The sequence below is a fragment of the Ipomoea nil genome, unplaced genomic scaffold, assembly GCF_001879475.1.
Source record: "Ipomoea nil cultivar Tokyo-kokei standard unplaced genomic scaffold, Asagao_1.1 scaffold2647, whole genome shotgun sequence".
NCBI classification, from domain to species: Eukaryota; Viridiplantae; Streptophyta; class Magnoliopsida; order Solanales; family Convolvulaceae; genus Ipomoea; species Ipomoea nil.
The window spans coordinates 2813638-2885726 of NW_017619075.1; the positions used below are offsets into that span (position 1 = coordinate 2813638).

Sequence of the window (72089 nt, forward strand, 5' to 3'; positions counted from 1 at the left end):
TCAACATCTGTCCAAGGTTCACAGGCCAAAAAACGTCTAAGGCACACAGGCCAAACATAAAGCTAAGGGCTCATAGGCCAAGCATAAGTCTAAACAAAAGGAAGGCTACACTAGCTACCGATTCCACTAGCTACCGATTCAACTAGCGCACTCTTCATCTAGGCAAAACCTGTAAACAACATATAGATAAGGGGATAACACCCGGTCAGCGAGAGATGCTGGTAACCCACTAATACACGTTAAGTATCATAATATAGATAAGTATAATCAAAAGCGTTTGAAACGAGGAATATCATACGTATATCATTTGAAAACCAAGAGTGGAACATCAAAGGACTCATCACAACACTCTCAACAAAGACCAACCGACAACATCAAGGTAAGAGAAACCATAACAACAACGACAACACAACTCTAGGTGGAAACTACCCTTCACGAGGTAGCCTTCACCATAGACATGCTCAAAGCAAGGAATACAACAACAACAACATCAATGACCAACACATTTCACATAACAAGAATCATGTTCCAACCTTTTACCTTAGTACCACCCTTATGGCTACCCCCGGCCTTATCACAGTTCCAACCTGTACCTCCGAGTGCCACCCTGTACTTCTGAGTCCAACCTTTTACCTCCTAGGACCGTCGTCCATCGCCAAACTGCCGCCAAACAATACCGCCGGACTCTCAGTACTCGAGGGTACCATTAATTTCATAGTCACATACCGCCAAACTCGTGAGCAAAGCTCAAGTAACAACCACCAATTCATCATAGTCACACACAGTCATCATCAAGAGGATTGAGGCACACCAATAACCCAATCAAGTATCAACAGAATTCAATGATCACACAGGATCCAATCACAAGAGTCAATCAAGAGAATTCAACAAATAGAAAGAGACAATACTCAACAATCACGATGGACTCCAATCCACGACCAACACGATGGACAACACAAGTTGCCATCCTCAACAAGAAGGAACAAACCGCACATACTAGCATAACGACATCAAAGCTAGCATGCTTATCAAACAGGCAAACCAAGACAATTCCAACGAATCACAAGGACTCAATCATCAATCCAACGAATCAAAAAGTTGGACCGTTAGCACGATTAAAGACACCAAATCCTATCACGGATTCCTAACTCATCGTTCTAGACATACGAAACATCAAGAAGACACTCAAAGGCTCAACCATACAACAAAGGAAGGCCAAAACATCAAATACCAAGAAGAAAGAACCACGGGGAAAAAATCCCCGACGTCAACATATAACGTTCCCTGCTGGTGGGACCACGGGTACCGGGTACCCGTTCTCCTGCCTGCGGGGTGCATGCCCTGCAAGCCATGTTCCTCACGGGTACCGGGTACCCGTGTCCTTACCCGCGGGGAACACGATGCCTAGAAATAAATCGCTTCAGGGATTTTCATCCTCAAGGTCAAGTTCAAGTCTAAAACACCCAAAACCTCGCACACAACAAGAATATGACTTAAACCAAAGATTAAGCCAAGCAATAGCATTCAAGAAACCTAAACACAAGCTCTAAACATGCATTTTCACAAGATCATGCATCAAAAGACTCACAACATCAAGAATCATCAAATAGAATCCAAGAAATAGCAATATCAAGCATAAAATAGGTTTTGTAGAGCATGGGTTAACTTTGAAGCCTAATCTTCTTCTTTCAAACTCAAACCTTTCAAGAGAGCTCCCTCTTCTTCAACACCTTCTTATACAAACCCAAACCACCAAGAAAAAGCAATAACTTAGATAAAGACTCCTAAAAGATAGCTAAAAACACTAAATAGCTTTGGATCTTACCCTTTCCTATGCTTGGGAAGAAGAAAGTAGGAATCTTGGTATTTTGACAAAGCTTGGAAGACCACTTTCTAGCTTGAGGAATAAGCAAACTTTTTTTTCTAGAGAAAGGTGGGAGAGTTTGTGAACTTGGCTAGTAAGAAATGAAGGTGGGATGTCTTGCTAGGGAAACAAGGATGCCCACACACAAGTGAAAAGTCCACATTACCCTTACTAAGAGTTAGGATGAATAAGGGTTTGAGGTACAACATACAAAACATAAGGTGCACCAAGGAAGGTAGGCCAAAACTAGTCCCTCGACTATGAAATTTCAGGATTTTAGGAGGATAATTACCAAAGGAAATTAGAAGTAATTCCTCAATTAATCCCAATTAAGGACGGATTTTCGGGGTGTCACATAAATAATACCACATTATTCTCTCCATTCCTTCAATCTTCATTCACATTAACCTTCGTTCTAGTATTTTATGGTAGTGTTGGCTAGGGGTGTGCAAACTTCGGATAATTTTCGGTTAACCGACTGAACCGACAAAGTTAGGTTAACCGTTTTTTAACCAAACTTTTTCGGTTCGATTAATGGTTAAACGATTTTTAAAACTTCGGTTAACGGTTAATTCAGTTTGAAAGTGTCGGTTAACCGAATTAACCGAACGGTTAATCAAAGTTTTAAATATATGTATATATATAATAAATATATAATGTTAAATGTAAGTATATAACCCTACTGTTCTTGTCTCCCACTTAAATTAGAAATCAAAATTATCAACTCCATAATGAATTTATTATTATATGTATTATTTTAATTAGATTTATTATTATAGATGTTATTTTTAGGATTTTTTATTTTAGTTTAAAAAAATTCGGTTAACCGAAAAAATTTCAGTTCGATTAATTCAGTAACACAAACTTTGATTCGGTTAACGGTTAAAGATTTTAAAATTTCGGTTAAAATGGTTTGGTTAACCGAACGCACACCCCTAGTGTTGGCCCGCCGAGCGGCATCCTAGAGCCGTAAAACTAACAACTATTAGGGCATCCCAATTAGGGAGATTTTACACATATTTTAAGAAAAAGTTGATGTGTTGGAGGAGAGAGGAGAGAGGAGAGATGAGAGAGAGGTTTGGGATTGTTAGGTTATTTAAGAGATTTTGTCATAATTTTGGGGATTTTAGGGTATTTTGGAGGGTTTTTTCAGTTTTTTATTTTGTTTTTTGTTTTATTTTTCCTTTTCAGCCATTTCTCTTTCCTAATCACACTTGCAAAATCTCCTCAAAATCATACCTCTATTTCTTCTTCTTTTTTGTTAATTTTCTTCAATAAGCCCGGTATAATTTTCTATGACCTAGGGCACATTGGGGGATCGAACCAAGCCATGAACCCATCCTGTAAAATTTGCACAAATTCAAAAAATTAGAAAAATTTAAGCCACAGTTCTGATTCATCACAAAAAATAAAAAATAAAAAAAATTAATTCTCATTGCAAAAAAATTTAAAAATTTGCATCTAACATTGCATCCTGAACATCCCAAGTACCTCCTTCCCGGGGTCTCATTTGTCCAAGATGTTCTCAAAACCATTTCTTGACCACATTCACAAACTTTAATCGAAATCCATTAACCATATACCTTTCTCCTTTTAGTCGACGAACGGGAAGAGTTACAGCTTCCTCTTGCATTTTCCTTCGAGCAAATTTGCTTCAATTTCTTACTGGGAGAGAGTGTTGTTTCTCGTCAATCTTCCTCGTTAATCTGCAATGAAGAACACAATGAAGAACACAAGCACACTGACGTATTAAAGTGGAGGATGTAGGTTGAAAAGACGCAATTACCCCCTCCCAAATGGGACAGCTAACTGGAATATTGACGGAGGACCAAAATTTTCCTCGTCACAATAAGAGTGTCCACATATTGTCTGATTTTTTTAAGGAAGACTAAAATTCTCCGTGCCACTATAAGTCAAGGACCAAAAATGTCTTTACTCTTTCATAAATTTTCTCCCACATAAAAGTTCATGATAATTTTTAAGTCAACCATATTCTAGCCATTTCATAAAGATATTTTTATCCGGTTGTTCTGCATCTCTATATTATGATTATTTGGTAAACCTATAAATTTACTGGGTTTTCTTGTCTTCTGGACGATTGTCTTAAACACATAACTCTTTAAGATTTTTCAATAGTGACAAAAATCCTTTACTAGATCAAGTTATTGTGGATTCTTATTTTTCTACACCGATGGTTTTCCCGCACTTCTGGCACCAAAGAGCATCAGTAGATATACAAGGTCCAATTTTAGAGAATGTTTATGAGACCTAGTCACTTTTTATAAAATAGATATGTTTGATAGAGATGTTATGATTTCCTTCTGAATTTCCAGTTCAGTCTAATTGGTACGTGGATTTAAATTTTGAAGATCATTTGATTTCTTGAAATTTCTCGGCATTCCATTTAAATTTGATCATATCTCCCCCTAATGCCGTGAACCGATCTTCATAAATTATGTAGTCTCATGTGTTCTAGATTTTTAGACAATAAACGATGTTTATAATCAACATTTATTTTATAGCCCTTAGAGATACGCCATGGTGGTGATATAATAAAATAGACTGCACACTTAAAATAGAAACGCGGATTGAGAAATGTTTGATTTGAAACCACATTTTAGGTATATGGGGGGATAATGATACGCAGTTGGCCGGAGTTATACTATATCGTCAGCATGCAATTTTGCATTTCCCCAATAAGTAACCAGCAAACTAGACTTTTAAAATCATGGTCTTAATCAAGATTCAGCTAAGCCATGTTGGGTGTGGACATAAGGTTAATCCTCAATGTCATATAATAATCGTCAAAACTGACGAAGTTAATAGGATAATCGAAAAATTGGGGTTTTTCAGTATTATCCATCCATGCTCACATATAAACAGGCGAATCATATTCAACTTTTTAGATCGTAAAGACGAGTAACAAATGTATACTCATTTAGCGAAGGATATTTGATCAAAGTAGGTTATATCCAGTTGAGCTCAATATCATAGTAAGCAGCGCACGGAACTTCAGGTCGAATATAGTAAGAATCATGGGGAAAAAGAAGCAAATTCTTTGACTTCCGGTTTTCTCTTGCTAACAAATTAGATTATGATAATGTATTCCGTGTTATGAACAATTTTTGTCATGAAAACCAATTGACCTAATATCTTTAAATTGAGGGAGTAAAAGTGAAGCTCTACCGGAGCCCACAAAGGAAACATTATTGTCTGCAATAATGGCAGGGAGAATTTAGAGATTTGAGAAAACATCACAAAAAAGATGTTAAATGAAAATATATATCAATCCCGAAAAATAGTGAAAACGTCGTCTACAAGAGCATTTGGTTCAGTATGTAATCATCATTACCAACAAGAGCATTTTCTTCAGGCAATGCAAGATTATTGTGTTTTTACAATCGTTGGTAGGTTTTAACAAAATGCTTTAGGATGTGGCATGTACGTGACCAGTGCCTTTTACACCCGCACTTGAAGCATACTTGTTGCTGGGCAAGAGTTCGAGCTTGATCATTTGGCTGCTTATTCTGGTTTCGCGAGTTGTTGTCGCTACCTCAGCCTTGACCCCTATCGTGACCTCTTCCCTAACTTATTCCTAGGCCCCTCTTGGTCGACTAGGCAACATTTTTGTGCTTCAGGCACTGGTGCAAATTCAGCTGGGCGTGCAAATGGTTTTATACCAATAGAAAGTGATTTTTGCTAGTTGTGAAGCAAAATCTCAAGTTAAGTCAGTCAATTGTACCTGAGAAAGGACTGTTGATTTTTGCTGGTCAAAACGGTTCTTGAGGGATTTCGATAAGACATAGGGTTCATTTCAGGCCATGGTTTAAATGACGTAAAAAAAATTAGGGCTTTTGGCTTTTTGCGTTGCATTGTTGTAGACTTCTTAAATGATCATGTCTTCAAGTTGCGTAGATGTGAGATAAAACTCAACATCAATAGCCCATGTTAAATAATTTCTCCGATCCAGGGCAAACTTAGTAAATTTATGTTTGTTGATAGCAGCCATGTTATATATATATATATATATATATATATATATATATATATATATATATATATATATATATATATATATATATATATATATATATACACACACACACACACACACACACACACACACACACACACAAATTTGCTAAACTCAGGATCCACTCCTTAAGCCTAACTTATAATCCGCATAATAAAAAACTATATATTATGCAAATATGACAAAATATGTATATATATGAACTCATAAAGTCATATCATCAAAATAAATTGCACAAAATAACAATTTAACATATGGGCATATACAATAATACAATAATAAAATTCAAATAATAATTTGAATAACAATATAATCTTTCAATTCTTTGAAAAATCAAAAGCAAGCCCAAATAATAATAATAATAATAATAATAATAATAATAATAATTGATATGGAATAACCCCTGGGTCATTGGTCAACCCTTGACCATGGACTTGACCTTACCGACCATTATATGGACCGACCGGTCACTGGTAGCGTAACCGGCCACGGGAATACCCCCTGTATCGCTTTGGGCGACCTACCGACCCAGAATGACCGGTACCGGTTGTTCCTATAGAGGGTGTCTATGAGACAAGTTATGACATGATCTTGTCGCGTGGCTCCCTGTGACCCGGCCGAACCTGTGCCCTATGCATGTGTGCCACGCGGCGAACATGCTGAATTGTTGGCTGCTGTCCCCTGCGGCCCCCTATAAATACGGCATTAAATGCATGGCAGAGGGACTTTTGGCTGATGGGAAAACGACAGTCTGAAGAGCCCGGAACCCTACGACCCACTGTCTAAGGCGTATCCGGTCTATGTAACAGTAATTCCCATTTGATTCAATGATACGTATTTGACTCAGCATTTTACGTTATCATTTTGACTCAGTCATGGTCGCATCTCGCTCGATGAACCGGAAGCTAGCGGTCATGGGGACTCCAGTGAGGTCAGCTCCTCCCGATCACAACGAAAGAGAGGAGCTCAGCTGGACCGCCAAGCGACCATGACTCCAGCACTAATGGAGCAGTTCCGAGAAGAGTTCAACCGGTGGAAAAGGGAACAAGGGGGAACCCGAACTAGCGAGGTCGATATGCCTTTATTACAAACCTCGTTCACCGCGCAGATAATGGCTGAACAATACCCAATTGATTTGAGTGTCCCTGGCAACAAAGACTATAGCGGTAAGACCGATCCCGACGAGCACATCAACACATACTACAGTAACATGCTTATGATGTGAGTATCTGACGCTATAATGTGCCGAGCTTTTTACTCCACCTTGTCAGGAAAAGCTGCAGAATGGTTCAACTCGTTAGACCCAGGATCAATAACTAGCTTCTCTGACCTTGCCCGAGGGTTTGTACGACGCTTCACCACTTCGAAAGCCGTTAAGAAGCACTTTACCTACCTTGAGGGAAAGGGTCAATGAGATGGTGAATCCTTGTCGGCGTTCCTGGATCGATGGAAAGCTCTAATGGCAAAAGTAGAGCAACTAGACGACCGAACGGCTATAAACCTTTTACACTCGTCGCTCCGGGCGGGGGCCGCGTATCAAGATTTCATTTTACATCCCCCCGAACGTATGAAGAGGCCATTCGGCGAGTTACGGATTATGCCAACGCTAGTGAGGCAAACTCGGCTAAACGAAGACAAGAGATAGGACCAGCTAGGCCTCAGCAACGGGGCCAGAAATAGTCGGATCGTGGACAACGAAACAAGGATGGAAACCCTGTATACACCCCCCTCAATAGACCGGTCGTCGACGTCCTCAATTACGCACAATCTTGTAACATGATTCAGCTCCCGGCACCTTCCCCGGATCGGCCGGACAAAGAAAAATATTGTGCTTACCACAGGAACAGGGGACACGATACAGAAGAATGTCATGTCCTCAAAGGCCTGATTAAGGATCTGTTAAAGACTAGAGAGCTGGCGCAGTTTGCCAAGGAAAGAAAGAAGAAAGGAAATAGGGGTTGGAAGAAATTCTTCAAGAAGTCCGACAAAAACAAAGGGGACAAGGATCATCAGCCGGACTCACAGGCCCTGACAACCTCCTCTAAACAGATCATACATGTTATTTTCGGAGGACCGGAGGGTGGCGATACCCCGGATGAAAGGCGCCAATGGGCCTGATCACTTGATGTTGCATCCATTGAGCCAGTAAGGCAGAATAAGAGGCCCAAGTCTGAACCGATTACCTTCTCAGACGAAGACCTGTCAGCAGAACCCGGTCTTAACGCCGAAGCCCTAATTGTAACCATAGACATCAACGGTTTCGACGTTCGTCGAGTAATGGTCGACACGGGTAACAGCGTTAATGTGTTGTACATGGATGCTTTCCAGAGGCTGAAATTGGAGAAATACACACTCACCCCCGTCCGTACCCCATTGTCTGGTTTCACAGGAGCTACCATTCAACCGGAAGGAATGATCATGCTACCGGTCGAAGTGGGAACGCGCCCTAAAACCCTCCGGGTGAACATGGAATTCGTGGTGGTTGACTTCATGTGCATCCACAACGCGATAATGGGACGACCGGGAATGACGCAGATTGGAGCGGTCATCTCCATGTTGCACCTCTACCTGAAATTCCAGACCACCGAGGGTGTGGGCGTCTTGAGAGGCGATCCTCATTCAGCACGAAAATGTTATATGCGTGCTGTCCAGAAATAAGAGGTCGGGACGTCGCGCGTCAATACAATAATAAAATGCAAAGACGAGATTAATAAAGAGCATCTGGGCCCATCTGATGAAGTTGAGGAGGCCCAGCTGGGCCAGAAGCGACCTGAAAGGAGAATAAGGCTCGGTAAAGCATTGAACCCCGAGTTAAGAACTGCAATACTGGCAGTCATAAGCAAGTATGAAAACATATTTGCTTGGAGCCCTGAAGACATGACAGGAATCGACCGTGCAACGCTCTGTCATCACCTCAAAGTTAACCCAATGTCCAAGCCGGTCAAACAGAAGCAACATCACTTGTCGGCTGAGCAGAGGGACTTTGTAAGATCGGAAGTCAAGACTCTGGCTACTATTGGCCATGTTCGAGAAGTCTCGTACCCTGATTGGGTGCAAACGTCGTCCTTGTTCCAAAGCCACCTGCGTAGCGCATGTGTGTAGATTACACCGACCTTAATAAGGTGTGCCCCTTGGACCCTTACCCGCTACCCAGCATTCACTAGATGGTATACAAGACGGCCGGAGCAGAGCTGATGAGTTTTATGGACGCGTTCAAAGGATATCATCAAATCATGATGGCGGAAAAAGACGGACCAAAAACCTCCTTCATTACTCCAGACGGTCTCTACTTCTATCGGGTAATTCCGTTCGGCCTCCGCAATGCTGGTGCTACTTACTAGAGGATGATCAACTTGTTATTCCATGACCTGCTGGGAAACACGATGGAGGCGTATGTGGATGACATGTTGGTTAAGAGTACCATTCGAGAAGATCATGTTAGGGACCTGGAGGTTTGTTTCCAAATAATGCGCAACCATCAAATGAAGCTAAACCCGGCTAAGTGCACCTTTGCAGTCCAAACAGGGAAATTCTTGGGCTACATGATGACCAAGAGGGGAATTGAGCCCAACCCGGCCAAGGTGCGTGCTATCCTAGAAATGACCCCCCTCGACCACCATTAGAGAAGTTCAACAGCTGACTGGTAGATTGGCGGCCCTCAGTCGTTTCTTATCCAAGTTAGCTGAGAGGTGTTTACCGTTCTTCAAGGTGCTAAAGAAGAGCAATGCCTTTTCCTAGGACGATGATTGTCACAAGGCTTTCGCAGAGCTGAAAGAATATTTACAATCTCCGATAGTCTTGTCCAAGCCGCAGCCCACAGAAGACCTAGACGTTTATCTATCCGCCTCGGATCGAGCCATAAGTGCAGTACTTTGTTGAATGGATGATCGTGGGGTTCAAAGACTGGTTTACTACACGAGTCATGCCCTGCAGGGACCTGAAGAGAGATACACCCGGTTGGAGAAGATAGTATTTTCCCTGTACATGGCGGCTAAAAAGCTCTCTCCTTACTTCCAAGGTCGGAAAATTCGTGTTCTCACCGACCAACCAATTGGGGCTGTCCTGAGATCGTCCAACTCTTCGGGCCATCTTATTAAGTGGGTGATTATGCTCACCCAGTTTGCAATCGAGTACAAGCCACGACCTTCTATTAAAGGATAAGCCTTGGCCGACTTCGTCGTGGAATGCACTGCGCGTGACCCTCAGACTCTTGATCGGTCATCGACAACAGACCTGGTGTGGAATGTTACCACCGACGGTTCAAGCAGTAAACGAGGCTCTGGTGGAGGGGTTGTAATCACGACTCCAGAAGGGTTTAAGGTCTAATACGCCCTGTTGTTCCAATTTAACCCCACCAATAACGAAGCCGAATATGAGGCTTTCATCGCCGAACTAGAAAACGCCAGGGCGTTGGGAGCTCAGAATGTGCGGATCCGAACGGACTCGGCCTTGGTGGTGGGACAAGTTTCAGGTAACTTCGAAACCAAAGGAGATGAGCTCCAGTTGTACAGAGAAAAGGCCCTAGCCAGCCTGGAAGCTTTTTCTAGCCACGTCATGGAGCACATACCCAGATCCGAGAACACAGATGTGGATATTCTATCGAAGCTCGTTCATGAGGCGCCGGAACAAATCTCCAAGATAGCTCGGATCGTGCCTATGCCGACCGCTGCCATTGATGCACTCCCGGTAGAGCCGGTAAGCCTCCAAGACGAATCATGGATGTCCGACCTGATAAATTATCTCCGATCCAGAACGGTGCCCTATCACAAGACGACGAAAGACCTCGAAAAACCAAGTTGAGGGCCCCCAGATTCCAGATTGAAGATGGTCATCTTTACCGCCGGTCTTATGGAGGTCCGTTGATGAGATGTTTGAATAGTTTTGAGGCCGAACTAGTGATGGTCGAACTACACACAGGTCTGTGTTCGGCTCACCAGGGGGCAGGGCCCTTGCCCGGCGGATAATGTTGATTGGATACTATTGGCCGTCGATTAAGCTTAATTGTGAACAACTGGCCAAGAAGTCCGAAACATGCCAAACTTTCGCAAAGGCGCTTGGAAGACCGGCAACCTTCTACCAGCCGGTGCGCACCACCATCCCTTTTTTCCAGATGAGGAGTAGATATAATAGGGCCATTTCCAGAGATATCTAGGAAAAGGAGGTTCATCATCGTGGCGATAGATTACTTCTCAAAGAGGATCGAAGCCGAACCTCTGGCCACCATCACCTCTCAGCAATGTGCCCGGTTTTTATGGAGAAATGTTATGACCAGATTTGGAGTGCCCGTGCACATAGTCACGGATAATAGGAAGCAATTTGAGAGCAAATACTTTCAAAATTTTCTTGACACAGTAGGAACGAAGTCAGTAAGGTCGTCGGTGGCTTACCCCTAGGGTAATGGTCAGGTCGAAAATGCCAATAGAACGATTCTAGAAGGGCTCAAGAGAAAACTTCACTCAGCCGGTTGGAACTAGGCAAACAAGCTGTTGTACATCCTCTGGGCGTACCGAACGACCCCTCGAGAGGCCACGAGAGAAACCCCATTTGTCCTAGTCTATGGCGCGGAGGCGCGGTTGCTTGTCGAAACTTGGATCCCGAATGCTAGGGAAAAGGATTTTGATAGTGACAGGAGAGAAGGGATGTAGCTGAGAGAAGGGACGTGGCCGCTCGAAGAATAGTGGAGTAGCAAAAGAAGATCAAGGCATTGAGGGATATAAAGGCCAAACCGAGATATTTCTAAGTGGGGGATTGTGTCCTCAGAGAAAGGAAAGCAAGCCGACCACAGGATGGGGGCAAGTTAGCCCCGAACTGGGAAGGTCCGTATATTATTTCTGCGGTGATAAGGCCAGGTACTTATAAGCTCGAAACAACTACGGGTAAACTTGTGGACCGCATATGAAACTCAGATCACCTCGTCTTATTTCATCATTAAAGATCGTACTACATTGTTAAACTATGTAAGCAAATTAGTAAAGCGATCAAGTAAAACAATGTAAGCTGATCGGTTTTGTTAGAAGGATTGTAATCAAGCGATCGAGCAAACCATATAAGCTGGTCGGCTTCGTTAGGAGGGTTGTAATCATGTTTCATGTTAATCGAAGCAGTTATTTTCAGTATCATAGCCCTCGCCCTTTGGTCTTCGGACCGATCCGTGGGAGAAGTGTGCCCACTACGGGAGAAGCGTGATCGTTCTAAGGTCCTCGGACGGATCAGTGGGAGAAGCGTGCCCGTCCTAAGGTCCTCGGACCGATCCGTGGGAGAAGCTTGCCCACTACGGGAGTAGCGTGCCCGTCCATTGGTCTTCGGACCGATCCATGGGAGAAGCGTGCCCGTTCTAAAGTCCTCAGACCGATCAGTGGGAGAAGCGTGCCCACTACGGGAAAAGCGTGCCCGTTCTAAGGTCCTCGAACCGGTTAGTGGGAGAAGCATGCCCACTACGGGAGAAGCGTGCCTGATCTAAGGTCCTCGGACCGATCAGTGGGAGATGCATGCCCAATACGAGAGAAACGTGCCCGTTCTAAGGTCCTTGGACCGATCAGTGGGAAAAGCGTGCCCGTTCTAAAGTCCTCGGACCGATCAGTGGGAGAAGCGTGCCCACTACCGGAGAAACGTGCCCGTTCTAAGGTCCTCGGACCAATCAGTGGGAGAAGCGTGCCCACTACAGGAGAAGCGTACCCGTCCTTTGGTCTTCGGACCGATCCGTGGGAGAAGCGTGCCCACTACGGGAGTAGCGTGTCTGTCCCTTGGTCTTCGGACCGATCCGTGGGAGAAGCGTGCCCACTACGGGAGTAGCGTGCCCGTCCTTTGGTCTTCGGACCGATCCGTGGGAGAAGCGTAGCCACTACGGGAGTAGCGTGCCCGTCCTTTGGTCTTCGGACCGATCTGTGGGAGAAGCGTGCCCACTACGGGAGTAGCGTGCCCGTCCTTTGGTCTTCGGACCGATCCGTGGGAGAAGCGTGCCCACGACGGGAGTAGCGTGCCCGTCCTTTGGTCTTCGGAGCGATCCGTGGGAGAAGCGTGCCCACTACAGGAGCAGCGTGCCCGTCCTTCGGTCCTCAGATCGGTCAGGGGGAGAACCGGGAGGTGTCTCCGGTTACGGTCTTTGTACCGACCATTACACGGGCCATTAAACCATGAGGGATCGATCATGGTCTTCAGACCGGCCGTCATCTGCATGGCCATAGGGCTAGTATTACTAGAGTCGTGCCCGGGTGGCCCGGCTATTGGGCCTCGGGAACAAAATGCTAATTTACGATCTCTAAGTCCGGTTACGACCGAACCGTCGGCAAGGACTACTTTCTTCAGATATAAATAAAGCGCTCAAAGTAAAGCGAAAAACGCTAAGACATATTATGAACAAAAACTGACAAAGTAAGAATAAAAATAAATGTTTTAGTGTTCGGCACAACGGGGCCGAACTCCCGACAAGTCTTAAGCAAAATGGGGATACAACAGGCCTAAAAGTGGCCTTTTACTTCTCGGTTGCTGGGACAACCGAGTCTTCCGAATACGGTGCCGGGCCTGGTTCGGCCGCTTGGGGAAGAACGCCTAATAAGGCTTTTGCGTCCTCCTCCTCCCGGGCAGCGACCAACGTATCACGAACTTCCGTCTGCATGGCCAAGAGCCCGCTGTTGAAAGACCTAGTGCCATAGGTGTACACGAGGTCCTCCCCGATCTGGTTCTTGAGGAAGGCCCAGAAGAAAGCTTCAGCGTGTGGGAGAGTACTACAGATGCAGTTGGCCAGGGCAACTTGATCGGCCGTAGCGTCCTTCATAAAGTCAGGGGAAGCCTTGTACGCGGTTAAGACGTGATCGGCTCGAAGTGTTGCTGTCGACGCCTCTAAGACGACAGCGGCATGCTTGTCCTCCAACTCCTTCAGTTGCTCGTCCTTCCGAGCTATGACTTTGTTGGCTGCTTCAAGCCCATTCTCGGCGTCTTTTGTCTAGGAAAACAGGTCGGCCACTGTGTGGGACATCTGGAAGGAAGAAGTTAGGAAAGTACCTTGAAAGTGAGATCGTTTCTCAAAGAATTCCAGAAGGCAAACCTGTAATAAGTCTCGGGCTATCCTTTCCCCCACTTGATTGGTGGTCCAATCTCCGGTCTTCTTGGGAGGAGGGGCAGCTGCGCAGATTTTATCTAGCAGAGCGGTTGGGTGGTCTTCCCCGCCGTAACGCAGCAAAACGTCGACCACTGGAGTGCTAGCATCCGACCCGGCTCGACGGTTCCTCTTCAAGGGTACGACCTCCTCGCCTTCCAGGTCAACCGACTTATCCCTCGTCCATTTCGAATACGCCCGGGGGGCAACAGAAGAAGAACCACCCCCAGTAGACTGGACGGTTGCCAAAGGAAGGGTTGTTGGAACAGAAGCTTCTATATCACCGGCCTGAGTTGCGCTAGGCTTTGGACCCCCGATTTTGGTAGAACCAGCTTTCTTGCCACCCAGGGCAATCTTGGTTTGGACAGGTGGAGCCTTGGAGGTGACCAGAAAACCTTTATCGAGTCCCATGCCTGTAAAAGAAAAGCGAGTTGGGTTAGTATGGGGAAAGAGTACATGAGATCAAACTTGTATGGCCTTACGGATGCTAAACCTTCTTGCCCGGCGATGGGCAGTGTCGAAGCGATGGCCACAGTCACCACAGCGCGTTCGGGCAGATATTTCATCTCCAGGTCGTAGCGAGGAGGGGCCAACTGCGCTCGATCATACTCCTCGGACGTCCGAAATATTTGATAATCGTATATTTTAGACGAGATCTTCAGGGCGGCGTCCGTCAATGCTAGGGTCTCCTTTGGTCGCCGATGCGCCGTGAAGTGGGAAGGCCACGTACGGGCAACCGATAAGGGCCAGGGGTACTTGACCGATAGGTACCGGTTCTTCCATCCCTTGTTATTCTCGGGTAAACGGGCGAAACTGCAGTGATAATCCCGAGCTTGGATGGTCAGCACCCCGCCTCCGTACTTAGCGGCAAGTACCCGGACCGAGTATATAAACTGGAAGAGCTCGATCGTGCAGGACACGCTATGTTGCTTCCATATTTGTGGAAAGCAAGCCAGAATCCTATGGCCGTTTGGAGCAATCTGCCCGGGCAAGACTCCGTAGTACCTCATAAAAGATATGAGGAAGGTACTAAACGGAAAGGTCAGAGGGGCTTTAAGGGAGTCGAAGTGAATTCCTAACCAATCTCCCGTGGTGCGATCGATGATACCCCTCGCCGATCGTCGCGTGTCGACCTCGACTCGTCCGGCCACTAAGGCAGAAACTTCCTCCGCTTCAGCCCGAGTGAGGAGACATTCCTCCTGACCTAAGGACTCGCTGCTTAGAAATCATCGCTTACCTGTGGCTGGCGGGATCGAGCTTAAGTTTAAGACGGGAGGATCTCCCCGGGAACCGGATGTAGAAGCTTAGACTGCCCTCGCAAAGTTTGCCTCCATGAGGCGAGGGGATTTACCCCGACTAGAGTTGCCAGCCTTGGCAACCGGTAGGTTTTGAGGGGAATATTGGCTGTTCGGGGATGACCGACCATCACCGTGACTCAGCGGAGGTCGGGGAGTGGCACGGTCCCCCGAGTATTCCTCAACCGCTCGGAGCAAAGAGTCGTCAGAAGTATCTGACGTGCTTACGACCTCGTCTGCCTCGTCATAGCCTTGGACGGGCACGTTTCGACTATCAGAGTTGGTTTAAATGGTTTTGTACCAATAGTTGCTTGTGCTTTTTAGCTAGGCCTAGTGATTTTTGCTAGTTGTGAAGCAAAATCTCAAGTTAAGTCAGTCAAATTGTGCCTAAGCTAAGACTGTTGATTTTTGCTGGTCAAAACGGTTCTTGAGGGATTTTAATAATAACATGGGCAAATTATGTTGGGAAGGTGGACACGATTCCAAACTGTTCATAATTGTGAATATAGAGTTCAAAAATTATGAACATAGAGTTTTATAATTATGAACATAGAGTTATGAACATAGAATTCTATAATTACTAGTAATTGACCCGTGCGCTGCACGGTATGTAAATTAAAAAGTATTAATTGTGTGGTTGTTATATTATAAATTGTGTGAAATAATTTTGTTATAATTTATAACATATAAATGAAATATGTGTGGGAATTCAACAAAAACAATATGTAAATGGTATATTACAAATAGTTGCAACTAATGTTATGGTATGAAAAAAAGAAAACTTATCAAAATTACAAATTATTGAAAACTTCATGATATACAACATTAGTGGTTGTTGTATTAGTTGAATTTGAGTCTTTTACTATCAATATTTTGAGACCATCTGGATTGCTAACCTGAGATGCAGCTACGTACAACTGACCGTGTACAAAAACCGATTTCTTTAGTATTAATCCGACCTGAGACAACGTTTGTCCTTGACTTTTGTTTATGATCATTGCATATGATAGCATCAACGGAAATTGCCTTCGTTGAAACTTGAACGGCAATCTTGGATCGGAGGGTGACATGGACATTCGGGGGATCAACACTTTTGTACCTTTGTTAGGACCAGTCAGTATCTCGGCTTCAATAACATGGTTTGCTAACTTTGTGGTTACCAACCGAGTACCATTGCACAAACCAAGTGAATGGTCAATATTTCTCATTAATATGACCGGTGAACCAATTTTCAAATTCAGCGTATGATTTGGTAGACCTGAAACTCTAATGCCGTTTATCCATTCCAGTGTGTGTACATCTCCAATTATACCGTTGTCGTCATCAGCTTTACATACTGCGTCGGAACTAAAGTATAACAATAATAACGATAATAATATTAATTTAATAATACTTTAATAAGAATATAATACTTCAAGCTATAATAATAATAATAATAATAATAATAATAATAATAATAATAATAATAATAATAATAATAATAATAATAATAATAATCGGATAAACAAAATCGAGAAAGATGAAGATGAGTGTTGTTCACAACTGTCCGATCATTTCCTACTCACCTCGACTGCTAAATTCGTACGGGTCAATTTCACCTAGCTCCGGTCTCTCTCTCTAGAAATGGAGGACAGTCCGGTGAGGGTGGTTCGATTTCTCAGTCTCGTCTACTCTATCCTATGGGTTCACGATGAAGATGATAATCTTTGAATCATAAACTGACCCTCCGATCTAGAAATACTTCATATCTGAGTGTTGAATCCATAGTGAAAGCACGGGTTTCGAGTCTTCGACGGGTTTATGTCATATTCGCTAAACCCAGTTAACACTGTACTTCGCCGGAGTCCGTCAATAGACAGAGATCGAAGCTTGGTGCGATTTACAGTTAGGATGAAGTTTTTGCTGAGAAATTTGTGCGAATATACACGGTTGCTTTCAGAACATCTCTACAATTTCTACCAAATTGGGTACGAATTTCTAACCCTAACATCTCTACTGTTTCAGATCTAAGTATGGTATATTTCAGATTTATAATCTATCGAATTAAACTGTAGATCTTATGAACTCCTTATTTAGAACACATGCATGTGGATTTTGATACAAATAATTGCATTCGGATTAGTTTTAATATCTGCTTAACAGGCTGCTTAATTTTTGTTCCGAAGTTCCGAACTCGTTTTTAGTTTTTTCTTACACTATGTAATATTTTCATTCTGGATAATAGGTCTCTGTATTTGTGTAAGCATAAGTGTCTAATAGATGAGCAGTATATAGATTTACCTTGGTTGTGGCTGGGATGCTTACGCTTCGAACCAATAGTGATTGAAGATGTAATTGCTTCGAACCAATACTATAAGTTTTATGTGTGCTATTTAATGCATAATTTTGGAAAAGACTAATTCAAGTTTGTGTTCACATCTTTATACGTGCTCCCTGCATATGACTAATTGCTTCCCATAATTTTGTGAATTTCTTAAATTCGGCTGGAATAGTATAAGTTTGATGATTTCTCTACTATGTTGTTTTCCAGGTAGCAAGGACTTGAACTCGGTGATTGAGACGTGCAAACTCTTCAATTGTTTACTCACATGTTAAACAAAATCAGTAATAGTCTATGAATTTGGTCATGAATACAAATTTTGCTTCAGTTTATAATGGCATCTCAATAATTTGAAGGTCAAAAAGAACAATGGACCATGATCTAATTGGTAAGAAAGTACTTATATTAGAAGAACATTCCAAAAAGATAAGTATTTTCACTTAGACTTTTCGAATTGTTGCACTAAACTGCAGGTTAGCAAGTACAACCTATGATGGTTAAAAAGAATGTGAAAAGAGCTATTGAAATTAGTTCCTGATAAAAGATAAGTTTTAAGTCTCTAATCAGCTCTCATCTCTACTTCAATAGACATAAGTTGGCTCCAGAATACTATTCTTGCATTGTTTCTAATGGAGTCTGTATAACATGCAGGTTAGCAAGCGCCAGGAATAATTATATGATTGCTGAGCTGAACTAAAATTGTACTAGTCTTTTTAATTTCCTAGAGTACGTTTGAAAACTAATTAATTGTTTGAATTACTTCATCTAGGGATTCATATATTGTTTATTTACGTTACAGATTTTCTCTATGTTTTGCTCAACAACACTGCTAACGTCGAATTTCTTTTATATGTTAGTTTGCAAGCTTAGATACGCTGTTTCTAATTTTAAGCATAATACTCCAGAACTCAAACTATCCTCTCCAATTTGGCTATCTAAATCACTTACAGATCTGTTATGTTGTCCATTTCTAAGTGATGTTGTAGTCTCTAAGAGAGTGTTACTCTTCTCATGTTTAGAGCTTGAAGTTAACTCTTCAAAAACTCTTACGTACATTTAGCAGTCTAACCTGCAGTATAGAAAATTGTCATATTTGAGAGCTAAAGTTGTGCAACTGTTTTATTTTATTCTAGACTGATTCCATGGGCCATGTGAGAAATGAAGATTCAAATTTGAACCTTCATGCATAACTTCATTTTTTTTTTTCTGTATACATTCTAACGTAGAAGTTAGTGTCTGTTACTTTATCAAACTTTTAATTGTACTGCTGCACAAGTAATAAATTTCTTCAACTCAGCATTGGTATAGAGACCATGGAAGGTAGCAGATTCTGTATTTGTGCTTGAGGATGGTTCAAACTGGAAGCCAAAATGCTTTGGTGATCCTGGGACCCCAACTGGAGAAGTGGTTTTCAATTAGTCATTGACAGGGTGAGATATCTATTTTGTTCTCTCCAGTGACTATAATTTATAAATACTAATGAACCTTAATTCTTATAAAGTTTTGTAATCTTTTTAGTGATAGTTTAGTCACCACTCTAGAGTTTTTATTGATAGATAGTCCTGAATCAATTAGGCAAAACTTTAAATTTGCTGCATATCCTAACATCATTTTCTGAAAGTTGTAATGTTAGATGAGCATGTAAACGCACTACGGGAAATTATGGAATTTCCGACCACCTGAAAGTGATCTTAAATCAAGTCGAAAGTCTTGTTCCGACCACTTTTGGTATCCAGAAAAACCTTTGTTGCTATTTCCGACCACTTTTTGGTATCAACTTGATTTTAAGATCACTTTCAGGTGGTCGGAAATTTTATAATTTCCAGTAGTGACGGATTGTTTATACTTATTGGGAAAAATATAATGTTATTCTCTGATATGTAGGCTATGTGTCAACTGATTGAACAAAATGGAGAATGAGCTACATCACAAACATAATATTACATTCAAGCTAGAAAAGGTAAAATTATATGTAAACACTGTTACATCTAGCTTACATTATTTTAGCCTATAATATTTTACATATCCAAACTACAATTAAAACCCTGTAGTTATGCTAACATATACTATTTGCATGGTGTGTTTTCCATCATGTGCTTTACAACTTGACCTGCTGTGTTTGCCATAATATTCTGCTTCACTACCTACCAAAAAAAGAAAAATATATGTTGCAAAAGGGATACCATTTTAAAGCATGTTGTAAGGAGTGATCTGTAAATAACATTCAACCATGAAATGTATTAATAAAGACCGCATAGTCTCAAAACCATGTGTTTAGCTGTTTTAGTGACCCCAAAAGTCTGTCATCATAAAAAACTTACAGAAAAAAAAAGTTAACAGTTCAATAGAGCACCCTCTCACTAATCTCACTCATTACACAGCTGCTTCTTTCTCAATTTTGACCACACATTCCTTGCCTTTTTTTAGAACTTCGTGTGCTTGAAAATTCATCTATTAGAGACCTCTTTACTGTTCCATTCTCAACATTGTTGTCTGCATTCACCCTCTGTGCAACAACTTGGAGAGGACTTTCAGCTTCATTTGCTTGGTCAATGTCCTAAAAAACCATAGTTAGGGCTAAGTACTACATTTCTATAGTTATGAATTAATTGTAGGATATAACACCAATCTGCCCAAGTATACCTCTAGATCCCATAGATCCTCATCTATAAGCTCCAACTCCAACTTTGAACTGAGATCCTTGTCCCTAAATTGAATTAGCTCTGGTGCATGCTTCTCTACTATCTTTTCATCACTAATCATTCTCATAACAGGGAAAGCATTGAGATAGTTCTGGAATTGTTCTTTGCGAACAGCAATTCGAAAGAGAAGATTCAATCCAATTAGAGTTTCAAGCTCCTTAGGCACACCCTTTCGACCATGCAGGTAATTCGCATAAATATAAAGTTTGTACTATCCTAATTGCATAAAACTGTATGCAGTTTGGAGATTTTTGGGTTGCAGCAAGAATTGTATTCATTGATGACCCAGAGTGGTATTATGCTTCGTGTCGAACCAAGGGTTGCAACAGAAAGTTGAAACTGAAAGGAAAGTGATTGTGGTGTAATACATGTGATAGGAATTGGGGTGATGGCCTTGAGATGGTTACAGAGTATCATCAGAACCAACATACACTATGAACTTATACAGAGTTAGAGGATTTCTATTTAGCTGTTGAGATAAGCACCTACCTGTACACTGCAATTTATGTGTCTATTAGCTCTCAAATAGTTCATCAGCACTGTTATGTTATGTGATAAATTTTTTTAGAAATTATAATGCCTAATTATTAAATGCAGATTAGCAAGGTCAGAAGTTGGCATGAGTATAGCTTCTGCTTATCTCTCAGAAGATGTACTACTAATATTCATGTAAGGTACTACTTGTTATATAAATGTCTACATTTTATAGAGGGCTCATAATTGTTTTATGATAGAGAATTCAATTATTCAGCAAAATCAATACACTAATGACATGAATATTCACTAAGATGTCTAAGGTACTACTACTATTAATGTATCCATTTTATAGATGACAAAACGTATATTGGCTTCTTTTTAATTTATGAGGTAAGGTAAGAGTTGACTTAGATATTACCTCCTTGTCTCTGTAGATTTCACTGATAGTACGAAGTTCCATATCACCAGATAGCGAAACTGAATAAGAACTACATTCCTTAAAACTTGATTGCGAAACAATACTCCGCATTGGAGTTTGCTCATGACTGATGCTGTGAAATGAAAAGTAAATTCAGAATTAGTAAACAATGTACATAGATATTTCAAGACTAAGAATTGGCTAACCTTTTTCTGAACTCCTCAAATTCTGGAGATTCCTGGTTGAAAAGAAACTGGGTGACATCATAGGAGCTACAAATTTTGACATCCCCACCTAGAGAATTAGTGTTACCACACATCAGAAAATCAGAAAATACATATATGATGGTTATGTACATGGTAAATGATGTTAGGCAGTGTTTCAAATTGATGAGAAACTTACTATTTAAACACACCCTAGCCCTACAAAACTGTATCAACACCAATAATGGCTCTTGTGTAGTAGAATTGTAGAATGCCTCAATCTTGCTTACGTGTTCATCCCACAACGTACACATAAGTTGTATTCCACTACAAATTGTTAGTAAATTTGTTAGAAATACAAAAAGCATAAAAATAGATAGTCAATAGATAGGCAAAGTTAATTAGGACTACTCAGTGTCTTCAATGGTGAAGTCAATCAGGCTGGAGTTCTTCCCATTAATCACTTTATCCTGTGGGCAGTGAATTTCAATAACTCGCCCAATAACATCTACAGAAAGTTACATTAGTGTATAAAATAATTTAAATTATTTAGAAGACATAGATTACAGGAGAGCAGTGATTACCAAATAGGTGTTTCTCATCAAGGCCTTCACTACATTTAATCTCTTTAAAGGGCTTCAAACGATACATCTTCATGGGAAATTTCACAGACTTCAAATCTTTTACCATAGTTTGATAGTTAAATTTTATCATGTACTTGTGTGGGCTGGTTTTGTATGAGTAAAAATTTGTGATCACACAAAAAAATTTTATTGCATAAACTGAACCTTCAGCAAAACAACCAAGGTACTTTTCTACATATTCTTTTGGTACATGAGCATGAAGGAAGGTACCCTGTGTATGTAAAACAAACAAAATCACAATTTTGTAGAAATATAATTGTCTTAAATTAATCTTCACTGCATTATAATAATTTATAAATAACACTTACATGTTCATCATGAAATACGATTTCCTTTGATCTCATTTTTGATGGATCACTTCTCTCAGGAATTTGATATGCTCGTAAGACGCGTAGCCTAAGAGCATGTCTTGTATTCATGGGAGAAATTTGGCTCACAAGAGTAAACATCTTGAAGTATGGCAGAATTGAGAGAGGATGTTGTATACAGATTGCGGATGTATTTAGTAGGTTGAATTGTGTTCAGTAGCTTTGTGCTGTATATATAGAAGTTTACTAAGGTCTGATGACCTTTCGTTATATCTGCCTTCGAAATAAATACCTTGAAAATAGGTATCGGTGAGTGAGCTCTATGTCCCTTATGGGAAACTGATAGAGTTAAATGCATTCTCTAATCTCATCGGATTAGAGATTGAGCAGTCGACTATATATTAAAAAAACTGAGTTTTATATAAACTCTACGTGGGAAACCGTAGAGACCGAACGTTTTCCGAAGCAAACACAATAAATATTTGGGATTCCTCCAAACGACGTCGTCAACGTTGGGCGGGAAGTTTTTGCTCCCTTTATTTTGCTTTAATATATATAGAGATATAGAGATGATTATAGAATTCTGTAATTGTGAATATAGAGTTCAATAATTGTGAATATGAAGTTTAAAAATTATGAACATAGAGTTTTATAATTATGAACATAGAGTTCAGTAATTATGAACATAAAGTTATGTAATTGTGAATATATAGGTTAATAATTGTGAATATAAAGTTCAAATATTATGAACATAGAATTTTATAATTATGAACATAGAGTTTAGTAATTAATTAATTATGAACATAAAACTATGTCAATCTTGCAAGGTCGACACGATTCTACGGCATAACTATCCTAACAACATGAAAATGGACCCAAAACCAATTAAAAGGGGCCCAAGACACACACATTTTTTTAATAAATAGGATTGGACAACAAATTTTATTGTGGACCATGGTGCATGTAACAGGGCAAATTATGCTGTGCTGCATGGTGGACACGTTGTACATTCATAATTTCTATACTGTAGATTCATAAAATTTATAATGTCGATTCATAATTTTTATACTGCACATTCATAATTTTTGTATTGTAGATTCATAATTTCTATACTGTACAATCATAATTTCTAAACTGTATAGTTATCCAATTATGAATACATAGTTATCAAATTATGAATCTACACTCTACAGTACATAAATTATGAATGTGCAGCATAGAAATTATGAATCTACATTATAAATTTTATGAATCTACAATATAGAAATTATGAATTTACAGTACAAAAATTATGAACGTGCAGTATCGAAATTATGAATGTGCAGTATAGAAATTATGAATCTACATTATAAATTTTATGAATCTACCATATAGAAATTATGAATGTACAGCGTGTCCACTATGCACATGGTGGACATGGGTCCACAACATAACGCTCCATGTAACAGTGTGGTTTATGAAGTAAGTATCATTTTAATTACACTTCAATTTCATTTGACAATATTGCTCTGTTTTCAGTTTTATTTTCCACACACACTAATTTCATTATATCAATACCAAAGTATAATTTTAGTTCTACTACAGTTTCATTTGACAATATACATTAATGCATGAGCTCTATTTTGTAGTTCCATTTTTCACACACACTAGTTTAATTATAGTAATATTAAAGTACTATTTTAATTACACTCTTGGTTCATTTGACATTATATGTTATTGTATGATTTTAAATTTTAGTTTCATTTTTTATACACACTAGTTTCATTATAATAATACTAAAGTATCATTTTAATTATACTACAGTTTCATTTAACAATATACATTATTATTGAATAAGTCTATTTTTTAGTTTTATTTTTCACGCACACTAATTTTATTATAGCAAAAAGTATCATTTTAATTCTACTAGAGTTTCATTTTACGACCATGATCACCTAACACTGTGGACCATGGTCCACGGTATAACAACTAGGATTGGACCAAAAAGGCCCACAAACAGGGGCACAACTCCTTAAACAAAAGTGTAAAAGCCCTACTTTTCCTATGTATTTTCTGCAAAAAAGGCAGATCAGAGGTGCAACCAAAAAAAAATACCGAACAATAGCGATTTAAGGGATCGTTATATTATGCACCGCGCGCCAGACACTACAGTGTGTTTAAATCGACACTGTCAAAACGACGTCGTTTTATTTAAGTAAAGAAACGGCCCGCCGTTAGAGTTAACGGAGTCCGCTTGTTTGGTGTATTAAACACCAACTGACACTACAGTATATCTAAACCGACACTGTAGTTATATCAAAATGATACTGTAGTTATAGTGAAATGAAACTGCAGTGTATATAAAATGAAACTGAATAACATTTCACATATTTGAGTGTATATTGTACAATGAAGCTGTAATTATATCAATATGATCATGTAGTTGTGTTTTAATGAAACTATAGTGTATATAAAATAAAATTAAATAACATTTTCACATATTTGAGTCTATAAATATCGAATGAAACTATAGTTCTGCTTGTATTTCTTTGTGTATTCTTTGTTGTTTTGTAAGGCCAATATAATAAGAAACTAACGCAAAGTCATTGATATTTTTCCCCAAAGATTCAAGTACATCACTTATCATATGGAGACACTTATTTTCAGCATCAATTATATTCACAGATGAGGAAATTAGGTCTTCACAAAGATGTTCCTTGTATTTTATCCACAAACCACGGGGAGATGGAATATCACAAAAGACCAACATCGTAGCAAATAACCTTCGAAAACTTGTAGGCATTTGCCAACACATAGCTTCCTGCAGACATTGATCTATCACCCGATCACTCTGCAACAATCCCAATTTCTCTGCCGCTTCTCTAAAAGTTGTAGTCATAGATTCACCAACCATTTTTAAGTGTTCATATGATTTTGGTGCCCTGACATTCATCAACAACATTCTCAAATAATATCTCTCTCCTTCAGTGGGATTAACACTTACCAGCCGCCCTACAACTTCCCCTCTTTGCCTTGGATACCAGTGTTTATCTTTGTTTGACCAAACAAAGTACTCAGGAAACTCAGCATACAATAAGTTCAATCTCTTAGCTGTTTCATTAGTCGTATTCATGAAAAAAAATTGTGTTAACATCGTCTTTGAGCTAAGTTGATTATCCACAAGATCACTCAAAGCTTGTTTTCCATCAAACCTCATGTACTGGTAGTTCTCCAAATGAATCTGCAAGTCTACTACGCATGGTTTTATTTCAGCAAGGCTAAACCCATATATTCTCCATGCAGCTTCAGGAGGTGATACCCATCTTGCATTTTGGTATTCTTTTATTTCATCAAAGTCAATGATCTCTTCTCCAGAAGATAAATTAAATGCAACTCTATCATGACCTTTATATATATACTTGTATATGTACTTTACGCACTTAATAGTTGCACAAACTTCAACATTGATATGACAATCAAATTTAGATAACAAATATGAGTTATATGGTATCACCCATTTGTTGTCCAATTGGTGGCCACGAACGGTAACAAACCTTGAATTGTCCCTGCGCTTATAAGTAGGATATGAATTCTCTCCCAAAACTGTTGCATCAGAAAATCTCTTGGGATATTTACTTTTGCAAAGTGAAACACTGAAATTCTCAACCATACATGGATTTTGAGGATTCAGAGGACCACATGGTCCATGTATCATGTGTTTTGCCACTAAAGAGTGCAAAGAAGGGTTTTGAAATGCGTCAGGTATTTCTGCACTAACAATTGCATCAACATCCCTACCCGAGTAAAATTTGTGGGTTTTCCCTAAGATTAATAAGAAATGAGCATGTGGGAGGCCACGCTTTTGGAATTCAATCACATAAGTGTATGCTATCACCACTCCAAAAAGTTTTTTCTTTAGGAGGTCAACTTTCAATTCTTCCAACTTAGCACGAAACACTCTTGAAATCAAATCAGGCCTATTTTGAGATTCATCACAATATTGAAGCGAATTTTTAATCTCAGGCCAATTTAGGTTACACGTCATTGTCAAAAAAATATCTGGCTTACCATACCGTTGAACCAATGTCATAGCATTCATATATCTTTTACGCATATCTCGTGGGCCTCCAATGAAAGATACCGGTAAAATTACTCTGCGTCCCACATTTGATGCATTTGTTTCCCCACATGCAATGCTATCCACTAATCCTTGCATACTTTCTGTTCGAACATCACGCTGCTGTGTTCGAAAATAGTCCAATCTCTGTGTCTCAATTTTGATATAGGTGTCAACAATGAATTGTTGAAAGAGTCTTCCTGAATGTAGGAGCATAGATTGATCGTTTGGTCGAATTTGAAAACGATAAGCATAATATTCTCTGCATGAAACAGTGTTCCGCTTGCTCTGACCAACAAAGTTTTCGTTCTCTTTGTTTAACAAAGCTTGTATTGAAGAAAACCCCCGAGGCTGGAGAATACCTTCACAAATAGAATAATTATTTTGATAAGATTTAGGAACTTTAGATATTCCCTCGTGCCAACCACTCTCTCCGTAGGGGAACAACAGGGGATATTGCAAGGGATCATAACAACCGTAATAGTATTTCACAGAATGTGATTGGCCAGTTTTTGCAAAAACTCTAATATCACGATTGTTCTGACCACTACCATCTTGTTCATCTACCCAAATTGCTGCAACTTGAGAAGAGGTAGGCATGTTGTAAACACGTTGATCTAGACTTGCATTTGAACGAATCAGAATATTACAATCATCAAGACTTGATATATCTTTGAGATTTCTGAAGAACTGTGAATACGGATTGCTTCCAAGTACGTCAATAAGGTTTTCAACAACACTTGCATCCATTCGTTCTGCCCCTTTGATTCTATTCTCAACCTCATGGTCAGTATCAAAGAAATACAATTGCAAGTTTTTAGGAGGTTGGTCCCCTGGCACCAAATCATTGATAAAATGATACATTTGTCCTTGAACTTTAAATGTATAGATCCCTTTATTCCTCCTAGATAATTGTTTATCGTAGTTGTGTATGCCTAATGAAGTAAATGCAAATGTGTTGTTATACGTTCTAACACATGCTTGAAAATGACGTGACACTTCATCTTTCTCACAAAACAATTGTTTCAAGAGTGAAGGCATTTCATTAGACACCAAAACAACTTGACCAGATGAGCAACAAAATCCAGGTGGTTCATATTGGAATCGCCTTGCATTACAATAGGTGCAAGGAGGACAATCTTTAAGAACAAAAGATTGGTCTGGAATAGAAGAAAGAGTATCGTTCCGTTGCAAACATTCCTGATTAGAATTATTGAGAATTTCTAATTGCATAATCAATTGCATCAATCAAAGCCATGTTAAATAAGTTAGCTCCCTTGTATATACGTTCATGAATTTAACTCAGACAGAACACATATTTTAAGAATTAAAAAGCATACCAGTATTGACGGCATGAAGTTGCGAAGACTGGGCTTCTCTAAGTTTGGCTCGACGCTTTTCGTTTTTCTCATCTAACATCTTTCGTTTTTTATCAGGATCCATTATTGAGTATGCATTTCGTCGTTTCAAGTTGTACTCCGCTCGTTGACTCTCTGCATCGCTAGATTCAGCAATTCCAGAACGCCCTGACTCCATAAAGAGAGATGCTAAAAAAATGAAAAATTAAAAAAATGGTCATAACTAAAAGCAGAAAAAACCGACAAAGCAAATTCTCTCATCAGTAAGAAATTTGAGTATAGGACCTGGGATTACTGCCCCGGAATGAAACCTGAGGATCACACAACCTAACGCGAAACACAACATCACTAACACTCAAATTTTGCTTTGAAGGTAATAACACCCGGGTTTGTTAGATTCGGATCCAAAGCTCTTCTATCTGCACCTTCAATCAAGGTACATTTGTAAAGGATGTGAACTAATGGCTATAAATTGTGAGTTGCGACTGTTTGAACCGGTTTACAATATACAGGTTTTGATATCTTTTCCTTTCTACTTTCTAACTGAAAACTGTTATTCTCTGCAAATTCGTTGGCTGATTGTGACCTCTCTTGAGGCATTGTGGTTTTGTGGGTTAGGCTTGTTACCATCCAATACTGGTGTATAGGGTGAGTTTAGATTAGTTTGGAACTGAGATTTCATCTATAACTCTGTGAGCTTGGTGTATGGACTTTCTATTTATTACTAAAATCAAATAGTAAATATCACTTCAATATTACCTATTTAAAAGGAAATATATAACTCGCTTGCTTAGCAATATCTCTCTGTCTCTTGATGCTTCCTCAGATTTAGATCCTTCCAAGGTCCAAATCTCTTGTAGGGCAGATAAACAATTGGAAACAACCTGATGAACAAGAAAGAGGAATACAGTCCAGGAATCTGATTTGAATTTATAAGTATAATCAAAGAAGCTTAATAAGTACAGGACATATATGTATGCATGAATCTAAATAACTGAACAAATAAAATGGTCACATGGGCTTTCAGCTATTTAAACAGAGGTTGGAGCTATGTTACAGCACTGGAATTCATCCATTTTTGTGATCAATCTACACTATAAGAATAAGAATGAACTAAGTGGAAGAATTATCTATACAATATATGACTATATCTAGAAGATGAAAGAAAATATACTCAAGTAGGCAGCATTAACAGGTGGAAGGAGTTTGCAGATAGTAACAGTACCTCCTTTTTCTTGCATTCCTTGTAATTGTCAAAATGTTCCTGGCATTTACTCTTGTCCGTGTGAAATTCTTCTAAACCTGAAAAGTGCACATAGTATAGATGGGGTAAAGCAAAGGTACTATTCCTCAAATACTGGCACAGGAAAAAAAAATCTCATTGGATAATTTATAAACTACTTATAACTGTCCATGGACTCGAGTAAACTCTAAGCCCATTAATCAGAAACTCTAAGATTATACTTTTAATGAAATTGTATTGGATGTTTTTTTTAGAATCTAACTAATAAACATGTATTTGAAGGATCAGATTTCAGATGCTCAAACTTCAGTCCGGCACCATAGAGAGGGATACTGATTTCCTTTCAAATATCCAAGAGCTCCTTAAAATATAGAATCAGAGGAAGGAGTTTTGTTTCCTTATCGATGCTTGAATAATTCATGGAAAAACAGAATAATAGAACCCCTTTGGGGATTAAGGTAAACACATACCTTTTCCCTTTTAATGCTGCTATATCGATGCTTGAATAATTCATGGAAAAACAGAATAATAGAACCCCTTTGGGGATTAAGGTTAACACATACCTTTTCCCTTTTAATGCTGCTATTAGGATTCTTATCTGATACAATTGATTCAGCAAGCTCTTCAAGAGGGATTTCTGAACCTGAAACGAATAACAATACAAAAACTGAAATTAGAAGAAACACTAATTTGCATGCCTGACTGAGATTGATATCGGCATGCCTGACTGAGATTGATATCGGCAGTCTAATCGGCTGAGCTTTTGATATCTATTTACCTTATTATATTATTAGGAGCTTTCAATTGGTTCGGAGGAGGTGAAGACGGGTGAGTCGGCTGTGGAGATCAAGTAGTCGATCGGGTGAGTCGGCTGTGGAGATCAAGTAATCGATGAGGGAAATTTGGCAAAATTCTGGAATTCGGCTGTGGTGAGATATACGGTGAGATTGACTTAACGGCAAACTAACGGTTAATTAAAATTTTTAACGGATGGACTAACGGTGTGTGGGTATTTAAGTAAATTTCATTGAAAAATTAAAATCTGATTAATTTTATGATTAATCTGAGCCATTCATTTGATTAAAAACTGTGGCGGACATTTTTTCTACCCATTTTAGGCCTAACCCTCTTGGGCTCTTATTAGTATAGTAGATATATATATATATATATATATATATATATATATATATATATATATATATATATAGTAGATAGTAGATATATACACATTCGAATATTTATTTTTTGAAATCATCCTAACGACCCCTGTTCGAATCCAAGTTACAACATAGATATGTGGGGAATTCAAAAAAAAACATAAAACATAGATATGTGTTACAATATTTGATACATACAACATCCATCATAATTGACTTTTTGCTCATCTTGTGGAATGTATTCTATATTTGCATCTGATTGGTTTTTCACGTTTGAAGGCTTCTGTATATTTTTTGTGATAAGAAAAACCTAATTTTCTTCTCACCTAATAGATTTGCATTAGGCAAATCAAAATTTTTCTGATTTGTTGCCTGATATTCTGCGTGAGTAACTAATCTTACAAACATCCACACGAGAATCAGTGCAGATCAATTAATCAGGAGATTATAGAGTTCTCTATAGTTTCTTCTCTCTTTTCTTTTGTTTCCCAGGTGATGAAAGTTGCCAAATCTATCACTCCATCAGTAGCTGAGTTGAAAGGATCCAATTTTGACTGTATATCATTCACAGAAAAGTTAATCAGCCGTTTGATCGGATATGTGTATAGTCAATCTACTAATGGCTGTTATATTTTGGAATTATTTATTTATTTATTTGCAAATTTAGTTTTGCTGGAAATTTTGTTTAGTGGTCAGGGTGATATGTTTTGTTTCTACACAAACTTAACTCTTGCAAATAGATTACATGGTGCATTATATGGTGAAAATTTGTTTTTAGATGATGTGGAATGTTTTTAGCCTCTTAGAGCAACCCCAAAACGGGCTTTTGGACCAGATTTTGAGGAATTTTGGGTGAGGGTGGAAGAAAGGGAGGGAAGAGAGAAAAGTTTGGTGTGTCCTGCAAAAAGGGAGGTTTTGCAGTGAGTGAGGCGCAACTCTTGCGCCCGTAGCGATATTATTTATTTATTTATTTTCAAATTTTAATTTTCTTTTTTTTTTTTCTCAAAACTCTTCAAAATCTTCACACTATTGAGGATGCCCTTAATGTTTTTTACAAGAACTGGAATGGAAGCACTCTACCTTGACCTTTGAAGTTAGACCGTACCAAAATAATGAATATGAATTTTTTTGCAAACGGTATGTCGTACATTTTATGATCTTGTTCCATGCGTAATGTCATTTTTTTTTTATTGAGTAGGTTGTGTGTGATTTTATTTGTGTAGTGCCTATTTGGATGTATCTTATATCAAACATGAAATATGAAATGTCAAGTGAATCTTGATTCCTTGTGATCTTCTAGAGCAACTTTAGTGAGAGAGTAATTGTCAAATCCATGGTCAAGTCTTTGTTAATCAAGTACCATGAGGTGGGATTAGCTTTGATTGAATAGCAGTTTTTCATTGCACTACACTTCACTTTAGTCCTTGAATATGTTAAATTTCATTACTCTCTCAATGTTGAAATGCTATTCAAATGTTTGAGAATTTTACATCTTGCTTTCTAATGTGAATTGCTTTATATGTTTTGTTGTATTGTTCCAACATGAATGTTATCCCTACACACAGACACATAATAACTGCACTGAGATTATTTACATGTACTTTATTGTTTTCATGGACATTAATCAGATGAGGAGTTCTTGTTGCATTGTCTCTGTTAACCTCTTTTCCTAGACACTCTATAAAGAAATACAGTTAAAGAAAGTTAGTTTGAAGATGAATCTTGTAGGCAAGAGTTGACTTTCATCATACTTGATGAATGATGATGGGCTTATCTATCTTTTCTTGCAGAGCATGCATTTAATGAAATTGCTAATATTCATCTTAGATATGTTATTTTTGAGGACCCATGAATGGGTGATTGCACTATGGTAAACACAACATTTGTATTTGAGATGAAAGATATGGGTATTAATATTTATACATCATTCAGTTCTTAGATATTGGTAAAGCTTGGCAGGTGGGAAACATCTTTAGTAGTCGATTAAGTTACCTGCTTCTATGTAAGTGTTGTATAACAAGGTGTGATGCTGTTGATGAGCAATATGAAAATGGAACCACTCTTTATGCTGTTAACCTGTTGATGTAACTTCTTTAAATTTTTAATAAATGTAGCTGTCTTCCTATTCCAGGTGATAAAAATGCATGTTTCCTTTCCTTTTTGGTGGGATCAATGCTAGCCTTGAACTGTTTAGTTTGACAGCTGTTCCTTATTATGAATTCTTTTTGTTACGGAGTATTAATAATAGGGTACTACATCCTTGCTGGCAATATATTCAGAATTGCACTGCACTTTATTTTTTACTTGCCTTTCATTATTATACTTATACTTGTCATACTTCTGCTTGTCTTTTTGCGTTTACCAGTAATGGTTTTTTGTGCAAAATGTGTTTGCTTTTTTCATGGTTTTGATTCCCTCTTTGGGAAAGTTGAGGGCTCTAACTGTAAGTCTGTTGCAGACATAATCCACAGGGGGTCCATGTGAATTATCCCTAATTATAAATCCAATAAGAATGCAGCAGTAAGAAAGCCAGTAAACCAGAGGTTCCAATCCAATTACATCCAATTATAATCCCTAATTTTCATTTAATGTGTAGGTATGCCAAGATAAAAAAGGTTCATGGATATGAGTCGGTCAATGTCTCAACAACAATCTTCTTCATCAACACACGATCAATTGTTGAATGATGCACCACTTGAAGATATATTTCCAAATCAAGAACATACTCAGGATAATGAAACACTTCAAGAGCAAACTCAGGATAGTGAAACACTACAAGAGCAAAATGAAGATTTGCAATCTTCATCTAAAAAGAAAACAAGGACTACGTGGGAAGCTGAAAGTAGGAAACACCAAAAAATTGCACATACTTGTGGATCAAAGAGTTTTGCTAGGAGAAGGGTTGAGATGGTATTTCAATTTTTTATTTTTTATTTTTATTTTTTTGCAATTAACTAAGTTAAATGTTTATTTTTTCTTAATTACTAACAATTTAATTTTCATACAAGGAAATTGAGCTCGGGGATAGTGTTAATCGCTCAGAACTATGGATTGATACCCACAAAGTAAAAAGAGGGTCATCTGTTAATGAAGAATGTAGAATTATCTCTGTAAGTATGTTTTAATTTATTTTGAATAGAGTAAAATGTTACACTGCAAATTGATATTTGTTTAATTCAGGAAAAAATCATAAATAAAATGGATCAAGGCTCATCTTCTCAATCACAATCTGTTTCACAAGATGACCCTCTTCGCAAAGCCTTTGGAGAAGAACACCCCGGACGTGTTCGTGGGTTAGGTTTTGGACCATGCCCATCTAATTTATTTAACAATACTTCAAGGATGAATGAGATGCATTGGTCGTCTAATGATAATCAAATGAAAGAGTATGTCTCCAATTTGAAGGAGTTAGCGGCAATTAAAGCTCAATTGCAAGCTCAAAATGATATGCAAAAGCTCATGATAAGGGCTCTTGTTGCTATTTTGGAAAAAACTTTTGGCAAAGTTCCTGAACAATTTGTTACTTTGCTTAACCAAACATCTCAACCAGTAAGCACTTTTGTTATGCATCCCCTACTCCCAGTAAGTTGCTGTATTTTATTTGTAAATGGTTGATTTTGAGATGTGATTGGTTACCTTCGTAATTGGTTGATTTTGAGATGTGATTGGTTACCTTCGTAATTGGTTGATTTGTAAGGTTACCTTTGTAATTGGTTGATTTGTAATGTAGGTACCCGATGAAGGAAGCAAGCACCAATCTTCACAAGGGAGTGAAAAGCAATATTCATCTTCTAGTCATCATGTTAATGGACAATCTTCTACATGATGTGCAATTAATTAGTTGTTCTAATATGTTGAGAAAGTAGTTATGAACAGATATTGCATTGTAACAGAGTTAGTAGTACTCAAAAAAAAAAAAAAAAAATTTAGTTGTTCCAAAGGAGTTTTGTCCAGGGCCAACCAGAAGTCTATTAATTAGCTAGATATAATTATGGTTTGAACAGATAGATTAAGCAAATTTTTTTTTTCATCAATGCATACACTCAAGGTTACAATTTGGGTTCAATAGGAAGCTAAGTTAAGCTATATATGGAGTAAGAATGGATAGATTTAGTTGATTATATTGTTACAACCACAAAACAAACATTATATTGTCTCTTTTTCTGAATATATATTTTAAATATTGGGGAATATTTTAACTTGCTTATTGAATTAGGTTGGTGATTTAAACCTGTAACTGTGATGTTGTACGTACTTGATGGCATCTATCATTTCTTTGTATGCATACTTGCCTTGAAAGTTACTCATTGGTTATTGTTACATTTACAGCCACTTCCTATCTAACCTGAGGCAGAAAAATTAAGATCTTTTTTATTTTTGTAAATTTTTTCCCCCCTTTTCGTGTGTGTATAAGGGGTGCAGAAAACTTCCCAAGGGAACTTTCTTTCTAGTTTAGGAACTGGGCAGAGTTTTGGCAATCCTTATCTGAACTTGTGCATTAGTAAACTTAAGTTGTTGATCACATGAGAAATTGTGTGGTTGGGTTTTCCTGCTTTGCTTTAAGATGGGTTTGTTTTTAATACTGAGATTTCTACATTGATGTTATCCTCCTGGAGTTTGTGAAGGATCAGTTACTGTAGCTGTTGATGGATTCAACCAAACGCTTGGTTAAGATGAGAGGAATTGATGGATTCAACACCAAAAATACTTGTTCAATTAATATGTAGCTTACTGTGCTCGAATATTATTGAATACTATTGAATTTATTATTTGACAAATATTAGTTACAATTGTTCTTCTTTCTAATTAAATGTATACATAGAGTTTATTTGTGAATGCAAAATGCATTTGAATATAAAGATTTTTGAAGAAATATAATTAAATAATAATTATAAAAATATAATAATGTAATTATAAAACATTTAGCACACTTAATTATGAAAACAAAAAATTATTTAGCGACACTTAAATAATTGCATCTAATATTTTAAAAACTAAATAAATATAAAAATTTAGTGAATAAAAATATTTAGCGACACTTAATAACCGTCACTAGAATTTTTAAAAATAAATAAAGAAAAATATTTAGCGACACTTAATAACCGCCAATAAGATTTAACGGAATAAACAAATAATATATTTAGAGGTGGTTATGCCAAGCACCTTGTGCTCAGATAGCATGTAGTGACCTCTTCCATGTGGGAGGTCATGAGATTGAGCCTCAACGGAGGCGTTTAAATCTTCTGCGACACACTATTTAGTCATAGTGTTATGTGGACCATAATAACATGTACATTTTTAAATAACCTTTTTTATATAGTGTCCATTAATAATAACTAGTATTTGTCCTGTGCGATGCACGAGAAATATGTTATAAAAATATACCATATATGAAGTTTATTCCATATATAAAAATTTTATTATTTAATAATTATGTGGGAATTGCTATGATAAAATTATGGACATATATAAATATATTTACAATTAAAATAAGAATTGATATTTAAGGTGGGTGATTACTACAAATCTTAAACTATATTAAAAATGTAGTACATAGTATTTAATATTACAAATTTTTAAGAACTTAGTAAACTACAATAGTACTCTAGAAATCTCAAAGGTCTAAAAATTTTGATCCGCAGTGACTCTGAAAATTGTAATTCAATTACTATTGTTGTTTACTAAGTTCTTAAAATTTTGTAATATTAAATACTATGTACTAAATTTATAAGATTGACCTCATTAGAATAATCTCAATTGAAGTTTATTTGTGAGTTTTTGGATGAATTGGATGAGGCAATAGAGATGAAAATGAATTAAGGTTAATTTGAATTTTTATGCACCATGTAATAAGTAAATAAATAAATCTTAACTATAATATAACCATATGGTTTGGTGAGCAATTATTGTTACAATAATTGCTCACCAAACCATATAGCTATATTATAGTTAAGATAATAATAAATAAATAAATTTTGTACTAATAATTATCATAATAATACCAAATTTTGCGGATAATACCTTAATGATGATGATGATGATGATGATGATGATGATATGATGATGATGATGATGATGATGATGATGATGATATTATTATTATTATTATTATTATTATTATTATTATTATTATTATTATTATTATTAGTTGCGTAAAATTAAAAACAAAGCTGCATGCAGAACATACGTACCTCAACTATCTCGACGACGGTGCTAGCTGCAATTATCGGTTGCTTTCGATGTGGGCTACGACGGGTAAACAACCATATGGTAGAGGAGGGAGATCTAATGTTTATATATTTCTCATCTTATCCCTCCCCATGTCTACTCTCTAGAGGGTTACGACTAATAGAGAATTTGGATGCAGATTCACCTCGAAACGATACACAGCAGGATGTGGTTAGTGATCACGCATGTGCCGATCAAAATTTGTAAAGTTAACATGGCACCACCAGAGAGGCGTATTGCCCCAGCAGTTGAAACATCAATTGAGAGAGAAATTGTTAGAGAACAACTGGAGTACAAGTGGTTGTTGAAGAACCTGAGATTGTATGATCAGAGTATGTGGATAAACCACCTGAGGAATGGTTCAAGGAAGATCACATCTTACACAACCTTCAACATCATATTCATACATTGAAACAAACCACGTTTAGCAAACTTTGTTAGGAATGTGATTGTAGTACTCTACTACTACTGTTATTTATCTCTTGTGTTTCAGTTCTATTGAATCTATCAGACAATATTCCTCATCTGGTATCAGTTACCGGGTGTTATCCATCTCTTTCGTTTTCTCTCCCATGGCGACGATCAGAGACGACGGCTCAATTGGCGTTTCTTCGGAGCGCACGGTGTCTGAGGCTACGGCTTCTGCTCCTGTCGTTGCCAGCTCTCTCTCGTCTGCGCACCACTTTGTCTCTCTCAAGCTCACCGCTCGCAATTTTCTATTTTGGCGGACCCAGTTACTCCCGTTCCTGCGTGGTCAGGGACTGCTGGGGTATGTTGATGGCTCGTTTACGTGTCCTGAGTTGCCGGCGGTCCTTGCTCCCGGCTCTTCCGATGGCGGTGTTTCTGCTTCGTTGTTGGCGGCGCGTTCTGCCTGGCTTCAGCAAGATCAGGCTATACTGTCGATGTTGATCTCCTCGTTGTCTGAGGAGGTCATGCATTTGGCAGTCGGGAAGTCTACGTCGTGGCAATTGTGACTTTCAGTGGAGCAGTCTTTGGGGTCGGCTACGCGTGCCCGTGCGTTGCGTCTCCTCGGTCAGCTACAGGCTCTCCGTCAGGTGGATGCTTCCATCCCGGATTATCTTGGACGGGCTCAGTTGATCATTGAGGACTTGGCATTGGCAGGGCGTCCGGTGAGTTTAGATGACCAGAATTTGTACATTTTTCGTGGACTAAGGCCGGAGTATCGGCCGTTAGTGGCGACTCTCACAACTGGTGACCCGGTAACTCTCACCGAGCTTTCGGACTTTCTCGTCGCACAGGACTTTATCTGTGCCGAGGATGGTGCTGGTCCGGCGGCTAATGTCGCGTTGGCTGCTCAGCGTGGTCGTGGGCAGTCGCACCAACGTGGTGGTGGTCGGCGGCAGCGAGGGCGTGGTCGCGGTGGATTGCGGTGTCAAATCTGTGATGGGCCTGGCCACTCTGCCTTGAATTGCTTCCGGCGTTATTCGGGGGCTCCAGCCCCGCAAGCTCATGTTGCTTACTCAGGAGATGACGTTGGTTCGGTCTCGTCGCAACAATGGTTCCCGGACACGGGGGCTACTAATCATGCTACTCCAGATCCTTCTATGATGTCTTCTGCTGCTAGCTATACTAGGTCTGATCAGTTGCGTGTTGGAGATGGCACATGTATGCCTATTGTTGGTGTCGGTTCATCTTCGTTAGCCGTCAATTCTAGAGTCTTAAATTTGTCTGATATTTTATTCGTTCCTGGTTTATCTGCTTCCCTTTTGTCGGTTCAACGTTTCGCACGAGACAACCGTGTCTATTTTGAATTTCACCCTGAATGTTTCTTTGTGAAGGATCTTTTAACCAAGGAGGTCCTGCATAAGGGTGGTGTCTCGGGTGGTCTCTATTCCTGGTCGGTTCCGAGTCCAGGTCCGGCTGCGTTAGCTGCGCGTGTCACCTCTACTGTCTGGCACAATCGGCTGGGGCATCCTCATGCTCGTGTCCTTCGTCAACTTTTGAATTCTATGTCTATTAGTTCTAGTCTTAGTTCGTCTTTATGTTCTGCTTGTCAGGTTGGGAAGGCCTCTCGCTTTCCTTTACCGCGTGTCCATCAATCTAGTTCACATGTACTTCAGTTAATCTATACAGACATTTGGGGCCCTGCGCCTTTACTTTCTACGAATGGCCATCGGTACTTTGTGTTATTCGTAGATGATTATACTAGATTTGTTTGGTTTTATCCTATGCGTGCGAAAACAGATTTATATTCAATATTTGATCGTTTTCGTTTACAAGTTGAGCGTTTCTTTTCGCGTAAAATCATCTCTGTTCAATCTGACTTGGGGGGTGAGTACAAAAAATTACACTCCGCCCTTCTCTCTCTTGGAATTGTTCATCGGCAATCTTGTGCCTACACACATGAACAGAATGGGAGGGTGGAGCGTAGCCACCGTCACATTGTTGAGACGGGTTTGGCGTTGATGGCTCAGGCGTATGTTCCCACTCGTTATTGGGACTACACTTTTGAGACCGCTGTTTCGTTAATCAATAAATTGCCTACTAGTGTTCTTCATAATGAGAGTCCCCACTTTCGTGTGTTTCATTCTCCTCCCTCGTACTCATTTTTACGGGTATTCGGGTGTTTATGTTTTCCGTTGTTACGCCCGTACAACCGTAACAAGCTACAATACCGTTCCTCCCCTTGTGTCTTTCTGGGTTACCCCGAGTCATTCCGTGGCTATCGATGTTTGGATTTGACTACCAACAAGGTATTCATCTGTCGCCATGTGCGCTTTGATGAAGTCGTTTTTCCGTTTGCTTCTGGTTGTAATGTGCAGGCTGCTGATTGTCGACCCAAGCCGTGGGGTGTTGCACCGGTGGCTGTGGCTTCGACTGGTGTGCCGCTAGTTCCTCTGCGGCAGTTTCCCGTGCGTCTGGCTTTTGTTGCACCATCTGATCGCCAAACCTCGTCTGGTGAGGTGTCCAGCGGTGCCTCGCGATCTGTTTCTCCCGAGCCAGTACGCCGTGGTCGTGGTCGTCCGAGGGGTTCACGCCAGGAACGTGGACTGCCTCGGTCTCATTCCATGGCGCTCCGGTCGCGTGATCCGGCTGTTTTGGCCGCTCAGGTTGCAGTGTCGGATCCTACTTGCTACTCTCAGGCGGTGCTTCATCCGGAATGGCGGGCGGTCGTGGATCTTGAATTTAACACTTTGTTGCAGAATAATACATGGCGTTTGGTGCCCTTTGAGTCCGGCATGAACGTGGTTGGTTGCAAGTGGGTCTTCCGTACTAAACGGAAGGCTGACGGTTCGGTAGAACTTCACAAGGCTCGTTTGGTTGCGAAGGGGTTCAATCAGGTTGCCGGGCAGGATTTCTTTGAAACTTTCAGTCCTGTTGTAAAGCCTACCACGGTGCGATTGCTCCTTTCTTTGGCGGTTTCGAGGGGCTGGTCAGTTCGGCAGTTGGACATTCACAATGCGTTCCTGAATGGGAATCTATCCGAGACGGTTTACATGCGTCAACCTCCGTGTTACGAGGATAAATATTTTCCTAATCATGTTTGTTTTTTGCAGCGGTCTCTCTATGGCCTTAAGCAGGCGCCACGGGCCTGGTTCACCAGGTTGCATGATTTTCTGCTCACGGTTGGTTTTCATCCGTCTAAGACGGACGTGTCTCTGTTCACTTATTCCGCTGGTTCGGTCCGGTTGTACTTGCTTGTCTATGTGGACGACATCCTCGTGATGGGATCGGACTCTGAGCGTGTGGCTGATTTGGTGACTAAGATGGCTCGTGAGTTCAAGGTTCGGGACATGGGTGCACCATCGTTCTTTCTCAGTATTGAGATGGTCCGGCATGGTGATGGTGTTCTTTTGTCTCAACGGCGTTATATGACGGACATTCTGAAGCGTGCTGGTATGGTGGATTGCAAGGCCTTGGTCACGCCTATCTCTGTGACTAAGATTGACGAATCTACTACGACGTTGTATGCTGATCCCACTCACTATCGGTGTCTAGCGGGTGCACTTCAGTATCTTACTGTTACGCGTCTGAATCTCGCTTTTGCTGTGAACAAATTGTGTCAACATATGCACTCTCCAACCACGGCGCATTGGTGCTTGCTGAAACGCGTTTTGCGGTATGTTAAGGGCACGGTTCATTTTGGTCTCCGTGTTCATAAGTCTGCTTCGCTTGAGGTTCATGCTTTTTCTGATTCGGATTGGGCCGGTGATCTGGAGGATCGTAAGTCGACGAGTGGGTTTGCTGTTTTTCTGGGCAGCAATCTTGTGTCTTGGGCGTGTCGGAAACAGCGCACCGTGGCTCGTTCCTCCACTGAAGCTGAGTATAAGGCCCTTGCGAATGTCTCTGCTGAGGTCACTTGGTTGGTGTCTCTCTTGAAGGAACTTGGTATACCGCCGTCCTCCTCTCCGAAGTTGTGGTGTGACAACTTGGGTGCTACGTACCTGTGTGCGAACCCGGTGTTCCATGCACGAACCAAGCACGTGGAGATTGATTACCACTTTGTTCGTGACAAGGTTGCCAAAAAGGAGCTGCAGGTCAACTTTATCTCTACGAAGGACCAGTTGGCTGATATTTTCACTAAGGCGTTGGCCGGGCCGCGATTCAGTTTCTTACGAGGCAAACTCAATGTTGTTCCTGCCACCCTTGCGCTTGAGGGGGAGTGTTAGGAATGTGATTGTAGTACTCTACTAAGACTCTACTACTACTGTTATTTATCTCTTGTGTTTCAGTTCTATTGAATCTATCAGACAATATTCCTCATCAACTTAAAGCATTCGCCAAAACATCAAAGCAACTGCGGGATAAGCTGAAGGAACTATCTATGGGTAATGAGAAAATTTGAGAGAATAAGATTTAATTATAGATTTGTAAGTAATTCATGATTCAGCTCCTACGAAGTTGGTCTCACCTATTCTTCTTTTACCTTGACAACAATTAGGAATTGCAAAGACTCTTTTAGCTTTATAAAATTGTCTCTTTCTCATCCTTACAAATGCACAATTTTCTCTTTCATAGTGGGGAAGGGATTAAAGTAGACCTCACCACCTCATCTTTTGCCTTATGTCACAACACTTGTTCACATAGACTACCAAACAAACCAAAGACTTGAACACGATTGAGTCAGGAAATTAAAGGCTGTTAGGTACTTATTTCATATTATTTTTAGTATTTGAATATATTTTTATAAGTGTCTTGATGAATTAATTTGGTGCTTAATTTGATTAAATTTAGTTTTTGGGATGATTAGGGAACATAGCTTTTTTTTTTTTTTTTTGGAAAATAGGGAACATAGCTTTATTTTGATTAAATATGAAATTGATAACTCAAAAAGATTATTTAAGGTTTCAATTAGTTCCATGGGGTAGAGCCCACTTTTGTTAACATGATTTAATTTTCCCATTTGTCATTAGCAAAGGAAAGCTCAAGTTAGCTTTAATTCGGGGGATTCCTAATTTTTTTTTTTTGATAGGAAAAAAAATAAATTCTGGGGATTCCTAATTAATTAGTCCATTTGGAACCTAGCTTGATTAAGAAAGAACGTAGAGAGAGAAGAAGAGCGGGGAGTAGCGAGGAAGAAGACGACATCCGGATTCCTTCTTGACGATTCTTCTATGTTCTAAATTTTACCTCTGTAACTTAATCAATTTGCTGTCAATTTCTTGATCATGAGTAGTTAGGGTTCTTGATTTCTAACTCCAAGTTAAAATTCTATGATTTGATTTGCGAGACATTGAGTTTAATTATTTATTCGTGATAGTATTCTATATTTTTGTTGTTTAATTTTTATTGAATTCATGAGCCTAATTAATCTGGATACATATTTATTAATTATTTTTATTATGATTCACTGTTATATGATTTCTTGTTCGTTTGATTAAGATTTCATATATGTATAATTTGGTGCTTTCAAAACTATCTAGGAAAATATAAATACAAATTGAATGTATGCCCGTTTGGAAAATGTTACGGAGTATTTGTGTTGGCTAAAAATTCACAAATCTTAATGCAATTGAACCTTGAACCCTAGACGTTTGTCATTAGGTTAGATTGCCTACTTAGGCTATCAATTAGGCTTAATCAGTAGCGTTTGTCACTTTTAAGTAATTTTTTTATTTTTATTTTTTAGTTTGATTAGGGGTTAATGCGTGTTCGCGGTTAACATATTCCAACTATTATGATTAATAAATTTCTTTTGTGTCAATGATCACGTCAAACTAGTAAATTTGAGTTAATACTTGGGGTTTGAAACTTTTATGGGAAAATCGCATTTTTGGTCCCTCAATTGTTGTTCGATCTGCAATGTGGTTCCTCATTGTCAATTTCAGTCAATTAGGTCCTTCAATACTTTAAATCGTAGTCAATTTGGTCATCCGGTCAGATTTCTCTCAAACCATAGTTAATATCATGGACACTTTGGTAATTTCACAATAGCCTTAGTTACCCTAAATTCATTTCAGTCGGATTTGAGAGACCAAGCTTTGTAAGTAATTTTTTTGTATCATAATACCTGTTAGGTACCCAATTATCGGGACCCATCAAATGATTAATATACTGAAATATCTAATCCATTGCTAGCTGCGATATATTAAAAGTTGTCTTGATATTCATCATCCTCAATGTATATGCAAGCTCTGTTTCTTCACTAACATTCATTGATAAAGGTTGTCTCGTAGCATTTAACAAATCATAGAAGTTTTTTGCACTACTATGTGGCTCTTCATCTTGGTAATTCTCGGCATTTAGTGGGAAAAATGATGGACCAGATACATCAAAAATCATTTGTTCATACCGATTATTTTCACTAGGGCCCTCATTCATATGTGGTTGTATTCAGGGGGGAAGCTCATCGTGACACGTCCAAACCCAATAATTCGGTTCAAAACCCTTATTATACAAATGAACACGAACATCATCTGCAGACAAGTGTACTCTATTCCTACACTTACTACATGGACACCTAATCTGCATTGAAACCTCGTAAGCATGAAGTGTGCTTGCATAATTTATAAATTTCTCAACACTGGCTAAAAACTCATTAGTGTTTTTTTTTTTTTGGTAGAAAAAGACCCGTTAAGACGGGGAAAGGAGCCGAGAACTACCAAACTCTAACTGTGGTTGCCCCAAAGGCGTCGGCCGCAAGAAAAGGTTGGAGGCCTAACGGAGGGAGCTCAAGCCATGAGGTCCCCCAAGGAGAATCTTGACCCAGATTAGCAAGGTGATCCGCACATTTGTTTCCCTCCCGTAAGGTATGTCTAACGATAACGTGGTCTATGCTAGTAACCAGGAGCTTACAGTCTTTAACCAAGGATGACGAGCACTCGTTGGTTGAGATATCTTCGTTCATGATAGCCACTACAGCTTCAGAATCCAGCTCCAGAATGATTCATCGAACCCCCCTGTCCTTTGCAAGTCGTAGACCCTCCCTTAGGCCCCACAGCTCTGCAGCAAAGCTATTAGAAACCCCAATGTTGGTGATGAACCCAAATAACCAAGCCCCAGCGTGATCACGGGCAAGCCCCCCCCCCCCCCCCCCCCCCCCGCACTAGCAAGACCCGTGGAAGATTTGGAAGCTCCATCGGTGTTAAGTTTAATCCAACCCGGTTCCGGAGGTTGCCAAGATACCCATCTGATTCTTCCCTGTTTATCGCGCAATTTAGAGAAGACTTCGATTGAATCTTGAGTCCACGTATTAACTCTCCGGACGATTTCAGAAGGTGGTGTCGTAACATTGTCGAAGATCAGCCTGTTCCTCGCTTTCCACAACTCCCAACAGGAATAGATGAAAGTTGTGCCCCAAGGTCTTCCATCTAGCATTTCCTTCTCAGTGCAGTTCTTCTTCAGCCATGTGGACAGATTGGTGATCAAACCGTAGCAGAAGGAGACCGGGTGGTAGGACCTCCTCCAGACTTCCCTCGCTACGTCGCACGTCGTAAAGATGTGAATCATAGACTCTTCAGCTTCTCCGCAGGCTTTGCATGTTGTGTCATTTGTCAAGTCCCTCCTCTATCTTTCCATATTGGTGAGAAGTTTATCTCTCAGGACGAACCACAAAAATATCCGGCATCTCTCAATCACACGAAGATTCCAAATCCAGCTAAAATCAGGGCCATCGGCTTCAGTACCTGCAATGTAGCAAAAAGCGATGTGCACCGAGAAAGCACCCGTAGGTGAACTCGGCCAGTAAGGCGCATCACTTACCTGGTCGCTTGTAGCAATCGGGGTGGCTCGAACATGATTGACTACGTCGTGAGGGAGCAACGAGAGAAGCCTGTCGACGTCCCAGGACTTGTTGGGAATGATGAAATCACTTACCTTAGCCCCCGCTAGAGAGTCCGGGATAGACACATTGTCGAGAAGACCAAGAGGGTCTGTCTCCCGTCCACCAATCAGACCAGAAGTTCAAGGAATTCCCAGTACCGACTCTCCAGGCCGCCCCTAGTTCAATAATAGACTTCCCTCTAATAATGCTCCTCCATCCCCAGGAATACTTCGCAGTAGCGACAAAGGTAAAAAAGTTTGTACTCTTGACATATTTTTCTTTCAAAACCTTGACCCACAACTTGTTATTACCGATGAACATTTGCCAGGCCAACTTCGCTAAGAGGGCATCGTTAAAATCAACACATTTTCTAAGGCCCAAACCGCCTGACATTTTCGGTTTGCATATGTCCTTCCACCCAACGAGGTGGATTTTCCTTTGTTGCACAGTGTCCTCCCATAAGAAATCCTTGCAAATCTTGTCCACCTCGTTACTGGTGCTCACCGGGAGTTTAAAAACTTGCATGGTGTAGACCGGCATAGAAGATAAGACCGCTTGGACAAGCGTCATTCGTCCAGCTAGGTTGAGGGACTTGGCTTTCCAATTTGCTAGTTTGCGCTTCATATTTTCAAGAATATACCCAAAGGTTCTTTTAGACACCCTTTGGTGGAGGACCGGAATCCCCAGGTAGGTCCCTAGATCCTCCGACACTAGAATCCCCGTCAACCTCTTCAGCTCTCTTTTCATGCCCAAGCTAGTATTAGGGCTGCAAAAAATGTTAGATTTGGACACATTTATGGTAAGCCCAGAGTCCCGGGAAAACTTACCTAAACAGTCCATGATTACCTTTCCCTGGATTGCATTGGCTTCACTAAAAAGCATAAGATCGTCAGCAAACAAAAGGTGGGAAACCCCTGTGCCTCTTCTAGAAATAGAGACGGGCTTCCAATTCTTCAAACGGACCTCTTCCTGGATGTCCCATGAAAGCCTCTCCATCACCAAGATGAAAAGATAGGGGGCGAGGGGGTCACCTTGTCTCAGCCCCCTACCTGGCTGGAAGGGATTCAGCTTTTTCCCATTCCAAAGGATCGAAATAGAACTTTCCCTAACTGAAAACATCACCAAACGAATGAGATTCTGGAGAAACCCAAAGTCCACCAGTGTGGCTTCAAGGAAATCCCAGCTGATACTATCATAAGCTTTGTGCAGGTCAAGCTTGATTGCCATAAGACCTTTACCCCCTTTTTTGGACCGCATGTGATGGACAATCTCTTGGGTCAGGATAATATTGTCCGCGGTAGACCTCCCAGGAAGGAAGCTATTTTGGAAGGGCCTAATGAGCCCTTTCATAATGGGGCGTAAGCAGTTCACAACCACTTTGGTGATGATTTTATAGCTGACTTTTAAAAGAGTTATCGGCCTAAAATCACTCGTCGTTTTTGGATTGTCCTTCTTAGGGACGAGAGAGATGAAGGCTTCAAGAAGGCTAGTCGGGACCTTACCCCCTTGGATAGAATCGTTGATTAACGCAGTGATGGGCCCCTTCACGTCCTCCCAAAACGACTGATAGAAGGCTGCTTGAATCCCATCCGGACCTGGGCTACCAAACTTCTTCATACTAAAGACCGCTTTCCTGGCCTCGCTCATAGAAACCACCCTCAAAAGGTTACGGACTTGGGAGTCCACGAGCTTGGGGCCATTGTAGATCCTTCCCAGTGAAGTTACCGATGTAGTCCTCCTGCCAAATAAAACCATGAAGAAATTAGAGATGTGATCCGCTAATTTTTTGCTGTCAGAGATCCATTCACCGTCGATTTTTAGTGTACGAATCCTGGCCTTATTGCGTCTGATGAGAGTGGATTTGTGGTAGAAAGCAGTGTTTCTGTCACCATCCTGAATCCACAGCCTCCTAGATTTTTGGAACCAGAAAATTTCCTCCTGTTTTAAAACTTCATTAAGTTCGGTAACAAGTTTTCTTTCCAACACTTGCAGCCCTCTTGACGTGTTATAAAAAGCTGACTCTTGAACACCGTTGATATGAGCCTGAAGGTTGGATTTGCGAGCAAAAATATTGCCAAAGATCTCCTTGTTCCATTTCTTGCTCTGGTTCGTAACCTCCGTAATGGCCCCCACCACGTCCAACGAATGGTTCGCCCAAGTATTATGCCAAATATCTCTGTAATCATCACGAATTAGCCAGGCCCCCTCAAATCTGAAGGGTCTGGCTTCCCTCCGTGGGGGAGCGCCCGCTTGCCCCACGAATTTCAGAGGATGATGATCTGAGTGCGTTCTTGGGAGGATGAATGTTTTTGCTTCCGGAAAGAGATTTTGGGCCTCTATATTCCAGAAGGCTCTGTCCAGTTTTCTGCGCTGCACTGTCCTTCCTCCCTCTTGTCTAAACCAAGAGTACTTAACTCCTGAACTACCCATATCCAAGAGTCCACAAGCATTAAAGGCCTCCACGAAAGCCAAAAACTCATTAGTGTACCACCTTCTTCCTGGTAACAATCGGTTAAACATCCATTTTCAATGTTCAGGTGTATTAGCCATGTAAAACAACTGCAAAAGTATATACAATACAAATACAACATATATAAATAATTTAAATTATTATATTATGAACATACTAATAAATACACAACATATAAATTAAAATTCAAGATTAAAAAAATCATAAATATACAAATAATTCTAAACACACACATAAATAAATAAATAAATTTCACACACACACACACACACACACACACACACACACACACACACACACACACACACATATATATATATATATATATATATATATATATATATATATATATATATATATGTGTGTGTGTGTGTGTGTGTGTGTGTGTGTGTGTGTGTGCGCACACTACATAAATAAATAAATTTAAAATGTATTCACAAAAATAAATACAACAAATTAAAGCTAGATCTGCAAAATAAAACGACATAAATAGAATTTTAAAAATATATACACATATCTTAGTTTGATTTCAACACTATAGTAAAAAATCTCCTGCAAAAAAAAAAAAAATACAAAAAGGTTCAAACTAGCTACTAGATCTATAAAAAAAATGATATAAATGGAAGTTCTAAGTATATATATATATATATATATATATATATATATATATATACCCTGCTTGATTTCTACACTATTGTGAGTGATTTAGCAAAAAACATCCACCAAACATGAAGAAATCTGTAGATAGAGGTAAGAAAAAAAATATGAAAACTGGACAGAAAGTCTGCTGCGAAGGGGTAAGTATAAAGGAATTTCCGACCACCCAGGAATTTTCCGACCACTTGCCAACAGTGTCGGATATTCCCGGCCATAAAGGTGGTCGCAATCCTTCTGGACACAGTTGGAAAAAATCGTAATAACTTACCGACCACTTTTTTGTGTAATCAAAAATTTCCGATCACTCTAGCGCTTGACCAAAAAGGGAAAAAAAATTTCAACTTTTACGACCATATTTTGAGGTGGTCGGAAAATCTCTGTTTTCCAACCGTGAGAGATCGAACTCCACCCCCCCCCCCCCCCCCGGGTTGGTCGAAGGAACTATCAGTTCACATGAAGCACAACATTGCCTGAGGGAATGCTTAGTTATTTACTTGGCTAAATGGTCCATGGCCCGTTCCATTTTAACTTGGATTGACTTTTGGATTGCGGCGCACTAAGACTCTATTTACTTTACTTGCATTTCTTTTATCTTTTATCTTTTATCTTTATATTGACTTATGTTTATTTAGATATTTCTATTTTCTATTCAACTTAATATTCCCGTGATTTGTAATAACAGTATGATTTATATCTAATGCCTTTATGCTTACCATGTTGACTCAATTTATGATTCTCGAGGCTTTATTAGTTGATTTTGTAGACTGCGCTTCCTCGCGGAGCCCCCGTAATGGTTCATGCCTTCTTCATATGCGAGTCTCGTTATGAGATTTTTTTTTTCTATTTTCCCTTTTCTTAGGTCATCCAACTGCACACCAAAGTACAATTAGACCACCGAACTAAAAAAAGATACAATTAGATCCCTGATCACACAAAATTATGAAATTAAGTCCAAAATAACATGTTTACTTGAAATTGTAGGTTACCGATTTTAAAAATAATTTTTAAAACTAATTTTAAATAAAATAATTAATTAAAATTAAAATTAAAAAAAAAAACTAAACTAAACTAAACCTGCCAGAGACGATTCGTCTCCATGGCCGGAGACGAAGGTTCCGGATGGTATCCGACCATGGAGACAAAGAGACCTTCGTCTTCATGGCCAAAGAGACGAAGGTCTTCAGAAAAATGATTTTCAAGAAGTTGCAGACTTACCAGTTGGATCAAGTGCCTAATCTCAGAGAGATCATCGTAGAGATAATTCGTGGAAGCATCTAGACATTCCAGGTTCGTCAGGTTCCCAAACCCCGCCGGTAGCTTTCCGGCGTGCTCGATGCTGTAAAGTTCGAGCTATCATAGTTTCTGAAAGTTCGAAATTCCGGCAGTAATATCGCCGGAAAGATAGTTCATAGACAGCTCCAAATCTATAAGCTCCGTGAGGTTTCCAATCCCTTCCTAAGAACCTCTGGCTTCGTAACATTTTCTAGCGAATTCCACGGAAATTTCCCGACGAATCCGCTACGGTTCATGTACAGGTGTGTCAGCTCACTGAGCGTTGACATGGTGACGCTGATAATAAATTGTTCTCGAGATCCAAATACTTCAGGCTAACGCATTTATTCAGGTCGTCGGAGAGTCGGGGGAAAAGTGAGTTATGCCCGAGAGCGAAATTCTCCACTCACCACAAAGAATCTGAGCTTTGAACTGTCCCAGCCAATCCATACCTAAGACTACGTCCACCCCATCCAAGCCAAACTGGATCAGATTGCTAGGGAATTCTTCCCTGTTAATAACGATCTTGACATTCTCGAAAAGACGGTCACAAGACTTGATTTCCCCTGAGGTCACCTTCACACTCAGCTTCACTTCAATGCCATCAGTCAAACCCAACTTCTTCACGAGCTCCGAGGATACGAACGAGTTAGACGGACCGGAATTGAACAGAATCATAGCTGGAACCGATTGCACCAAGAAGGTTCCGGTCACAACGTCGCCGTCCTATATGGCTTGAAACAAGCTCCAAAGCAGTGGTATGAGAAGTTCCATAAAACCTTAATAGACCTGGGTTATACAACGAACCGGTCAGATGCCTGCTTATATTCTAAAGAGGTAAAGTCTAGCATTGTGATTATTTGTCTCTATGTAGATGATATGCTAATCTTTAGCTCTAACATCGAGGCTATAAAAGAAACTAAAAGAACTCTATGTGACAACTTTGACATGAAAGATCTAGGGGAAGCCGATGTGATACTTGGTATAAAAATCACAAAAACTGAGAAATGTTATCTTTTATCTCAAGGTCATTATACGAAGAAACTTCTAAAGAAGTTTGCGAGTTATGAGGTCACTCCGGCCAAGACCCCTTTTGATCCTAGTGTAAAACTGTCAAAAAACATAGAGGCTAGTGTGTCACAAGAAGAATATGCAAAAATAATCGGAAGTATAATGTTTCTGATGAATTATACTAGACCCGACATTGCATATGCTGTGAACAAACTCAGTCGCTACACGCACAACCCGAGTGTTCTACATTGGGATGCACTAAAACGGGTACTGCGATACCTCAGAGGCACAGTGGACTGGGGCCTCGACTACAAAGGGTCGCCAGCCGTGCTAGAAGGGTATTGTGACGCGAATTGGGTAAACGGTAGCGATGATGCAAGCTCAACTAGTGGATATGTATTCACTATGTGTGGAGCCGCTGTATCCTGGAAATCAACCAAACAATCGTGCATTGCTAGATCAACTGGTTTTTTTTTTGTTTTTTTTTTTTGTTTTTTTATTGTTTAATTAATCTTCTTTTGATTATTTATAACAAGACTCAATATTTCAATTATGTTTTGCATTATTATGAATGATTTAGGTCATTATGGTATTAATATTTTTTGTTTGTATTTTTATAATGGTATAATTATACATTACTTTACAAATATTATACTATTATTTTTTTGAAACAAAATTGTTCTTACATTATTGTTAGACATGTGCAACTTAACTACAAAGTTGTTGATCAGAAATACAACTATACCTGAATTCTAAAGGATAGGACCATTGTCCAAAGAATTGACAATATTGACATCTCACTTGCTCCAATTGAACAAGTTTACACATTATTTTTAAAATTTTATCAATGCATGAAAAGTTCTTAAAAAAATTGTAATTTAATTTTTACTATATCATTATCACAATAAAATTTTTGAAAACTGGAAATTTCTTGTCCAATCAACTTTAAGTCAAATTAGTTTTTTTTTTTTTAATAGTAGTAGTCAAACTAGTATAAATAATCATAACTTTCAAAAAAAAGTATAAATAATCATAATATTTAAGTAAATTTTTAATCTTAAAATAATTAAATCTTCATAAATTCTTAATAAATATTTGAGAACAAGTTAATTTATATTACCAAATAGTTTTCTCTCAATTTTTCCATACAAACATATTTCTTTAAAGTATATTTTTCTACTTGTATAGCATAAGTCAATCTATATTTTATATGTGCAAAGATTGTAAAGTAATGCAGAGTGGCAATTTATGCCATCCTCTGAATTGAAATAGTAATTTTTGTCACGATTTGAACTAAAATAGTTCATTGTCGATGCCATATATATATATATATATATATATATATATATATATATATATATATATATATATATAATTGCACTCTGGTGCGAGTGGAGCGCTCAGGTGCGAATATGCGAATGCCTGATATCCGTCCACGTGTTCAGATCTAATGGATGAGAAACACTAATTTTTTTTTAAAAAAAAAAATGCGGTGGCATTTTTGTAAATAATTGAACATCGAAGTGCAAGTAAAATGTATTACAAGTGCAGGTAAAATGTATTATAGGTGCAAGTAAAATTTACACTGAGCATCAATACTAAGTGCGCCTATAGTTATAAGTAGTTGCACATAGGTGCATGAATGTTTGCGGGTGATTTTCGGGTACTACTACCCGCTAAACTCCTCACAAGAACAAAAACATGCCAAACAGAACAAACTCAGATCAATGAATGTTAACAGTGAATGCCAAACAGAATGAATTCCACCCTACTGCCAATAGCATGTTACTTTGTACGTAAAACCATTAACTTTCAAACCAACAAAGAAAATTAAAAATGTCGAATTTCAATAAACTTCTCTTTTTATTGGAATTGCTTGTATGGAGCGAAACAATACAATTTTCATCATGTGATTTTCATCCAGGTCAAGAATGTTCAAAACCGAAACCAACAACTGAATGCTGGAAACAAATTGTTAAAGCTGTTCAAGCAGATGGAAATCATGGGCGTGAATCGTATGGATTTTTTCCTCATGAATGTTGTTTAGAGCTTAGAACATATGGAGAACTTTGCTACTGGCGTTGGATTAATGTTGAGAACGGTCAACTTCAAACTACTTATGATCCTGAATTAGTACTCTTCAATGGTATGGATGCGTGGTGGAATTGTCAATCTTAGGGTGTGTTTGGTTCGCACATGGGAATCGAAATTGGAATGAGTATCAAATACTTGGTAATGATAATGAGTTTTAGTGAAAGTATTTTACTTGTTTGGTAGTAGGGTGGAATGAGAATGATTATCAATAATGCTATTTGGTTATGTATGATCCAATAATGGGAATTAAGATTTAAAAAATATAAGAACACATAATCAAGACAATTGATTATAATATAAAAGACATCCAAAACACCACTATGAACAGAAAAATAAAAACAAAAATCTAAAAGCACTAATCAAAGGAGATGAGAATGAATAATGGAATGAAAAGGGATGATACCCTTATTTTATTTGGGTATAGATTTTTCAATTAAGGGGATATTTGAAACCCATAGTAGTGTTCTAAAAACTTATTATCAACCAAATAATACCAATCACTTTGATACCCATTCCTTAGTGCTAAACCGGTCAATCAAACACACTCTTAATTATATTAAGATGTATACTTATATTTTTTACTATTTTAAAGACATATATTAACAAAGCACATGCAACCTGAGGATGACAATTCCTTTTATCTCTGATTTCAGTACAGCTAGTAGAGATGAAGATCACACTTTCTTGATTTTTAATAATAATAATAATAATAATAATAATAATAATAATAATAATAATAATTTGGTTTTTCCAAGAAAGTTGCATTACTTAATTTGGTAAAATATTAGATTCAATTTGATGGATAGAATTGATGAATGGTGATTTATCAAGATTGAGAACTCCAACTACACTGACTAGAAACTTAAGCTCCAATGAATTATTTCAATCCGAAATTGATTATTGATTATTGATTAATATTAATAATTTTACCAACCTTGTAACCCTGGTAGTATGGTAGGTTTCCTAAAATTACTTCCTAAGCTAGTTTGATTATTGGTGGAGTTGATCAATGCACCTCCCACCCTATACTATACTCTTATGACTCTATGAATGATGATGACAATTTTTAGAATTCAATTCTTGCCCCATATTTTTCCCTAACATAACCTATAATGTCATTTTGTCTATACTTATTTCTCATTCTTGACTCGTTTTTTTTTTTTTTTAAACCAATCAGATCAGAATATATACTTCTTCAACTCTCAATTATGATAGAAGGACATTTAATATTTCTTATACTTTGAAAACTTTTATCCCTTCGATTGGATCAAATAGTAGGATTAAGGGTAAATTACGTAGTACTTTCTATATTGTCGTATGCGCTCGGGAGAGCTTTATTGTATTGACTCATAGTTGTTCTATAGATTCACGATAGTTAGTTAGATGGCATTCTTAACTTGATATTGGTTTCACATTACGCCCTAGTCAGCGTGGGACTTAGAGCCGTATGAGCTCTCAAAAGATAATAATTAACGTCTATGAGGAGTCTAATATACTTTACTTTTTATTGGGATTGTATTGTAGACCAAGTCCATCAAAGTTTGTTTATACTTTATATAATATTCTATGAAAACATAGTAATACATGAATGATAACATTTTTCTTTTACCTAATAGAAAAAGATACAAATAGCAATCTTTAGGTGATATTTTATTTTGTGTATGCCTAAAAATGATTTCAAATTTGGAGTAATACTTGTGTAAGATCGTGTCACGGCTCTCAATCCGTGAGATAGGTCAGATCTTTTATTAATGGGTCAAATATTTGATTAATTGGACGGTGTTGTAAATAGATTTATGGTGGACATTAATGATAGCTTTGTAACGTCTGTAACGAATGTAATTATTCTCTATTATTATATCTCTTCATTGTATCTTGTATATATAGATCATTGTACTATGATGAAGATCAGATAAGGAATAAGATGATCTGTCTTCCCCTCTCCATTCTCTGTATTCCTCTTCTTGTTGAGCTGTTTTTAGAAATTGCCATTACTTTTACAAATATGGGAGACATTTATAAAAAGGTTATAGTTGTCGACAACACAATTGCCATTACAAATTGCTCCGTTATATGATAATATGGATCCAGAGTTAGGCACCGGAAGTGCCATGACTATTTAATGTATAAAGGAGCAATTAAGACATAGCTCGACTCGCTAAAATGGATAATTCTCTTTATAACAATACACCATTTGAGCGTTAACCCTGAATGTTACAAATGGGTGTGTGCATGAAAGAGAAATAAGAATAATGAGGTGATGAAGCGAGTTTGTAGCCTACGGGTTCACGCAGAGACCCTTAATTGATTTTAATCAAATATACTCTCCCACGGTAAATGGCATTAAGTTCCTCTACATAATACAATTGGAAGAATAATAAATTTAGATATGCAGTTAAATTTATCTTGAGAAATCCCTAATGGATTCATAATTCTCAAAATGAGGATTTATTTAAGTATTATTATGTGCCATTATTTACTCTTTAAAAAGTTGCAAATGTGGTTATTATCCTCATATAGAAGGAATAATATGTACCATTATGTGCTCAATAAAGAATTGATAATGGACCTATTATCTCAGTCAAGATTGATGGTGTAAACATCAATGAAATATATAAAGAGCTGGATGACGTTAGTTCATGTTTAAAGACCTGAGACTTTTGAAAGCTTGTGAAAGCTATAAGTATTATCTCGACTTGAAGATCAAGTTTTTCTTTGAAGATTTTTTTTTTTTTTTTTTTTTTTTTATATACACCAGTCAACCTACATCTAAAAAATGCATTTTCACATGTCTATATGCATAAGTGACATGTTTTTATCAAATTAAAGATTGCCTAATAATCTCCTGAAGCAGATAAGGAACCGTTTGGACTCGAAATCCCTTACTTCATTATCGTTGGAGCACCATTTTAGAACCAGAAGTTCCATAATCGCAACAGGCATGATATTTGCGATGAAATTTCTAGCAAAATCTAGTGTTCCTCCTATCAATGAAGTACTTGAATAATGATTAACATATCCTCCGATATCTTCGAGATACAAAGACATGACATCTATGTAAGGAACTTTGATACGGTTTTAATAGGCTACTTGTGTACTGGCTATTTTGTTTGATCCTCGCAATGCCAAGTCCAAACTGGTTATACAATGAATTTTCCTAAATCTTCAAAATGAGGACAATAACACTTGTGTTGCACAAATGTTATGTGAGCTCTAGAAGAGCCATAAGATTATTAGATATTTACTCTAGTGACAATCCAGAAGATTTGTCCAATCCATTTTCTCAAATTTTTGAAATGTATGTAGAACTTGAAGATTGTTATCTTCAGGGGGAGACGGGAAATACATTTACTCGAATCAATCCGGAAGATTGGATGTAAAATCCTGAAGATTAAGTCATAAAAGACTAACAGTTGCGCACTATTTGCAACACATCATGTACTCTTTTCCTCACTAGTTTTCTCCCATAGGGTTTTTCTAGTGTGGTTTTTAATGAGGCATGAGTGTATGATATAATGATATAAATGGGGAAATGTTGCAAAATAAGTGCTTAAATAGACAAACTCCAAAATCCTGAAGATTATGCAATTTGCGCCCTGAAGGCTGATGGTTGTACTCTTTTTCCCCTAACTAAGTTTTCCCACAGGGATTTCTTAAGTTAAGGTTTTTAATGAGGCAACCAATACAATATATGTTTTTACATATATCATGTGCTCTTTTCTTCAACTAGGTTTTTCGCACGTGGTTTTCCTAGTGAAGTTTTTAATGAGGCATGCATATATTTTCTATTGTACTATTTTCTTGTCTAGGTTTTTCCACAGGGTTTTCCTAGCAAGTTTTTAACGAGGCAAGATCATTGTCAAATAATGTCCAAGGGGGAGTGTTGTAAATAGATTTATGGTGGACATTAATGATAGCTTTGTAACGTCTGTAACGGATGTAATTATTCTCTATTATTATATCTCTTCATTGTATCTTGTATATATAGATCATTGTACTATGATGAAAATCAGATAAGGAATAAGATGATCTGTCTTCCCCTCTCCATTCTCTGTATTCCTCTTCTTGTTGATCGCTGCTTTTTCTATGATTTCTTAACAGACGGATCTTTGACCTCATGAATCAAAGATCCAACATGTCTCACAGATTGAGACCCGTGAGATAGTCTTATACAAGTTTTTGCCTCAAAATTTGTATGATAAGGTTAAAATAGATGCGCTAAATATTGAAGGACTAAATGTATGTATCCTTAGATATAACTTCAGAATCAAATATATCATTTTAATTAAAAAATAATTAGATAAATTGTCAACAGTAATTCTTAAATTTAAGTTAACACAAAAGTTGTCTTTAGAAAAGATTAACACATATTGTAAGGAATTTTTATACAACGAAGATAAAAGGGGGTCTTGGAAGATAGCTCAATTAGCAAACTTAACTCTATTGCATTGTAGTATCTGTTTGAGTCAACAATACCTCCATTGACATTGAAGTTCGATCTTATGACCTCCCATATGAGAAAGGTCACTACATGCTATCTGAGTACAAGGTGCTTGGCGTTCAATTAGCAAACTGATCCATTATAAATTAAACGTAATTTGTTTGCTAGTAATCGCATAGTATAAGGTTCAAATGTTATCATATTTTTTTTGGGCCCATATATAAAAATAATGTACATTTTCTGAATACAATGTACATTATTTTACAGTAAAAAAAATATGGTCCACACAACTTGTGTAGACCATGGTCCATACATACATATATATATATATATATATATATATATATATATATATATATATATATATATATATATATATATATATATATATATATATATATATATATATATATATATATATATATATATATATATATATATATATATGTATGTATGTATGGACCATGGTCTACACAAGTTGTGTGGACCATATTTTTTTTACTGTAAAATAATGTACATTGTATTCAGAAAATGTACATTATTTTTGTTCTGAGTGTACATTATATTATATAATGTACATTTAGCACAAAATAATGTACATTTAGTATATTAAAAATGTAATTTTTGTTATGGTCCACATAACATTGTGTAGACCATGGTCCACACAATAATTTGCCTGTATAAATCAATTCCCATCACTTATATTATGGACCGGCCGGATTTACATTATAAGGTGGATTCGAGTTCAAAATATACAATTTACATAATGAATATTCACAATTTACATATTAAATGTTATAATTTGAATTGTAAACTTTTAGTATATAAATTGCGAACATTTAGTATGTAAAATTGTGAACATTCAATATGTAAATTATGTATTTTTATATCTGAATTTACCTTATAAGGTAGATCCGGATCCACAAAATAATTTGACATCAATTCCATCAATTAACCTAATATTATTGGTAATTGAATCACCATTCATCAATTCCTTCCATCAAATTATGTTAGATGTTAGATTTAAATTATATATGGTAGTAAGCTCATGACAAAAAATATATATACATTGTAACAATTCATTCTAATTAAGATCATAAAATCATATATATATATATATATATATATATATATATATATATATATATTTGGAACGTAGGAGGACAACCGTGAGGGATTTCCATTGGGTAAATCTTGGTGTCATGATATACCACACACGTTGACCTAGCTCATCCCTCTTCTGGGGGATTCCACCCCACGTAAATGATCTCGTGCAACATGGTGCACACGGTTGCAAAAACGATACCATTTTGATTAAAAACAACACGTCTGTAAACACAAAATAGTAAACTTTGTATATATTCACAAAATTCTGTGTAGAGCGTGTGTATAACTCAATGCAGGTACAAAATCTCTGTCTAGTCCTCTGATTCTTCACTGAGTTATCTATGGAAGTGCCTCCGGGATTCAAATAGCGTAGCCTCCGGGATTTAAGTGGCGCGTGCCTCCGGGATTTAAGTGGCGTAGCTTCCGGGATCTAAGTGGCGTAGCTTCCGGGATCTAAGTGGCCTGACTTCCAACAACGAGCGTCAAGAATTTAGAAGTAATCAACCCTGCAATGGATTCAAATTGCCTGCAAAATCAACAAAAATGCGTTCAAGTCTTCAAGCGTTCTTCAATGCCGTTATCTATTGAATTGCCTCCAGGATTCAAATAGCGTAGCCTCCGGGATTCAAGTGGCGCGTGCCTCCGGGATTTAAACGGCGTAGCTTCCGGGATTCAAACGGCGTGATCTTCAACAGCAAACGTCAAGCTCCGAAGCAATAAACTCTGCAAAACATCAAATTAAAGCTCCTGCAATGGCTTCAAGTTGCATTCAAAAGGCTCCAAGATCTTCAAAGTACCTACAAAAAGGCTCCAAGTTGCTTCAAGATCTTTAAAACCTGCAAAAAAAATGCATTCAATGCCTTTAATTCTTCCAGATCTTCAAATGCCTTCAAAAGAGCTCTCAAATCTTCAAGCCTTCAAGTTGTCAATCGTTCTTCAATGCCTTCAAGCTCTCAAGTCTTCAAGTTGTTTTCAATGTATTTGAGGTATGATTTAAAGAATGAAATTGAAGCTCTATTTATAGTGATGTTTGTAACTAAAATCCCTCAACAAACTCCACTAATTTTTATTAAATTAAATTAATTAATTATCTACTAAAATGAACCTTGCCAAAATCAAGTCTAGGTTCATTATTCTATCATCTAATTCAAATTCAAATTAAATTATAATTATCCAATTCAAATTCAAATATAATAAAATCATATTATATTTAAATTATAATTATAATTATAATTCACTTATGAAATAGGCTTGGACCAATTAATTAATTAATTCAATAGCCCAAATCAAATTTACTTGGACTAATTAAATTAATTGAATTATCATAGCCCAATTAATTAAATTGGACTAATGATCAACCCTGAAATTGGGCTCGATAATGATTTAATCGGTCCACTTGTCGGCTTCAAATTTTCTGTGTCTACAAATTGCCCCCTCGAGACTTTTTTGGACATGCCACTTGAGAGCATACACTGCTTGAAAGTATGTAGTGCATGGAAGTCTCGAAACTATAAGGCCATTTCAACTCGTGCCAAGGAGCCTTGTGGGATATGAGGCAGTTTCGACTCGTGCTGGGGAGCCTTGAAGTAATATTAGCTGAGGCAGTTTCGACTCGTGCCGGGGTGTCTTGAAGGAATATGAGGCAGTTTCGACTCGTGCCGGGGAGTCTTGAACATGATGCGTTTTCAATTCACATTGAGGAAGCTTGAAGAATATTTCCTCCATCAGATATTGTGGTATAATGTGTTGAGGCACATTCTTATCTAGCATATGGGTTGATTTGGGGAATTTTCATCTTCATTCCTTGGTTAGTTGGAGTAATATGGAACCACTTCGGCACGTAATCCGCCAATGTGACTGGAACTCGCGCTTTCATATGGTGGCCGCAAGTCCTCCCATCAATAGAGCCCTTTAACATTCTCTTCCTGACCCACCTTTTCATTACTTGCTTAGATGGTCGTGTCGCATCATCAACGTGGTGTTGTTTAACATGCTTAATACCATGTCGAGTATCATACTCGAGTTTGGTATCATAAGACTTGATGTTAAGAGGGAATAGACACTTGTGTCGTTTTCTATTTCCCTTCACATTGTTCCTCTCAATGAGTAGCGAAGTAGATTTACCGCATAAGATGGAAACTTGATTAGCGCTTGCTGTGGCATCTGCAAGTTCAATTCTCCCATCTCGAGCTAACTCCATTACTTTATCCTTAAAGACAAAGCAATTTTTAATTGGATGTCCGACAAGTCTATGAAACTTGCAATAACTCGGATGATCCACCATTGATGCCTCGTGTAGTCGTCTCATTTCTGGCAAATCAACGAGATTGTGCTTTAGTAGCTCATCAAACATATGTGGGACATCAGAATCCAAGAATGGATACTGCTTGTTTTGTCTTTCCCTGAAAGAAAGCCTTCTATTACCCTGTAATGATCTAGAAGCATCCTTGGACTCACTAGTAGTTTCAGTGAATATCATAGTTGGTTGAATATTCACATGCATAGCATCCATGCTTTCATATTTTTTAAAGGCATTGCCGCCATTTTCAACGTCATCATGACTCTTGCCCCCATTGTAGAAGCTTTGAATGGGTATGTTTTGTCCACCATTAGCTGTTATGCTTAACTCTATATCGTGGGCGCGACAAGATAATTCCTCAAAAGTCTTAGGCCCGAGCCCTTGGAGGATGTAGGAGAGCTCGAAGTGCATGCCTTGGATGCACATTTCAATTGCGGAGCTCTGTGATATCTTTTCCTTGCAATTCAAGCATAACTCCCTCCATCTTTCAATGTAAGCGGCCGAGCTTTCACTATTCCTTTGGCGAGTGGTGGTGAGTTCTAAGAAGCTGACGGTTCTTCTTGTGCTGTAGAAGCGGGTAAAGAACTCGCGCTCCATGTCATGCCAACTATCAATGCAGTTAGGCTCCAAGTCAGTGTACCAATTGAAGGCAGTACCCTTCAAAGAGCGGACGAACTGCTTGACAAGAAGATCTCCATACGTCCCAGCGTCGTTGCATGTTTCCACGAAGTGGGCGATGTGTTGTCTTGGATTGCCTTTCCCATCGAATTGTTGAAATGCTGGAGGTTGATATCCAATGAGCATCTTCAAATCCTTTATCCTTTGGGTGTAAGGCTTGGTGTAAGTGTATGAAGGTTTTTCCCCCTTGAGCTTTCCTTTGATAGCTCCCATGATGAACTCGTCAAGCCGATCTACTGGTATCATGCCCCCTGTGACTGGAATGCTCCTGTCCGAAAGTGGTATGTGCGAAGTTGATTCCGCGTGTACCGTAGTTCGCCCAATGCAAGTTGGTGAGTGCGAGGCATCTTCTCCTTGAACCTTAGGTTGTTTCCCTGGAGCCCGGCTAGTTTCACCATTCCTTATGCTCTCGACCTTTTCAGCTAAGTCGTTGATTCTCTTTTCTTTCTTTTGAAGGAGGGTGGTAATCCCTTCAAGCGCCTTAGTGATGCTCGCAAGCTGGTCTTCTATAGTTGTCGCGCTTGTTGTCATAGCCGGCATGCCTGTATAGATGCGTGACCATTCTGTCGCGACCTTCCACATGCTGGACGACGGCGATGTCGGTGACGAGCCTCTAGTGTTAGCGTTTCCTTTTGGGGATGTTGGACTCCTACTATCATCAGCTCCTTTCAAAGATGTTGGATTCCCGCTATCGGCTGCTTCTTTCGGAGATGTTGGACTCTCGCTAACAGCTGCTCCTTTTGGGGTAGTCGACTTCTCGCTATTAGCCGCTCCTTCTGAGGTAGATGACTTCTCGCTATTCGCCGCTTCTTTCAAAGATGTCAGCATCCCGCTGCCAGCTGCTCCTTTCGAAGAAGCCAGCCTCCCGCTATCTTGTTCTCCTTTCGGAGATGTTGGACTTGCAACATAAATAGACTTCCTCGGGACGATAGGGGCCGTTTCGAGTCTTTGAATCATACGTCGAACAATTGACTCAGGCTCCGGCGGTCGCATTCCTAAGCTTCTTGCACGGCTCCTGGTTAATGGTGTTTCGGCCTCTTGGTTAGCTTCAGAACCAGGTGTTGATGAAGACTTGGAACTAGCGGCTTGAGCATAAGACTTCTTGAACATTGAGCTTCTTGACACCATTCCGGTTGCTAGTAGAGTTGCTTGCTGATGTAGATCGATAGTGAAGAGATGAGAGGCAGAGCTGTTCCACTGGGCGTGCCAAAATCTGTAAACACAAAATAGTAAACTTTGTATATATTCACAAAATTCTGTGAACAGCGTGTGTATAATTCAATGCAGGCACAAAATCTCTGTCTAGTCCTCTGATTCTTCACTGAGTTATCTATGGAAGTGCCTCCGGGATTCAAATAGCGTAGCCTCCGGGATTTAAGTGGCGTAGCTTCCGGGATCTAAGTGGCCTGACTTCCAACAACGAGCGTCAAGAATTTAGAAGTAATCAACCCTGCAATGGATTCAAATTGCCTGCAAAATCAACAAAAATGCGTTCAAGTCTTCAAGCGTTCTTCAATGCCGTTATCTATTGAATTGCCTCCAGGATTCAAATAGCGTAGCCTCCGGGATTCAAGTGGCGCGTGCCTCCGGGATTTAAACGGCGTAGCTTCCGGGATTCAAACGGCGTGATCTTCAACAGCAAACGTCAAGCTCCGAAGCAATAAACTCTGCAAAACATCAAATTAAAGCTCCTGCAATGGCTTCAAGTTGCCCTCAAAAGGCTCCAAGATCTTCAAAGTACCTACAAAAAGGCTTCAAGTTGCTTCAAGATCTTTAAAACCTGCAAAAAAAATGCCTTCAATGACTTTAATTCTTCCAGATCTTCAAATGCCTTCAAAAGAGCTCTCAAATCTTCAGGCCTTCAAGTTGTCAAGCGTTCTTCAATGCCTTCAAGCTCTCAAGTCTTCAAGTTGTTTTCAATGTATTTGAGGTGTGATTTAAAGAATGAAATTGAAGCTCTATTTATAGTGAAGTTTGTAACTAAAATCCCTCAACAAACTCCACTAATTTTTATTAAATTAAATTAATTAATTATCTACTAAAATGAACCTTGCCAAAATCAAGTCTAGGTTCATTATTCTATCATCTAATTCAAATTCAAATTAAATTATAATTATCTAATTCAAATATAATAAAATCATATTATATTTAAATTATAATTATAATTATAATTCACTTATGAAATGGGTTTGGACCAATTAATTAATTAATTCAATAGCCCAAATCAAATTTACTTGGACTAATTAAATTAATTGAATTATCATAGCCCAATTAATTAAATTGGACTAATGATCAACCCTGAAATTGGGCTCGATAATGATTTAATCGGTCCACTTGCTGTCGGCTTCAAATTTTCTGTGTCTACAGCGTCCGATTTTATTTTTTTTAAAAAAAATTAGTTTCGGTTGTCGTTAACGACGTTATGTTGTGCAAAATTTGAACTATATATCCAGAATTAATGAGTTATATATCCAGAATGAATGAACTATATATCCAGAATGAATAAACTATATAGTTCAAATTATGCACAACATAACGCTGTTAACGGCAATCGAAACTGATTTTTATTTTAAGTCGGAGGTCAAAACGACGTTGTTTTTGCAACCGTGTGCACCATGCATGGTGCACACGGTTGCACAACATAACGCTCTTATATGGAAAATTATGTTTTGAGCACGTGCCCACCTTGCAAGGTAGGCACGGTTCCATATCCATAATTTCTATACTGTAGATTCATAATTCCTATACTGTAGATCCATAATTTCTATACTGTAGATTCATAAAATTTATACTTTAGATTCCTATTGTATGTTTAACTCTGTTTTCACAAATCAGAGAACTATATGTTCATAATTTGATAACTATACAGTTTAGAAATTATGAATTTACAATACAGAAATTATGAATCTACAGTACATATATTATGAATCTGCAGTATATAAATTCTTAATCTACTGTATTTAAATTATGAATCTACAGTTTAAAAATTATGAATCTAAAGTATAAATTTTATGAATCTACGGTATAGAAATTATGGATCTACAGTATAGAAATTATGAATCTACAGTATAGAAATTATGGATATGGAACTGTGCCCACCTTGCAAGGTGGGCACGTGCCACAACCATGGTTGCAATAGGCGCTATGCGCTAGTTGGGCAGTAGAGTAGCGCCTAGCGCCTAGACGGACTAGGTAGGCGGGGCCTAGGCGATCGCCTAGGCAGCTAACAGAAAAAATGGAAAACAGTGCACGTGTGTAGGTGCATATATGTCATATTTTACATATATATATATATATATATATATATATATATATATATATATATATATATATATATATATATATATAAATGAAAAAAAAATTAGCAAGGTCGAGTCAGTTGGGTTAACTCAGCTAACTCGACAGAAATTGACGAGTTAACTCGGCTTAATCGGCCGAGTTAGGCTCTAGGCGGTCGAATTAGGCGCTAGGCGGCCGGTCTCCTAGGCGGGAGCCTAGGGGGGAAATCGCCACGGCCTAGGGGCGCCTAGTGCCTAGGCGCCAATTACTCGGTGCCTAGGCGGGATTTTTGCAACCCTGGCCACAACATAACGTTCCCTATGATATAGTCTAATAAAATCTGAAAACTTGGTACAAATTATATCATGCTCTAGGGTTCGCGGATTCTGGTCCAAAACGACGTCGACGTCGTTAAATACTTAGTGTCAATTAGTATATTATGTTTAATAAAATTATCTTGTATCAAATTCAGAATAATTGTTTTATATATTCATAAAAATAAATTTTAATGTACATAAATACTAAACTGAATGTACATCATATGTATTTTCACCCACCCTATAATAGGTTCATGTATTCATTTTATATGTTCGAAAAAATAAAGTTTAATAAACCTAATTAGTACACTACATGCACATAATGTTTAATAAGATTATCTTGTAATATGTTCGTAATAATTGTTCTATATGATCATAAGTCTAAACCTATATATGAGAGACTGCAAACAATGGAATTAAGCTACATGTTAACTAAATAACAAAAAAGAAACATGAGTTAAGAGACGGGTTCTCCAAGAAAGTCAAGAAACGTGAAATGGATACGATGACCGGTAGCATCTCCGAGGAAACTCCTACTATGGCGACCCATCGCTCGCCGGAGGATCAGGACTTGCTGGAAAGAAGCACTAGAAAGGCCAAGAGAGGGCGGGTAGAGATCGCGGAAGGGACACCACCATCGATGGACTATGAAGCACAAACATCCCCGATGAGGGAAAGGGCTGGCACTCCGGATTCGGCACAGTGGAAGACACCAGATGCAACTCCTAGTCATGCATGGAACCGGAAAGGGCAGAGTAGTTCGAGGGGGCCGGCGAATCAACCGGAGGAAGTGTCTGATGATGAAGGTATGGAGGAAGATGGGTCCTCTAGTATTTTTCCAGTAATAAGAGTTACGCGGGAGGAAAAAGAAAGATTACGCCGGCCGTGGCGCCGATCATTAATTCTCCATGTTCTTGGAAGGTCAGTAAGCTACACTTATCTTCAGCAGAGATTGATCAAAATGTGGAAGCCGGAATCGGTTTTCGACCTAATTGCTCTGAATAATGATTTCTACATTGCTAAGTTCGAATCCCTTAGAGACTATGAGTATGCGAAGTATGAAGGTCCATGGATGATTCTTGAACACTATGTAACTGTCCAAGAGTGGGAACCCAATTTCGACACAAGAAATCAGAAGACCGGAAAAGTTCTTGTGTGGGTAAGATTTCCCGATATTCCTATCGAATATTTCGACGATGATTTCCTCAAGAAGATAGGTAAGATCATAGGTCGCCCGGTGAAAATTGACGTTACAACAAGTCTTGCTTCAAAAGGAAAATTTGCCAGAATTTGCATTGAGGTGGATACTTCAAAACCTCTGGTGTCAAGATTCGTTATACACGATATAGACTGGCCCATTGAGTATGAGGGATTCCATCTTGTTTGCTTCAAATGTGGGTTATACGGCCACCGTCAGGATTCTTGTGGTAAGGATACAAAGGAGAAAGATCCTTTGGGTGTTATTGCAGAATCCTCTTCCGCCACAGAAATTCCAGCTCCTATCCCGAAACCGGTTGAGAAATACGGAGCTTGGATGCTAGTAACTCGCAGGACAAGACGTAACAACGGCAGGTTCGCAAATCGAACTCTAGCCAACCACCCAAGGGAGAGGCAACAAGGCCCACAACCTACCAGCCAAGTTATTGAGGAGCTGGGTTCTGGCTCAAGATTTGCATCTCTGGACGGTTTAGAAGGAGAGGATGTGACTCATAATCTGGAAGCCCAAATACCACCCTCAGATTCTCATCAGCTGAATAACACGGTGCCCAGGGGTACACCCATACATCACGAGATTCCCTCTGAACAAAATAGGACGTCTGCAACACAGAAAACTAGACCTCAGGTGGAAACATCAAGACCTGTGGACACAGATGACCATCAGAACCATACAATACTTCCCAGAATTAGGACTAATATCCAGAATACCCAACCACAGAATCTGCAGAGACAATCGTTTGGTTCTCTACAGCCTAGAGGCCAAACAGACACCTCATGGCAGTCCAATCGCAATGGCCGAGGTAGTTCAAGAGACCGCAGCTCTAGAGGAAGAGGGGCCCCTAATCAAGCAGCAGCCGAGGCCGGCCACACGGTGGTTCGGGGCTCGAATAGAGGAAGGAACATCACAACAACGGTGGTCTACCATAAAGATGTGCAACCAGTGTCCCCGATGTTGGCAGACTTTGAAAATACTTTTAAAGAGAATCCCCCCGACGATTTTCGACAACCCGCCAACCAAACAGAATCCTTTGATGCTTTAATGTCTGTTAGCGAAACTGTTGTTGACCATATTGGTCCTGAGGTTGCTAGTCAGCCACGCCTTTGAGCGTTTTCTCCCCATATTTTATGTTTATTTTAGTATGGAATTGTCAGGGTGCGGCCTCTAACTCCTTTAGGCGCATCCTGAATCAATATTTGCGTTTACATAAACCTGTAATTGTTTGCTTATTGGAGCCCAAAGTATCGGGTAGCCATGCTAACAGGATTTGTTCGAATTTCGGCTTTGACGAATGGGTTAGAGTTGAAGCCGTTGGCTTCTCCGGAGGCATTTGGATAATGTGGAAGAAAAATCTTAAAGTCGATATTACTCGCACTCACCCCCAGCTTATATCCTTGCAGATTGATGATAGGACAACTGTTCCATGGACCCTGTCTGTAGTCTATGGAAGCCCTAACCAGCAGTTACGTCATCAACTGTTCTCTGAGTTGTCTGGAACCGACCTCGAACACCATCGACCTTGGTTAATAGCCGGGGACTTCAACTCTGTAACAAGCCAGGACGAAGTTAGCAACAAGGAAAACTTTGTGTCGGCTAGATGTACTGCTTTCAATCACTGGATATTCAGAGAAGGTCTCATTGACCTTGGATTTGAAGGCACCACATATACTTGGGTAAGAGGTAATAATGAAGAGTCTTTTCGGGGAGCAAGGCTTGACCGTGCGTTAGGAAACATACCATGGTCAATCCATTTCCCTTCCACAATGATTAAACATCTCCCAATCTTTGGGTCGGACCACTCCCCCCTTCTCATAAATATACACCAGTGCAATACTCAAGCAAACCCACATGGTTTCAGATTTAACCTGGCATGGGCCACCCATGCCAGTTTCAAACCTCTGGTGGACTCGGTATGGAACAAAGATAGGGACTTAGAAACTAACAAATCTGCTTTATCTAAGGTTCTTACAGACTGGAATTCAACCACATTTGGCAACATATTTCATAGGAAGAAGCGTCTCCTAGCAAGAATTGAGGGTGTCCAAAGAAGTCTAGCGCTAAAATGCAGATCTGATTTGATAAGACTGAACAGAAAACTAAAACTGGAGCTAGAAGAAACATTGCATCAAGAAGAACTGATATGGTTCCAACGATCGAGAGAAGATTGGATCACTTCCGGCGACCTCAATACCCGCTTTTATCACACTGCAACGTCAGTCAAAGGAAGGCGCTCCAAAATCAATTCCCTCAAAGATGAACAGGGGCAGCCCTTCGCGAATGATGATCAAGCAAAAGACCACGTCCGAAGATACTTTACAGAATTATTCTCGGCCGACCTATCTGCGGTATCCGCACCACTTCTACTCAATAAATTTCCTCGTCTTAGTAATGTTGATTGGTTGCAGGTGAATCAGCCGGTTAGCTCTGAAGAAATCAAAAATGTTCTATTCAAGATGGCACCAAGCAAAGCCCCCGGGCCTGACGGATACACAGCAGGATTTTTTCATAAAACCTGGGATGTTGTGGGTGACTCCTTAACAAAATTCGTTGCGGCATTTATGGATACTGGCACTCTGCCTCCAGGGTGTAATGACACACTCTTATCCCTTATACCAAAAGTCCCTTGCCCCGAAAGTGTGAAACAGTTAAGGCCCATAGGATTATGCAACGTTTCTTACAAATTAATTACAAAGGTTATGTCTTCAAGACTTAAGAACATTTCCAAGGAACTTATTGGTATGCACCAGACAAGCTTTGTCCCAGGCAGACAGATAACGGACAACATACTTACGTATCAAGAAGTCCTCAATTCTATGAGACATAAGCAGGGTATGTCGGGGTGGATGGTGATGAAAATAGACTTAGAAAAGGCTTATGACAGGCTCTCATGGGATTTCATCGAAGACACACTTCATGCAATAGGATTGAATCAAGTATGGATTAGAAACATCATGAGTTGTGTCTCTACTTCGCGGCTGGCAATACTTTGGAATGGCCAGAGGACGGACTGGTTTAGACCCGGAAGAGGAATTCGACAAGGGGATTCTATCTCTCCTCTTCTCTTTGTCCTTTGTATAGAGAGACTTAGCCACATCATACAGGAATCGGTAACGAATGGGCTTTGGAAGGGTATCAAAATCTCTAGACATGCTCCTTACATTTCACATCTTTTTTTCGCAGATGATTTGGTCCTTTTTGGCGAGGCGACTGTGGAGCAAGCTAGGGAGATGAGACGCTGTCTGGATCATTTTTGCACCAGTTCTGGCCAGAAGATTAGTCCCAATAAATCCTCATTGTTTTTCTCCAAGAATACGGGTATGGAATTACAGCAGGAGATAATAGAAGTTACTGGTATACCTTGTGTTCCCGATCTTGGTGTGTACCTGGGCATCCCATCAATCCATGGAAGAGTGAAAGCTGACTCGTTCGCGGGTATCATTGAAAAAATCCAAGCCCGGTTATCAGGCTGGAAATCACATACCCTTTCATTTGCTGGTAGATATACGTTAGCCCAGTCCGTGCTGGCCTCCATCCCCTACTACACGATGCAAACAACTTTGATTCCAGCGGGAGTGTTAGACAAGATCGAGAGACTCATCCGAGACTTCCTATGGGGCAGCAAAGAAGGGGAAAGAAAATGCCACCTCGTGAAATGGGAAACAGTCACCAGTGACAAAGCCCAAGGCGGCCTAGGTATCAAAAGGCTAGAGCCGATGAATCAAGCATTTCTAGCCAAATTAGGCTGGAGATTACTACAAGGAGAAAAGAGCCTGTGGTCCCAAATATTCATAGCAAAATATGGAATCACTATCGCAGATTGTTCTAACTGGAAGGCCAAGGCAAATATGTCTAACGCATGGAAAGGTGTATTAAAATCGGTCCCGATCCTTCGCAAAGGCATTAAGAAGCAAGTAAGGAATGGGGCTGACACACTATTTTGGCTTGAAAATTGGCTGGAAGATAGGCCTCTCATCGAGATGATAACTGATGAGGTCTCGCAAGCTGACCAAAACAGATCTGTTGAAAGCTATTGGGATAGGAACTCAGGCTGGAAATGGAGTCAACTCAGTTTGAAACTTCCTCCTGAATCCTTGAATCGACTAGCATCAGTCATTCTAAACGATGAACCTGAAATGGCGGACATCACTGGATGGAAAAGTGAAAATTCTGGGAAATTCACAGTAGCATCGGCCTACAACCTAGCCAGCGGCATGTCGGAGTCTTTGGAAGCTGCCAAATGGAATAGTATATGGAAGCTCAAAATACCAAATCGGATCTGCACCTTCCTATGGATTGTTAGCCATGACAGGATCATGACGAATAAACAGAGATGCAGTCGTGGAATTTCTTCAGATGATAAATGTCCACTATGCGCAGATAAGGTCGAAGATACAGAACACGTTTTGCGTCTATGCCCGGCAGCGGATGACATTTGGAAAGCTATACTGGCAGATTCTTATGGGAAACTAAAAAATCTTCCTTTCAAAATCTGGTTCCAGAATGGTATATCGAACAGTGGCAAGGGCCATTCCCCCGAATTGCCTTCTACCCTCTTTGCTACAACCTTATGGTGGGTATGGAAATGGAGAAATGAATGGGTGTTCAATGGCTCTTCGAAATCGCTTCCCTTAAAATTAGATTGGATTCGTATGCAATCTGAACAGACCAATAAGGCTTTCGGAAGATCAATAGGGTCTGTATGCTCTAATAGAGATGCGACATGGAAACAGCTCTGTTGGGCTAAGCCACCAGAAGGATTTGTGAAGGTGAATATTGATGGCTCAGTGACTACAAGCAACAAAGCATCTTGTGGGGGTGTAATAAGGGATCAGTCAGGTTCATGGCAGCATGGTTTTACCTATACCATCGGAAGCTGCTCACCTCTAGAAGCCGAATCCTGGGCCCTATTGAAAGGCATCCAGCTCACAATAGCAATGGGCTACAACAAGGTAATCTTTGAATCTGACTCTGAAGAGATTGTAGCTTACTTAACCACATCAAAAACCCCATGCATCACGGCACATAATATTCTTGAGGCATGCAAGAAAGAGCTCCGTAGACTACAAGTGTGGCAGATCAACAGCATCCTTCGTGAGCAGAACCGAGTAGCAGACCACATCGCCCGCCTCGCCAGTCATCAGCCGGCCGGTCTACATGTGCTTATGGATCCACCGGCGACACTCGGAGGCCTACTGGAAGACGATTCTTCCGAGCTCCCTCTGTGGCGTTCAGTCTAGTAAAACATCAATTGTATATATGTTAGTCTGTTTTCCCTGGGTATCACCCTTCCAGTAGATATAAAAAAAAAAATAACAAAAAAGAAAAGATCGAGTAGAAATACACCGTTGAATATCCTTACTTAAAATTATAGTTGTATATATCCATTAACCTTAAGTGGATATATATTATGGAACCTCTTGAAATAACCTTGTTATGCACTGTTGAATAACCTTGTGTTTCAAATACATGCACAAAATCAACCTTAGTTCATATTATGGAACGTCTTGCAGTTCAAAACACCCAACTTTACAAATGCAATTTCAAAATGATTTGTTAATTGAGCTTAAATATTGATCATAAGTTTTCATGTAAAGTATGTAGAAAATACTAAAATAGTAATTTCAGTATTAAAATTTTAAAATAATAAATGTCCAAATTAATAGTTTTGAGTTAAAAACTAAATTTTGCTTTACTAAAAAGTTTACCGGTACTATTCGAAAGTGTGGAGTGAAGCTCTCTTTCCTAAGGCCCATGTCCAAGAGCATTATAGTAATTGTTCATCAAAAGGGGTCTGGATTACCTTTCCTAAGGCCCATGTGCAAGAGCAATATATATAGTAATTGTGATTTAGACATGGTCATTAAGGGAAGTAATGAGGTATTATAATAAACCCAAACTAATTATTATTTATCACTGCTGAAAATTATGAAATTTCCGACCACATGAAAGTGATCTTGAATCAAGTTGAAAGTAAAAAGTGGTCGGAAATAGCAACAAAGATTTTTCGGGATACCAAAAGTGGTCGGAACAATGCTTTCTACTTAATTTAAGATCACTTTCAGGTGGTCAGAAATTCCATAATTTCCAGTAGTGTATACTTATATATATGTAATTGATCAAATATTATTTCACTTCATATATATCTTCTTTTTTTTTTTTGTTGACAGACAATTGCAAACCTATTTAGCCGTTGTTACTTTGACAGAAAGACATTTATATAAAAGATAAATATCTATACTCGTACCCGAATAATTGCTCATCAGTACGTCTAAATAATAGTCTCACCTCATTAATTAGCAATGCATGGATGATGTATAGTATATATGTGATCATGCACAACATCCGATCGATCCCATCTTTCAATGTACTTGTTGCAGTGTAAAGAAGTTCATTGAATAATTGAAAGGATGACTAAGCTTAAGCTAGCAAGCAATCACAGATTATATGAAAATTAAATCCAGTCAAAGTAAGGTTGTGCTACATACTTTAAAAAAAATGGTGAGTATCATAAATACAACATATATATATATATATATATATATATATATATATATATATATTCTAAATTTACTTTGTTGTAATT

The 72089-nt window shown here is 38.9% G+C and overlaps 2 protein-coding genes and 1 long non-coding RNA gene across 8 annotated transcripts; 2 read left to right on the forward strand and 1 right to left on the reverse strand.

The window, feature by feature from the left end:
* Positions 1 to 3518: 3518 nt before the first annotated feature.
* LOC109154419 lies at positions 3519 to 29545 on the reverse strand. The gene is made up of 7 exons (XM_019302216.1): positions 29527 to 29545; positions 29039 to 29115; positions 28573 to 28697; positions 27796 to 28002; positions 26449 to 27288; positions 24661 to 24665; positions 3519 to 3533 (listed from the first exon to the last, which is right to left on the reverse strand). Exons 4-7 carry the CDS (start codon positions 27989 to 27991, stop codon positions 3519 to 3521), a joined length of 1056 nt encoding a protein of 351 aa, XP_019157761.1. The 5' UTR covers positions 27992 to 28002; positions 28573 to 28697; positions 29039 to 29115; positions 29527 to 29545.
* Positions 16848 to 22676, forward strand: LOC109154560. 6 transcript variants are annotated; one of them, XR_002049740.1, is made up of 8 exons: positions 16848 to 17254; positions 17818 to 17995; positions 18081 to 18333; positions 18905 to 19037; positions 19492 to 19567; positions 20382 to 20493; positions 20572 to 20983; positions 22419 to 22676. It is a non-coding gene; the product is annotated as an uncharacterized LOC109154560 (long non-coding RNA). The 6 variants fall into 6 exon arrangements; XR_002049739.1 differs by having other exon boundaries at positions 20687 to 20983; XR_002049742.1 differs by having other exon boundaries at positions 20687 to 20978.
* A 3233-nt stretch (positions 29546 to 32778) lies between the features above and the next one.
* LOC109154559 lies at positions 32779 to 34508 on the forward strand. The gene is made up of 4 exons (XM_019302337.1): positions 32779 to 33123; positions 33222 to 33323; positions 33394 to 33762; positions 33944 to 34508. The coding sequence occupies exons 1-4, from the start codon at positions 32833 to 32835 to the stop codon at positions 34037 to 34039; spliced, it is 858 nt and encodes a 285-aa protein (XP_019157882.1). The 5' UTR covers positions 32779 to 32832; the 3' UTR covers positions 34040 to 34508.
* Positions 34509 to 72089: the final 37581 nt, after the last annotated feature.

What these genes read in the sequence shown, in the direction of transcription:
- LOC109154559 (XM_019302337.1), top strand. Translation starts at nt 32,833, where the DNA reads ATGGATATGAGTCGGTCAATGTCTCAACAACAATCTTCTTCATCAACA. An exon ending in CTAGGAGAAGGGTTGAGATG is followed by an intron (nt 33,124 to 33,221) that starts GTATTTCAATTT and finishes TTTTCATACAAG; the next exon opens with GAAATTGAGCTCGGGGATAG. An exon ending in AAGAATGTAGAATTATCTCT is followed by an intron (nt 33,324 to 33,393) that starts GTAAGTATGTTT and finishes TGTTTAATTCAG; the next exon opens with GAAAAAATCATAAATAAAAT.
- LOC109154419 (XM_019302216.1), bottom strand. Translation starts at nt 27,991, where the DNA reads ATGGAGTCAGGGCGTTCTGGAATTGCTGAATCTAGCGATGCAGAGAGT. An exon ending in ACTTCATGCCGTCAATACTG is followed by an intron (nt 27,289 to 27,795) that starts GTATGCTTTTTA and finishes ATTTGGTGCCAG; the next exon opens with GGGACCAACCTCCTAAAAAC.